At 37.1% G+C, this 72,089-nt stretch overlaps 3 protein-coding genes across 3 annotated transcripts; 1 reads left to right on the top strand and 2 right to left on the bottom strand.

Moving 5' to 3' along the window:
* Window positions 1-30,055: 30,055 nt before the first annotated feature.
* On the bottom strand, window positions 30,056-30,617 carry LOC122028994 (TPD1 protein homolog 1-like). Its single transcript, XM_042587961.1, has 2 exons — window positions 30,545-30,617; window positions 30,056-30,411 (listed from the first exon to the last, which is right to left on the bottom strand). Exons 1-2 carry the CDS (start codon window positions 30,615-30,617, stop codon window positions 30,056-30,058), a joined length of 429 nt encoding a protein of 142 aa, XP_042443895.1.
* Window positions 30,618-46,107: 15,490 nt separating this feature from the next.
* Window positions 46,108-47,941, top strand: LOC122028993 (protein FAR-RED IMPAIRED RESPONSE 1-like). Its single transcript, XM_042587960.1, has 5 exons — window positions 46,108-47,286; window positions 47,369-47,432; window positions 47,509-47,567; window positions 47,744-47,812; window positions 47,909-47,941. The coding sequence occupies exons 1-5, from the start codon at window positions 46,108-46,110 to the stop codon at window positions 47,939-47,941; spliced, it is 1,404 nt and encodes a 467-aa protein (XP_042443894.1).
* A 1,196-nt stretch (window positions 47,942-49,137) lies between these two features.
* On the bottom strand, window positions 49,138-50,708 carry LOC122030096. Its single transcript, XM_042589253.1, has 3 exons — window positions 50,617-50,708; window positions 49,634-49,820; window positions 49,138-49,524 (listed from the first exon to the last, which is right to left on the bottom strand). The coding sequence occupies exons 1-3, from the start codon at window positions 50,643-50,645 to the stop codon at window positions 49,231-49,233; spliced, it is 510 nt and encodes a 169-aa protein (XP_042445187.1). The 5' UTR covers window positions 50,646-50,708; the 3' UTR covers window positions 49,138-49,230.
* Between the last annotated feature and the right edge of the window lie 21,381 nt (window positions 50,709-72,089).

The raw sequence follows: 72,089 nt of genomic DNA, 5'->3' as shown, positions 1-72,089 counted from the left end.
CTTTTTTAGATCGGTCACAAAAGGAAATAAAAGGAGTTTTTATCTTGTTAAAATCTTTCCTTTTATAGAGATCCATAAAAGGGATTTAAAAGAGAGATTTTAATTATTAAAATCTTTCCTTTTATAGACATACACAAAAGGATTTAAAAGAGAGATTTTAATTTTATGAAACATTTCTTTTATAGCTATTCACAAAAGGGATTTTAAAAGAGAGATTTTAATTTTTGTTTAAAATCTTTCCTTGTTTGATGATAAGGGTGTGGCCGGCCATGATAGAGGAATAAAAGGAAGTTTTAATTTTGTTTTAAAACTTTTCTTTTTTGCATTCACCAAGGATTATAAAAGAAGAGGAGGTGAAGCCTTATGGTTTAACATATCTTCTATTCTCCTCTTCCTTTCCTTGGTGGTTGGCCCTTCATCATCTTCTTTTCTTCTTCTTCTTTGTGGCCGGCGACATCAAGCTTGGAGTTCAATTGGTGGCCGGATACTTGGAGGTGAAGAAGAAGAGAAAGGAGGTTCCCTAGTTTTGATATTCTTTTGGTGGCCGAAAGCTTGGAAGGAAGAAGAAGGTTTGGGTGGATTTCCTCTTGGTAGATCGTCACCCACACGACGTCCAAAAGGAGAAGAGGAATACAATAGAAGATCAAGAGGTTATTAAATCTTCAAAGAAAGGTATAACTAATTATTAGTTTCCGCTTCATAATTAGTTCATATTCTTTGAATGGATCCTGAAATACCAACACAAGAGGCTATCGTTTTAGGCTATCGATTTTGTGTTATCGATTTTGTGTTTCGATTTCATGTTTCGATCTTGTGCTTCTATTGAGGTCTCTTTAGTTAAATCGAGGGTTACTGTAAGAAGTTTAAACATTGAATTTCTTTGAAAGACTTTGTCTAGGAAGTGGTGGATGATCTCATACCTAAGAAGGCCTAGTGCCTCTCCATGTTTAACTTGGAAGCCAATCTTTGAAATAAATGTTTAATCACCTTCTATAATATGATTTAACTTCTGATGAACACATCGGTTGAATTTGGAGTAAAAATGTTAAGTTTCGTTTCCAATCCAAGTTTAACTTCTGAAGAGCAACTTGGATTAATAATATTAAGCATCGTTTGCAATCCAAGTTTGACTTCAGTAGAGCACATGGGTAGCTAGGAAAAGTTCTGTGCTTGTACAAAATTTTTGTACAAGGGAACAGAATGAAATCTAGGTGTAGCAACCAACAACTCCTTCACAGTTCACCATATCACAAAGCTCTAGAAGGACTTTCTGATACTTCTTCTCCCAATTTGTGACCTTGTATCATGAAAATTATTTCTGGATCTAGTTGGAAACTTTCTACTTCAATATGAGGTTGCATAATGAGAGATAAAAATCTTGCAGAAATGGGTGCAGAAAATCTCTTAAGAGCCTGCGTGACATGTTAGTGCTCATGGATATCTAAAAAACATTATGGGAAAAAACAAAAATGAAGAATTAAAGATAAGAAATAAAATGCTATATGAAAAACAAGAAAGACAATGCATAATTTAAATTGCAAGGAAGAAAGTGTATAAAGAAAACAAGGAAGAAAAAGCAAAAGGAAAAAGAAAAATGTCTAGAGTAACTTATATGCTAATCAACTAATGTTAATCGAAAATAGTCCCCGACAACGGCGCCAAAAACTTGTTATGATTCCACAAGTGCACAGTTTTATCGTCAGTAATATATAAGATTTGTCGAATCCACAGGGACTATTGATTAAGCACTAGAGATGTAGCAAAGTAAGTTATCTAGATGACCGAAAGTTGGCTTTGGCGCTTGCAAACTAACGAGAGTGATTGAAAAAGAAAGAGAAGGATGAGAGAATCGATCTTGGAGGGAATTGAGCTTTGGAAGATGAATTCTAGGATTTCGGCTTCGTTGTGGTGGAACCTGATGTATCATGTTCTATATTTTCCTAATTGTCAATCAACATACATTCACCGGAAGTTAAAGCTACTATCCTTAAGTACTGAATAGAGAAGATCCCTATGAAATCTTGTTACAGTTAACCCCTGTCACTAGGCGCCTCAGTAGATCACAAGAATACAAATCTAATCAGTATCATTAGGGATAGAGATAGGGGTTTGGTTTAGTCTCTTACTTTCTTGTGGAGAAGCTACCTCTCCTTTCAAGGGAATATCCTAGATGTCTATGAACGGGTTACCCCTATCACTAGGGCCCCTCAGGTATACGATCTAAGATCCTTTCTTTACGAAATTAGCAATTCCTACACAATCAATTAATATAACAAGGCAGCATGTCTCATGTAATATCAAATAGAAATGAGGCAAGAGAAATCATCCAACGAGTAAAGGCACAAACATGAGTCTTACATCAAACCCTATCCACAACTACTCCCTGATCCTAGAAAAGGAGATCTACTCCATTGTGATGGAAGAACAACCCCAAAATATAAAGTAAAACATACTTACAACCCTTGATGTGAGAAGAAGGGGAAGAAGAGATGCTTGCCGAGGTTTCCGATGTCTTGGTGATGCCTCCTTGCTCTAGAGATGGACTGAACGTCAAGGGATGGCGGTGGATGAAGCTCTAGGGTTTCCCCCGAAGGGCATAACTCTTTCCCATGGAGAGGGATGAAGTCTCGAACCAAATATGCTAAGAATAGGGTTCTTGACCTTTTATAAGTTAGGGCACAGGCGCGGCGGCATGCCCATACGGATATGGCACGGCGTTGCCCATAACCATACACTTGTGGTGAGGTAACAAGAACTTTGACGAAATAGCCTTTCTGCCTCTTAGAGTTCTATCAGAAGTTCCGCCAACGAATAAACCCTTTTGTTTATGTTGTAGTTCAGGCAGAACTACTCAAAACTCTTGGGCAACGTTTGCAGAATGATATTGACCTGGGTTTCCCCATCGATCTCAGCTCCAAGGACTTCCGTCTCATTCAAATGAGCCATCATCTTGAGGATATGATCCCTCATGAGTGTCCCCTCAGTCATGGTGGTCGTCATTAAGTTTCTCATGGCCTCCTGCCTGGTAGGCCGATTCTGGTATCCGAAGAGTTCCTTGAGATTGAACATCATGTCAAAGGCAGTGGGTAAGGCCTGATGCTGATGTTGCAGCACATTTGACATAAAAGCCAAAATGTAACACCGCGCCATCTCATCTGCCTTGACCCAATTCCTATGTCTCTCTTTCTCCTCTTCACTAGAGTTCTTATCAGGCATGCTAGGGTAGACCTCAAAAAGTACGAACTTGTATTCTTCAGCAGTTAAGACAATGTCCAAGTTTTGTTTCCAATTAATATAATTTAGACCAGTAAGTTTGTTTTCTTTTAAAATAATAGTAAGAGGATTGAAAACCATTTTGAAATATTGAGAATCACAAAAAAAAAGTATTTGGTCAAAATTTTAGAATTTAAAATAATATTGATTCCTCAAATAATATAATTTAAATTCATCAATACCTCAAAACGCCGCGAATTTCGTATGTCACGATAGTGTGGACGTATACTAATTCAAACATTTGTAAGAGGAGGTTTTACCTATTAATTTTATTATCTTGTCAACCTAACTTTATGACAAATAAAATTAATAGTTGGTTCATCTTCGGCCACACAAATAATAGCAGTGACTCCGATGGGGAGGATACTATTAAATGCGCCTAAGTATATACCATTACTTGATACTTAGTCCATTAATTAGGATTGTGCCCCTTCAGATGGAGAAGATTATACATACCTAAATAATTTCCTATAATCATCCATAGAGGAAGTTTGATCTAATGATCCGCAAACAAACTCATCCGATATAGAGGAAGGCACTTAAATCCAATGCATAAGTTTGAATGCATCACTTATAAACCAGTAATGGAGATCATGAAATTTATTTAAATAATTTCTCTCCTACTTAGTTATTTAAATTGAGGAATTTTAATCATGCACACACATCACAACACACACATCATAGCACATAAAAACAGCATATAAAGGTAATAAATATGAAAATAAAATTTCCAACTATTATGGCCTCATCCATTGCTGTCCTCCAATATGCCACCAATGGATCAAGCCGTCGTGTCTATCTTGCTTCCTTCTTCGCCGCGCCTCGGCCCTCAAAATAGCACCACGCATAACAAGGATACAAGCCGCAACAAAAAAAATTAAAAATTAAAAAATTACATTTATCGATCCTATATTCCACAAAGGAATTTACATGTAATCTAGATCGAACATAATGTAAAAAAAATAATAATACAGCAATCGGCTATATTTAATTATTTCAATCATACACACCACAAAACAACCTCGACATGCCCGAGGGTTCAAATCATAACAAACACAAAAGGTCATAGTAGTTGGACTTAGGACGCCTGCAACTATAGAGTTAATCTTTCTTGCACATCCTACTATTATCCTGCCCAAACTTATGTATAAGCAGTGCATAATTTAATCGAAAACCAATCACATAGAGCTAGAAAACTTACTCTGATACCACTTGAAGGCGCTGGAATTCCGTTCTGTTTCAATTTCCCTGTACAAAAATTGTACAAGTATAGAACTTTTCCTAGCAACCCGCATGTTTGATCAGACATGTGTTTGATCAATCAAGCAAATTCTTGACGGATCAAAGCATACCTTGATCGAAGTACAAGATCGCTGGCCTCTTATGTTGGTATTTAAAATCGATACAAAGAAAACTAAACTAATTATGCAACGGAATTAAAGAACTAGTTGTACCTTTCTTTTATAGCTAAAGACCTCTTGATCTTCTGCAGTATTCCTCTCCTCTTCTTGGACGTCATGTGGGAGACGATTTACCAAGACAACAAACACCCTTCGTCTCTTCTCTTCCAAACCGCCGGCCACCAAGTGAAGCTCTAGGATGGGGCACCTTCTGATAGATCGAATAGTGCGATAGAGGGGGGGTTGAATATCACGTCTTTTTAAAACTTTTCTTTATCTTTTAAATCAAAGTCGTGCACAGCGGAAAGTAAAAGGGAGACAGATTGTTTACTTCGTTCGAAGCCTAGCTCGACTCCTACTCGAAGGCCCGTAATCCTTGACTGCAACGATGGGCAAAGCACTAAAACCCTTCTTTCCGAGAACCTCGGAAAGAAGTGGATCATACAAGTACAAAGATGTAAGAAAGTAACACTCCTACTATCTTACAGGAAATTAAGTACAGTACAAAAGAAAAGATATACCAACAATAGTAGTAGTAAATCGTAGCTCGGTCGACACTATCGGATAAAGTCTCTTGCAGAGTTGATGAAGATGTGTAGCGTGAGCAGCTTGCATAAGAGAACTTGAATCGATCAGAAAGTTATTCTAGCCTCAGACTTTGAGCGCCATTTTATAGGCCTTGGGCGTTCGGTCGACCGATCCCACTGTTCGATCGATCATACCCGCTTCTTCCTTCCTTCCTGGCTAGAGTCTGACGCTGGCTCGATCTCTGACATTAACTGATCATTAATGGTCCAGTCGACCGATCATGCCTTTCGATCGATCGAACAAGCTTTTTCCTTGTTCGTTGAAATCTTCCAAGATCTTTATTTATTATACCATTAATATTGATTGGATCGGTCGACTGATCCCTGTGTTCGGTCGACCAATCGGCTTCTTTTCCTTTTGCTGCTAATCGGTGCTGATGAACTGGCTGAGCTGAGTCATCATGGTTTGGTCGACCGATCTTACTGTTCGGTCGATCGATCAAGCTTTGATCGAGCTCAAACTCTATTCTGGTTTGATCTGAATACTGAACTGAATTTGCCTAGTTCGGTCGACCGATCAAGTGGTTCGGTCGACCGATCGGACAGAACCTGCAAAACAGTGTTAAGCAAACCACCCTGCAAAACTGAGATTAGCACAGTAATATAACATGCATGAGTAATATGAAAGACAGTAGAACTATCTTGATCTCAACTTGGAAACCTTCCTGGTTTCTTCAGTTGGATCAGTGACCTAAGGTTGTTCCCTTCAGGAACTTGACCTCACTGTCGCTCCTCCAGTTGCTTACCTCAACTTACCTGTCAAACATGGTCCTCTAGACTTGTTTGGACTTTTGCCTGCTCAGTGTCTGATCACCTGATCCACTAAGACTTTTCCTGCAATATTATGTTAGCCAACAACAATAATAATAATATAGAAAATAATGGTAAACCTAAACCTAAATTTACTGAGATCCGCTGGTCCAGTCGACCGTGCGCGGTCGACCGAAAACCATCCGATCAACCTTGCTTGGAGTTCACTCCTCCAAGACTTCTCGTCACCTAAGGTTACCACCCCCAGGATTTACTTCATCTGGCTTCACTCATCAGAACCTAAGGTTACCATGCCTTAGGATTTTCTCCACTTAACTTCACTCACCAAGACTCAGTATTCGGCTACCCAGGGATCAAGTCCTCCAGACCTATCCACCTGGCTTCCACGATATACCGAGATTTCTCTTGCCTAGCCTCCAACTAGGACTTCCCTTGCCTAGCCTCGAACTAGGACTTCCCTTGCCTAGTCTACAACTAGGACTTCCCTGTTGGATCGAGAAGCGCTAGAGGGGGGGGTGAATAGCGCTCGCGGCTTTCACTCTGTTCGTTTCTCAGAATCGTAAAATCGTACGAGTAAGGCAGTGGAAAAGAAAAGTAACAAACACGCAGAATGAACATGAGGATTTACTTTGTTCGGAGCCTATCTCGACTCCTACTCGAAGGCCCGCGGTCGTTGACCGCTTTCGGTGGGCAACAACTATAAGATCGAAAATATTACAAGCTTAATACAATTTAGTGCAATAAGAAAAATATACTGAACTTCAGAATCTAAAGAAATGGCGCTCTAGGTCATCAGGATCTTGAAACAGCACGTTGAGGTCGTTACGTAAGCAGCACACAGGAGAAAGAGCTCTAGAAGGTTGATATTTTAAAGTGCCCATCCAAGGCACCTTGAGTGAGCTGAATCAGCCACGGAGATAAGAGCTGAACTGGTCGAACATAATCACTTGAAGGCGCCTTCACTGATCTCCAAGGCTCCATCAGCCTCCAGTCCAAGGTGCCTTGAGATTCCTTCAAGGCGCCTCCAACTCCTTTGGACAGCTGGCTTCGGCTTGCACCCGAGGCGCCTCAAACACTGTTCATCCGAGGTTAACTTGTGCTCCTTTGGTCCTGTAAAAGTGTTAGTCCCAAACACTTACCCTGCAAAACAAAGTTAGCACAAAACAACAGTAAATATGATAACAGAATATAATGACAGTCTCCGGACTGTCCGGGTCTGACTTCGGATTTCCAACCAGAAACCCTAGGTCGACCCGACGCCTACTGTTCCCTCCATGGGGAACGCGTCCTCACCTACTCCACTCAGGAGATTTACCTGATGCCAGTGCGATCCTCCAGATCGACTGGACTTTTGCTCAGTACTCGATGCTTCTGGACTTTCTGCTAGACTTTCGCTTCCCAGCTGGTCCAGTCTTTCACCTGGTTCGCGACACCAGGACTTTCCACCTAGGGTTACCCCCCCCCCCCCAGGACTTTTGCCTGAAGCACTCGACCCACCAAGACTTTTCGAATAGGGTTACCACCCCCTATGACCTAGGGTTACCACCCCCTAGGGTTTTCACCTACCTAACCACAGTTAGGACTTTCCTGAAACACTTAGTCAAGCACGTTAGATCACAACACACCTTAACTTTGAATCCTTTGTCATTATCAAAACTCAGGTTCGATCGTCAGATGCTTCCCGCACCAACAATCTCCCCCTTTTTGATTATGGCAACCCAAATTCAAAGTTAAGTTAAAACAAATGCATAAATATAAAAGGTTTAAGTGAGCAAGCTTAAGTACATAAATTCAAATAAAAGCATAACTTAAGCTAACACTTAAACTTTGTGAAGCTCCCCCTTAATACAGGGCTTCCTTTTACTTTTGAATTAGATAGATTTTTACATTTTGAATTTCCTACTCTCCCCCTTTGCCATTTATCAAAAAATAAGCCAGTTTTACTTTTGAATTTCCTACTCTCCCCTTTGCCATTTCCCAAAAAAATAAGCCAGTTGACAGCAAGTTTTAAGTTTCTAGAAAAAACAGATTTAGTCTTTGAAAAAAACTTGTGTATTACTTAGCTTATAATTAAGATTTACTGAAAAAATGTTAGTTAAGGGAGAAAGAGGACTTTAAAAAGAAATATTTTTCTCTTAATTTAAAATAGGTTGCAAATCATTTTGAAGTTTTTTTTTACTTAGCAAAAAATTATTTTGAAAGCAATGAGTAAAAATTTTGCAAAGCTATGATTTTTAATACTTTTAGGTAAGTAAAAATATCTTAGCAGGAACTTATAAAAAGTTAAATTTGAAAGGTTGGCTAAGTTTGAAAAAGTTTGAAAGTTGCTCTATGAATCACTTAGCTAAAATTTTGCAAACATTGAATTTTGAAAATAGAGCTTAAGTTAAAAAGACGCTTAGCTTAATTTGAATAAAATGATACTTATTGTTGAAAACATAGGAGTAAGAACTTGTTAATATTTAGGACGAAGAGGGAGAGATTAAATTTAGTTTATTTAATCAAATTGGTTGGTCCTTAAGTCCAAACATGAGTCAACTTATTTAACTTGTCTTGATCAAGTATCAGAGCCCTAAAGTACAAGCATGCTTAATCTTAATATTTCCTTCACCAACTGTATAACCTGTAGCTACTTGCTGATTGCCTAGAGGGCAGCAGCTTTCACTTGGTTAGTCGAGTAAAGTCATTTAGTCTAGTTAGATTTGACTAGAGCTGGAAGACTTGACTTGATTACTGTTAATAAAGTATTTAACGCCCAGACTCATATTGATGCACAGAAATAAGCATTCTTGAGTCCAGGCTATACCCTATGCATCTCACACCATTCTATAATTTTCAAACACAAGCAAGGTATACCTAGGTGTTTGTGAGATGCTCTGGCTTAATTCTAGGGGAACAGGAATTTTAGGGTAGAGCCTAAACTAAGTCCAATTTTTGAAAATTCTAAAAAGGGGATTTTAAAATCATTATTTTTCCTAGTTTTTTAAAAGAATAAGAGAATGAGTTTTTGAAATAAGACAATGAATTTTAAAAATTAACATCTATTCTACCCAGCACATTCCTATTTGTCTTCTAAGTGCACTGAACTCAAGTTCAGGTAAGGGTTTTGTGAAAATGTCAGCTAGGTTTGATTTGGACTCAACATACTTGAGTGCAAGTTCACCTTTAGCTACATGATCTCTTACAAAGTGGTGTTTTACCTCTATATGTTTAGTCCTAGAGTGGTGAATTGGATTTTTAGTTAGATTAATTGAGCTTATATTGTCAATTAAGATTTTTGTATTTTTGTATTCTAATTCATAGTCTTTTAAGGTATGCATCATCCACAAAAGTTGAGAGTCACACTCTCCTAGGGCTATGTATTCAGCTTCAGTGGTGGATAGAGCAACACAATGTTACTTTCTATTTGACCAACTTACTAGGCACTGACCTAGGATTTGGCAGCTACCACTTGTACTTTTTCTGTCTAATTTGCACCCGGCATAGTCTGAGTCAGAATAGTCAAACAGGTCAAAGGTGCTAGTTCTAGGGTACCAAAGTCCTATATTGAGGGCGCCTTTTATATATCTAAGTATTCTTTTAACATATGTTAAATGTGATTCTTTTGCACAAGATTGGTATCTTGCGCACATACCAACTACAAATATTATATCTGGTCGACTTGTAGTTAGGTAGAGTAGGCTTCCTATTATACTTCTATAGTACTTTGGGTCTACTGATTTTCCTTCTGGGTCCGAGTCAATGTTGATGTTAGTGGTCATTGGGGTATTTATGATTTTTGAGTTTTCCATGCCAAATTTTTTAATTAGTTCTTTAGCATATTTAGTTTGGTAAATGTAGATTCTATCTTTTGTCTGTTTAATTTGTAAGCCTAAGAAGAAATTTAGTTTAATTTGTAAGCCTAAGAAGAAATTTAGTTCTCCAATCATACTCATTTCAAACTCATTTTCCATTAATTTAATGAATTCTTTTAGAAATTTAGAGTTGGTTGAGCCGAAAATTATATCATCAACATAGATTTGGGCTATAAAGATGTCTTTTTCTATAGTTTTTACAAATAGAGTTGGATCTATGTGACCTTGGTTAAAGCCTTCGGATGTTAAGTAATTAGATAGTCGTTCATACCATGCTCTAGGAGCTTGTTTAAGTCCATATAAGGCCTTTTTCAATTTAAATACATGATTAGGGTAGTCTAAGTCCTCAAATCTTGGGGGTTGGTTTACATAGACCTCTTCTTTAATGAACTCATTTAGGAATGCAGATTTTACATCCATTTGGTAAAATTTAAACCCTTTATGTGTTGCATAGGCTAGCAGCATCCTAATGGATTCGAGTCTAGCTACTGGTGCATAGATTTCGTCATAATCTAAACCTTCAACCTGACTAAAACCTTTGGCTACTAGTTTGGCCTTGTTTCTAACTATTTCACCCTGATCATCCAATTTGTTCCTAAATACCCATTTGGTGTCAATGATGGACTTATCTATGGGTTTAGGTACAAGTTCCCAGACTTGGTTTCTTTCGAATTGTGCTAGCTCTTCCTGCATAGCAATGATCCAGTCTAGGTCGGGTAGGGCCTCTTCTATAGTCTTAGGCTCAATCTTTGAAATAAGGGTAATCTGGCTTAAGTTCCTATATGAGGATCTGGTTCTGACTCCTAAGTTTGGATCACCCAAAATTTGGTCAGGTGGGTGAGAGGTACTTGCTCTAGTTGGTCTTATATTTGGGTCAGAAATCGGTTCCTCTAGTTTATTAGTGTTGGGATGAATTTCATCATCTTCATCAATTTTTGGATTAATGTCAATACTTTCATCTATATTTGGTAGATTATTTTCTTCATCGAATATTACATTAGTTGTTTCTTCAACTTTTAGGGTATTTTGATTATAGACTCTATATGCCCTACTTGTTGTAGAGTATCCTAAAAAGATTCCTTGGTTTGATTTAGGTGTAAATTTTCCTAAGTAATCTTTAGTATTTAAAATGTGAACTTTACACCCCGAAGACTTTTAAATAGTTTAAGTTAGGAATTTTATTATAATATATTTCATAAGAGGTTTTATTTTGAAGTTTGTTAATTAGAATTCGGTTTTGGATATAGTTTGCAGTATTTACTGCTTCAGCCCAAAATTGATGATTTAAATTATATTTATTTAACATAGTCCTAGCGGCTTCTTATAGGGTTCGGTTTTTACGTTCTACTAGGCCGTTTTGTTGGGGGGTCCTAGGGCAAGAATATTCATGTTTATACCCATTGATTCTACAGAATTGGGTAAACCTATGATTTTCAAATTCCCCCCCCCCCCCCTCGTGATCACTTCTTATTCTTTTAATTTTAGTATTTTTTTTCATTTTCTATTAAATTGCAAAAATTGCTAAATACTTCAAAGGTTTCATCTTTCGTTTTTAGAAATTTTACCCAAGTGAACCTAGAATAGTCATCAATTATAACTAAGCAATACTGGTTCTTGCTTAGTGACTTGGCTTCATGTGAATCAAATAGGTCTAGATGTAGGAGCTCAAGTAAGGAGTTGGTTCTATCTAGATTAGTTGACTTATGGGTTGACTTGGTTTGTTTTCCTTGTTGACAAGCATTACAGATTGAGTTTTCAATAAATTTTAGTTTGGGTAAACCTCTAACTAGACCATTTTGACTCATTTTTTAAATGAGTCTAGTGTGAGTGTGGCCTAATCTTCTGTGCTATAGATCAGTTTCCTCTTGTTGTGTTAGAAAACACTTTGTAGAGGATGTGGGTAGGTTAATTGTGTAGATGTTATTTTTCCTAAGCCCCTTCAGAGTGATTTCAGGGTTTTTAATATTTTTAACTACACACCTAGATTTGTCAAAGGTAACTAAGTATCCACTATCACACAATTGACTTATACTTAGAAGATTAAAATTGAAATTTTCAACTAGTAGAACTTTTCGAATAATAAAATCGGAACTAAGTTCGATATTACCTTTTCCGATTACCTAAAGTTTACCGTTGTTGCCGAATGCAACTGATCCTAGGTTCTTTAGTTTGAGTTTAGTAAACTTCAATCTATCTCCAGTCATATATCTGGAGCATCCATTATCCAACATCCATTGATCCAATTCCTACACATAAAGTAGTTGAATTGGTTTCTTTTTAATGGATTGATAGATAGCTCAATTGAAGAAGGCTCCCTAGTTTTCCACCTCACCCAATCTAAGTTGACAATCAGTTAATCCTATGGGTGATTGTAAGATGGTTGAATAAAAGTTATTTAGGTTAATTTATCGTGAAAATAATTTTAAGTTAATTAAGTTTAAAAAGAATTTTAAGTTAATTTAAAAATAGTTTAATTTGGAAAGTAATTTTAATTTAATTAATTTTGAAAAGAATTTTAAGACGATTTTGAAACACAAATTTAAGTTAATATTGAAGTTAATTTTGAAAATTAACTTTTAGAATTAAGTTTTTAAAAGATTTTTAAAATAATTTTTTAAGAGATTTTTCAATTAGTTTTGAAATTAAGTTTTTAAAACATTTTTAAAATGATTTTAAAAATATTTTTCAAATAATTTTTAAATTAAGTTTTTAAAAGATTTTTAAAATGATTTTTTTAAAAGACTTTTCAAATAATATTGAAATTAATTTTTTAAAAAAAATAAAATGATTTAAATAATTTTGAAATTAAGTTTTTAAAATATTTTTTAAATGATTTTTTAAAATATTTTTCAATTAATTTTGAAATTAAGTTTTTAAAACATTTTTAAAATGATTTTTAAATGTTTTTTCAATTAATTTTGAAATTAAGTTTTTAAAAGATTTTTAAAATTATTTTTTAAAAGATTTTTCAATTAATTTTGAAATTAAGTTTTTAAAACATTTTTTAAATGATTTTAAAAAGTTTTTTCAATTAATTTTGAAATTAAGTTTTTAAAAGATTTTTAAAATGATTTTTCAAATAATTTTGTAATTAAGTTTTTAAAACATTTTTTAAAATGATTTTTAAAAGATTTTTTAAATAATTTTGAAATTAATTTTTTTAAAACATTTTTAAAATGATTTTTAAGAGATTTTTCAAATAATTTTGAAATTAAGTTTTTAAAACATTTTTTAAAATGATTTTTAAAAGTTTTTTCAATTAATTTTGAAATTAAGTTTTTAAAAGTTTTTAAAAAGATTTTTCAATTAATTTTGAAATTAAGTTTTTAAAATTTTTTAAAATGATTTTTTAAAAGATTTTTCAATTAATTTTGAAATTAAGTTTTTAAAAGTTTTTTAAATATTTTTTAAAATATTTTTTCAAATAATTTTAAAATTAAGTTTTTGTGTATCAAATTTGAATTAATTATAATTATGAGTTTAATTTTGAATTTGAATTTTAAATTCCTTAGTCATCTCACCTAATCTAAATTTTCAATCAGGGACTCCTATAAATTTTGTGAGATGAATTGAGGTTCAATTTTAGGATTATGTTTAACTTTGTGTTAGATTCAGGTTTAGTTTTGGGTTCAACAAATAAGCATTCTTTGGATAAAATTCTGGGCTATGGTGAGTCACAAGGAACTTATTAAAGTAACCATACCTTCGAGGATTCCCAAATAGTCCTACCCATTGAACTTAATACTAAACCTTGGTCTAACTAGTTAGGATCCATTTAAGGGTAGCTTCGGTCAGTTCCACTTGGCCAAATGCACCAGGTCGAAGCCATATCTTCCTAGACATGCGATGCCCAAGCTTCCCTAACGTACTATCATCCAAAAACTTCACTAGTACCGTGGGTCAAGTTAAACCTAGCCCATTTATCTAACCTTAATTACCCTACCGGGTAGTCTACTCTTGTTTACCCATTTCGGGTAGATTAAGTTCGGTTATCCAGTCGGGTAGTTTAGTTGGTGGTGCCAGCTATTTTTTATTTGACTGAAATTGAATTTTTAATTTTAAATTAATTTTAAATGAATTTTGAATTTTAATTTAATTTCAAATTTTAAATTTAATTTTAAATTTTGAATTTTGAATCTTAATTTAATTTCAAATTTTGAATTTTGATTTAATTTCAAAATTTTAATTTAATTTTAAATTTTGATTTAATTTTAAATTTTTAATTTAATTTTGTATTTTAAGTTCGTTTTATTAATGTCGTTTTCTTTTTGCTCCCCCTGGATCATAGCCTCAATATGGTCTATCGAGGTAGTGTATTTGATCCTTCGGGATCCAATATTGACCAAGTCCAACTTGATTAATCAATTTGGACTTGGGAACCCATGCTTGGACTGTTTTTCTATTTGATTTTTGTACAAGAGATAAGTAGGATTTATATTTTCTTTTTGGTTTAAATCCTATACCAGTTCTATTGTAAACGGCTCTTTGTGTCCCAAGAATTGAGTCAAGATTCTTGGAACCTAAAGAAAACCGTTCTAGTGTTTTCTCCAGATCCTTGACTTGAGTTTTCAGACTGGAGTTCTCTTCTTCAAGTTTTTGAACTTGAATTGAGTTTCCAGTCTGAACTGGTTCAGTCAAAGATTTGGAGTCAGTCACTTCTTTAAGGACAGCTACTTCCTTTAGAAGTGACTTAATTCTAAGATTCGACTTAGCTAATTTGCATAATAAATAATTAACTAGATTATTAAGGCGAGGGATACTTATAGAGGGATTAGGCCTTTCCAAAATGGATATGGATCCGTGGCTTCGCTCGGACTCGATCTCGCTCTCGGATTCGTCGATCTGGTCCCCGGCCATCAGTGCAAGTAAACTCGTCTGATCGAGTTCATCGTCGGTATCTTCTTCTGAGGATTCATCCCACGTCGCCTTTAGGGCCTTCTTCTTTCTTTGCTTCTTCGCATCCTTTTGATTAGGGAAGTTGGCCTTGATGTGCCCCTTCTGGTTGCACCCATAGTAGATCACTTCGAACTTTACCTTAGAACTTGGTTGGGCCTCCTTGGATTGGACTGCCTTCTTTAGGTCCTTCTTGTTGAAGCCTTTCTTCTTCTTGTAGAGTCTCCTCACAAGGTTCATGAGCTCCGTTGTTAGTTCTTCATCTTCATCATCTGAGTCAGGTTCTTCTTTTGACTCTGGTTCAGTTCTTCGTCGTGATCTCGGTTCGCGTGTTCGACTGGTACCTGCAACCAAAGCAACCCCCTTCTCGGTTGGTTGTGCATTAGTCTGCTCATGTAATTCAAACTCACAGAATAATTCATCTAATTTTATTGAAGATAAATCCTTGGAGACTTTGTAGGCATCTACCATTGATGCCCACAATGTGCTCCTCGGAAACGAATTTAGTGCGTACCTTATGACGTCCCGATTCTCTACCTTTTGCCCTATTCCATGGAGAGAGTTGAGGATGTCTTAAATTCTTGCATGTAGAGAACTTGTCGTTTCACCTTCTTGCATTTTTAGATTATATAGTTTATTAAGTAAAAGATCTCTTTTACTTACCTTGGTGTCGGAGGTGCCCTCGTGGAGTTCTATCAGTTTTTCTCACAGCTCCTTTGCGGTTGAAAATGGACCGACTCTGTTGAGCTCCTCCTTGGTAAGACCACACTGGAGGGTGCAGATAGCTTTGGCGTCGACTTCCACCTTCTTGATTAGGGATGGCTCCCAGTTCTCGCAGGGGTGTAAGCTTGCCGTCTTTATCCGTTGGCAGATCCAAACCAGTCTTGATTATCATCCAGGTTTTGAATTGGATTTTCAGGTAGGTTTTCATTCGTCCCTTCCAGTACCCGAAATCTTCTCCGGAGAAGAGGGGGGGAACAAACGGTGCTGAAACCCTCTTGTTGGGCCATTGAGAGAATATGCAAAAGAAATAAAAAATATGTCCCAAGACTAAGTCTTGGATTAGTAGTACGGGAATAAAGAATTTGAAAAAGAACTAACTCGAGTGGTGTTGCACCAACCTTGAGCGAGATCGATACGAACGAAAAAAAACTGGAATATAGTAATAATACTAATTTCAGTTGACTCCGAAAAATTTATAACACCGCGAAAAAATTGCGTGATTGGTGGTTGCACCAGATCAACGCGACCCCGCTTTGATACCAATTGTTGGATCGAGAAGCGCTAGAGGGGGGTGAATAGCGCTCACGGCTTTCACTCGGTTCATTTCTCAGAATCGTAAAATCGTACGAGTAAGGCAGCGAAAAAGAAAAGTAACAAACACGCAGAATGAACACGAGGATTTACTTCGTTCGGAGCCTATCTCGACTCCTACTCGAAGGCCTGCGGTCGTTGACCACTTTCAGTGGGCAACAACTATAAGATCAAAAATATTACAAGCTTAATACAATTTAGTGCAATAAGAAAAATATACCGAACGACAGAATCTAAAGAAATGGCGTTATGGGTCGTCGGGATCTTGAAACAACACGTTGAGGTCGTCACGTAAGCAATGCACAGGAGAAAGAGCTCTAGAAGGTTGATATTTTGAAGAGCTGCTCGTGACCTTCTTTTATATCATGCTCAAGGCGCCTTAAAGCCCATCCAAGGCGCCTTGAGTGAGCCGAATCAGCCGCGGAGATAAGAGCTGAACTGGTCGAACCTTATCACTTAAAGGCGCCTTCACTGATCTCCAAGGCGCCTTTAGCCTCCAGTCTAAGGCGCCTTGAGATTCCTTCAAGATGCCTCCAACCCCTCTGGACAGCTGGCTTCGGCTTGCACCCGAGGCGCCTCCAAGCTCTATGGAGGCGCCTCGGACACTTTTCATCCGAGGTTAACTTGTGCTCCTTTGGTCCTGCAAAAGTGTTAGTCCCAAAAACTTACCTTGCAAAACAAAGTTAGCACAAAACAATAGTAAATATGATAACAGAATATAATGACAGTCTCCGGACTGTCTGGGTCTGACTTTGGATTCCCAACCGAAAATCCTAGGTTGACCCGACGCCTACTGTTCCCTCCACGGGGAACACGTCCTCACCTACTCCACTCAGGAGATTTACCTGATGGCAGTGTGATTCTCCAGATCGACTGGACTTTTGCTTGGTGCTCGATGCTTTCGGACTTTCTGCTGGACTTCTGCTTCCCGGCTGGTCCAGTCTTTCACCTGGTTCGCGACACCAGGACTTTCCACCTAGGGTTACCCCCCTAGGACTTTTGCCTGAAGCACTCGACCCACCAAGACTTTCTGCATAGGGTTACCACCCCCTATGACCTAGGGTTACCACCCCCTAGGGTTTTCACCTGCCTAACCACAGTTAGGACTTTCCTGAAACACTTAGTCAAGCACGTTAGATCACAACACACCTTAACTTTGAATCCTTTGCCATTATCAAAACTTAGGTTCGATCGTCGGATACTTCCGGCACCAACATTCCCTAGATCAAGCTCCATACATACTTAAACATATTTGTCTGACATTAAAACCTTGGAGGTCGATTGCACCAACACCTTCTCCTCTTCTTCCTTCTTATCTTCTTCCTCTTCTCCAAGCCGCCGCCCACCAAGGAACCTAAGTAAGAGGCATTGGCCCCTAGCAAGGAGGAGGGGTCGTCAGCCCTAGTAGGGTGGAGAGGAGGGGCGCCGACCCTAGCAAGGTGGAGAGGAGGGGGCACCGACCCTTGATGGAGGTGGCGTCGACCCTAGATGGAGATGAAGATGGCACCGACTCTTGGCAATGAGGGGGGTGCCGACCCTAAGCAAGGAGGAGGAGGGGGAGGAGGCTTGTGGAAAATTAGATTTTTGGGGCCACCACTTGTTGGGGTTGCAAGGTTACAAACATAGTCCCACATTGAAAATACATGGAAAAGATCATGGATTTATAAGAGAAAAAGATATCTCCATTGGCATAAGGCCTTTTGGGTAGAGCCTAAGAGCAAAACCATGAGGGATTAGGCCCAAAGTGGACAATATCATGTAATTGTGGAAATATCTAAATTCTTTTCGATCCTATAATTGATATCAGAGCCCAGACTACCAGGAGGTTTAACCGCCGATTGTGAACAAGAGCTATGGTCTGATTGAGCCATGTGGGCACAATATTGACCTCGAACAAAGAAAGTGGAGGCTCTTATGTTCGGATCAAGAGGACCAGACACCAGGCAGGAAGTCCTAAATGCGACTAGGAAAGGAAGTCCTAGTAGGTCAGGTGGAACGAGGGGCAGGAAGACCTGGTGGGTCAAGGATCGAATGTGGGAAGTTTGTGGTCCTTTGTTTGAGGGGGGATTGTTGGGGTTGCAAGTTTGCAAACATAGTCCCACATTGAAAATACATGGAAAAGATCATGGATTTATAAGAGAAAAAGATGTCTCCATTGGCATGAGGCCTTTTGGGTAGAGCCGAAGAGCAAAACCATGTGGGCTTAGGCCCAAAGTGGACAATATCATGTAATTGTGAAGATATCTAAATTCTTTTCGATCCTACACCACCTACTCCTTTTATAAGCTTACTGCCGACCCTAGGAAGGTAGAAAAAACCAAACCAAAACCTAGTTGTGGATGAGTGGATGTGAGGCTTTATATAAAGGCTACAATAGGGACCTAGAGGAGGAATTGGTTTAGGCCTCCTAATGGGCTTGGGCTTCCTGTATTCGGCCCGAACACTCAACTCAAGTCCATCAATAATAATCCATACCACTAAAGGGTTATTATTGAACTACCACACCAATCCCATATTACAATATGGGCTTCTTCTTATCATAAGTGCGTTAATCTCCCTGTGTTTAAGATATCGTATGTCCGTTAATTAAATGAGTTACTGACAACTCAATTAATTAACATCTGATTGCAAAAGTAGTACCACTCAACTTTATTATCATGCTGAACTAAATCCACCTGCAGGGTTTATATGATAATCCTTATAAGCTCCTCAAGGGGACATCATCAGCCTAAATAATTAGGGCACAGATTCATTCTATAATCAACAACACAACATGTAAACAGTACTATCTCCCAACTCATCAGGCCTATTTATTTTAACGAATAAATCTCACCCATTGATAAGTTAAAGAAATAAATACTAAGTATACGTGCTTATTATTATATAGAGATTAAGAGGACGCACATCTATAATAATAGAGGTTTTGTTCTTTTATGTAGTTAGTGCAAATCGAACAACCTCAAATGGTCCTGCTCAATACACACATAGCATACCAGTGTAATTTTATAGTCAAGACAGACTAATACCAAATTACACTACAACCATTCCAATGGTTTATCCCAATCTATCTTGGTTGTGAAAAACTATTTATAATTTATAAGGAATCGATAATATGATCTTCTGTGTGGCACCACACACAATGTTATCTATAATATAAATTAAATAGACAACTACATTGACATATATATAAATATAAAATGCAAACATTTAACCAAAGTGATTCTCATTTCAAAATAGATGTCCATACAAAAGCTAGGCTTATAGTATACATCCCAACACTAGCTTCACTCACTAGGATTTTCACCTGGCTTCACTCACCAGGATTTTCCCATTGCCCGGCTTCACTCACCGGGACTTTCACCTGCCTAGCTTCACTCACTAGGTCTTTCACCTGACTTCACTCACCAGGATTTTCCAACTGCCTAGCTTCACTCACTAGGTCTCTCACCTGGCTTCACTCACCAGGATTTTCCCTTGTCTAACATCTAGTTAGGATTTTCCCAGTCAAGTATCTGATCAACCTTGACCTACTTGACTCTCCTTCACATCAAACCGGCCAGTCCTTGACCAGAGAGGAATTGTATCAACAATCTCCCCAATCGGACGATTGTATCTACAATCTATATGTATTGTCAAACATCTAAACCCAAACATCAAGACTCAAGCTTGAGCCAACTTGAGCTCAGTCAACCTGGTCACCCTGACCCAAGGGATATTGCATCAATAATCTCTCCCTTTTTGATATTTTACAATACCTTTAAGTTAGGCTAATCTCATAGCCTCAACTTATTCTTCATACCAATGCCCTTTGGATAATGAAGGAATAATTTAGACCCTACATTCTACCCTAAACTTTCCTTGAGGGACAAAGGCCTAACTTAAACCCTACATTTCTCTCCCTATTGGCACACATCAAAAACTCTCCTCCTGAAGAGTTACTCAACGTTGTTCACAACCTTAAATGTTGTTCACAACACCATAATGAAGGTCTCATACCCTTCATTATATCCAATGCTCACCCTTGAGCATTAAACCTCTTCACAATGATCATCCTAGAGCATCCATCATTTCAACAATGAAGGTCTCATACCCTTCATTGTAGCCAATGCTCACCCTTGAATATTAATCCACTTCATAATACTCATCCTTGAGCATTCACAACTTAACAATGAAGATATCTGCTCTCCATTGTTTTTCAATGTTCAACCTTTAGCATATTCTCTAAAGAAGGTTACCCACCTCCCAAGGTTTATAAAAAAATTAATTTCATGTCCTTAAAGAGTAACTCCCCCTAAAGATATACTCTAAACTTCTGTCATTGTACCAACAATGACATGGAATCCCTAAACCTTAAGGAAACCCAAAATTAGAAGTTTTGAGGTTTAAACGATTCAAAAATTGTAACCAACCTCATCCTAAACTTCAATTTGGTGTTCCTTAACCAATCCATCCTTATTTTCATCATAAAAAGTCCCCTTAAATGTATATAAATGTATTTCAAGGGGTTAGAAATGGTTAAAGGGGCTAAAAATGGCTTAAAGTGCTGAAATCAGACTTTCTCAGCCAAAATCAACCTCTTCAATCGATTGGGTTGGGACTCAATCGATTGACACTTTCTCAATCGATCCACTGATTGATTGAGAGAGGTTCTGTTCACAAAACTGCCTCTAAATTGATTGCTCGATCGATCCAGGCATGAATGGATCAATCGACTGATCGATTCTGTGAGCTACTACTCACGGTAAACATATCCCAATCTATCGGCTGATCGATTGGGACTCTGATTTCCTGAAATTCAATTTCATCAAAATTTAGAAATGCCCTAAAAATTCTATAAATTTTAAAAAACATGAAAATTGTTGTAGATATTATTTAGGGTATATACTATCAAGGAAAAATAGTTTTCTAAGAAAATACTTCCTATTTTCAAAGATTGACACAAAATTAAAAACTTGTAAAAATTTTAATGTTTCTTTCAAGTTTGCGTCTAACTTTTCAATGATGATGGCTACCAAAAGATAGCCTTCACCAAGGTTTTCCAAAGTATATTTTAAATGTTCTTCAAAACTAATTTTCAACCATGTTCTTTGAGCTCAATGCACATGACTTGTACATTAGCTTTTCCAATAATTGGAGTATACATAACTATGTGTTTTGATGAAATCAAAACTCAACTAGATGCACTAAATCAACATCTTGAGTTTTGATTATCACCCTTGCCTAACATCCAGTTAGGACTTTCCCAGTCATGTATCCAGTCAACTTGATCTACTTGACTCTTCTTCACATCAAACTGGTTAGTCCTTGACCAGAGGGGAATTGAATCAACAATCTCCCCAATCGGATGATTGCATATGCAATCTCTATGTATTATTAAACATTAAAACCTAAACATCAAGACTCAAGCTTGAGCCAACTCAAGCTTAGTCAACCTAGTCAACCTGACTCAGGGAATATTGCACCAACACCTTTTGGAACCATCATATCTCCCATCATCAGACCAAATATAATAGCATATCCCTTCAATTACCTCAGTGATAACAAAAGCTATAAACGACAAAAGAGGTATACATTTGGGTCAACGAAAGATTCCTTGGATGACTACGGCATATCGCCTAGGTTATACCCTCTTCTTTACCTAACAACCTCTGATACATGGTGCCACCTCATGATTACGGAGGTTATGTGAGGTGGTATATAAAAGGGGAGTCCTCTCCATGATGGAGGTATGCTCGCTAAACATCTATAACTTACTCTCGCATGTGTGTTCTTACTATTCTTCAACCACTCATTCAGATTCATATTGACTTGAGCGTCGAAGGACCTTCACCAGGGATTCCCCCTGGTTTTCTGGGTGCTGACATTTTGTTGACTTGTCTCCTTGTGTGCAGGATCGAAGAGCAAAGGGAAGCCTCTTCTTGGAGAAAAGGCCTTATAGTAGTCAATCAGTCATTCACTATGCCCAACGCGCCATCTTTGTAGGTCACAGACAAGATCAGTAATGATTTAGTTTTCTTTGTATTAGATTCTCACTATGCCCAATCTTTCAAAATTAGAGTTTGTGACTCTTGATATTTTGGGAAAAAAATTATCTATCATGGATTTTAGATGCGGAGAACTTCGCCCATGACGACCGGTCATGGCCGGTCCCAAGCCAAGATAAAGAATGAGAGTTACATTAGATTGTTAGCCAGCGTTAAAACTATGGCAAATATTTAATGAATAGATCTATTAAACTATGTTGCTAATGCTAGGTTGTTCTCTAGAAGGAACGCGTTGCTAGGTCCACTGAAATGTTTCGGCAAGGACCGCAACATCTCTAAAACTCGGGTGTAGTACTAAATATACAAGAGTTTGTGTTACAGGGTCCAACTATAACATCTCAGCAAGGACTGCTCCATCTCTATGAGAACTTGGGTATAGTGTTAAATAGGCAAGAGTTCTCACACCATAGGTTGTATAAGAACAAATATGATAGGAAAACTAATAATCTAAGATTTGGAATATGGAACACAGGAACTCTGACTGATAAATTAATGGAGATAGTAGATATGATGATTAGGAGAAGAATTAGTATTTTGTGTGTACAAGAGATAAAATGGGTAGGCGAGAAGGCAAAGATGATAGAGAACTCGGGTTTTAAGTTATAGTATATTAGAAAGAATAAAGCAAGAAATGGAGTGAGTATTATTATAGATAGTTTGTTAAATGATGAAGTTGTAGGAGTATTAGAAAAGGGGATAGAATTATAGCCCTTAAGATAATAGTAGTGAAAAAAACTATGAACATAATTAGCATATATGCACCACAAGTAGGATTAGATGAAGCTACCAAATCAAGATTTTGGGACAACTTAGATGAAATATTATAACATATTCCACTAAATGAAATGATTTTAATAGGAGATGATCTAAATGGGCATGTCGGAGTGGAAAATGAGAAATATGGGAGGGTACATGGGAGTTATGGGTTTGGAACGAGAAATGAGGAAGGGAAAACTATATTAGATTTTACGATAGCATATAACCTTATATTATCTAATGCATATTTTAAGAAAAGAGATTAACACTTAGTCACATTTAAAAGTGGAAATAATAAATCTCAAATTGATTTTCTTATGGTTAGGAAGAAGGATAGAAAGATTTGTAAAGATTGCAAAGTTATCCTAGAGAAAGTTTAACTACCCAACATAGGTATGAAGTGTTGGATATACGCCTTAAACATAGTATCAATAGAAAGAAAATATATATGATTCCTAGAATTAAGTGGTGGAAATTAAAGGATAGGAAGCTAAATATATTTAAGGAGAAGGTAGAAGTACAAGCATTGGGTGAAATATATGATAACTCTAATACAACATGGGATAAGATGATATCAAAGTTGAAAATAGTAGCTAAGAGTGTACTCAATGAGTCAAAGGGGCATGCACCACTAAGTAAGGAATCTTCGTGGTGGAATGAGAAAGTACAAGAGAAAGTGAAGGAAAAATGAATAGCTTATAGGGAATTATATATTTGTAAGAACGAGGAAAACTTAAAAAATATACAATAGCCAAGAAAGAAGCTAAGAAAGTAGTGAGTGAAGCAAAAAATGAAACTTTTGAATGATTATATCAAAAATTGGATACAAAAGAAGGGGAAAGAGACATTTATAGAATAGATAAAGTGATAGAAAGGAAAACAGGAGATCTTAGCCAAATAAAATGTATTAAAGATGAATGAAATAGGATATTAGTAAACGATGGAAAAATAAAAGAGCAGTGGAAGAGGTATTTTCATCAACTTTTAAATGAAGGTTTAGTTGATTAATTTAACATAGGTAATTTAAGTAGGTCAAATGAGCATAGAAATTTTAATTTTTATCGTAGAATTCAAACTTCATAAATAAAACAAACTTTAAATGTGATGCACAATGGAAAAGTCGTTGAACCAAATGATATTCCGATAGAGGTATGGAAGTGCTTAAGGAAACAAGGTATTGAATGACTTACAAAATTATTTAACATGATATTGAAAATGAAAAAAATATCTGATCAATGGAGGATAAGTACTCTAGTTCCCTTATATAAGAACAAGGGAGACGTGTAAATTGTACAAATTATAGGGGTATTAAACTAATGAGTCATACTATGAAACTTTAGAGAAAAGTAATAGAAAAAAGATTAAAAAAAGAGACCGCAGTGACTGAAAATCAATTTGGATTCATACCCAGAAGGTCGACAATAGAAGCTATATATCTTCTTAGGTAATTAATTAAAAAATATGGGGAGCAAAAAACAAGATCTATATATGGTATTTATTAACTTAGAAAAAACTTATGATAGAGTCCCAAGAGAAATTATATGAAAAATTCTAGAAAAAAAGGTGTTAGCATAACATATATTGAACTAATTATGGATATATACGAGGATGTAACGACCAGAGTAAAGACTTCAGATGGAGTAACTGAAGCATTTCCAATAAAGATAAGATTATATCAGGGATCAGTTCTAAGTCCCTATCTTTTTACACTAATTATGGATAAACTCACTACGCACATTCAAGACACAGTACCGTGGAGCATGTTATTTGCAAATGATATTATTTTAGTAAATGAAACACTTGAAGGAGTAAATGTTAAACTAGAATCTTGGCGAAAAATACTAGAAGTGAAAGGTTTTAAGCTTAGTAGATTAAAGATAGAATATATGAAATTTAAGTTTAGAAATATTAGAAGTAATGAGACAATTGTTAAGATAGGAGATGACAAGTTGCTCGAAACCGAGAGATTTAAATATTTAAGATCATGTTTACAAAATGATGGAGGGATTGAGAGAGATGTCTTACATAGAATACACACAGGATAGTTGAAATAGAGGGAAGCGTCGAGTGTTTTATGTGACTGTAAAGTAACTCTTAAACTTAAAGATAAGTTCTATAAAACCATAGTTAGACCTGCTATGTTATATGGAGCTGAATGTTGGGCTATGGCTCAAGCACATGAGTAAAAGATGAGAGTTGTAGAGATGAGGATGTTAAGGTGGATGTATGGACATACGAAGATGGATAAAATAAGAAATGAGAGCATTAGAGAGAAAGTCAGAGTTGCATCTATTAAGGACAAACTCTGAGAGACACGTTTAAGATGGTACGGACATATACTTAGACGACCAATAAATGCTCCAGTTAGGTGATGTGAAACTATGATAAACATGCATATCTGTTAGTGCAGGTTGCACTAACAGTCTGGTTTTGATGTATAACAAATAGGTTAAAGTTAGATGGGTTGTTTATGTAATGATTCTACCAAGTGTGTAGGAGTTGACTAGTCTGAAGGACCTGACACCAGGTTGAAATCCAGCTAGGTCCAGGGGGACCGATAGCTGGTGGTAAATCCAGCTAGGTCCACGGGGCTTGATAGCTGGTGCGAAGTCCAGATAGATCTGCGGGGTCCGATATCTGGCGGGAAGTCCGGTTGGGAAAAATTACTATTACTAATCATATTCTATTATGTTGTGCTAACTCTGTTTTGTAGGAAAAAAAATCTATTTTTAGGTTGCCCAGGACTAACCTTTTTCTGTAGGGGAAAGCTACTGAAGAAAAGGGGTTCGAGCGTCCGGAAAGAGTCTGGGCGCTCGGAGCTAGTCTAAGCGCTCGGACCAAGCTCACCCGAGTGGGTTATAGGTGCCCAGGCGGTCTATGCAGCCAGAGTCGGTCCAAGCACCCGGACCCAAAACTTCATCCACAAGCTGACATGAAGTGCGTTGGTTGGCCGAGCCACATGGTCTAGGCGTCCGGAGGGATTCCAGGCGCTCGGAATGGACATATATAAAGGCCTTCGGCCTGGAACTTCAAAATAACAGTTGTGATAAGTTTTCTTCTTGCTTGGTGCTTCGAAAAGGCTCCCGCACACTGCTACGCTCCACCAACAATCGACAACCAAGACTTTTCAATTCTATTGTTGTTGTTGGTAACTTTTTTAGTTCTTGTACTTAACTCCTATAATCTTTTGCGAACTGTTAGTAGATTGCCCAATGAAAGCACTCAACGTGTGCGAACCTTGGAGTAGGAGTCATTAAAGGCTCAAAACCAAGTAAAACTTGGTTTGTTAGCATTGGTTCATTTTTTTTCCTTCTGCCGCGTACTTTGATTAATTCACTATCGATTTTCGCAATTGCTATTCACCCCCCCCCCCTCTTCTAGCATTCTTTTCGATCCTACAATATCAAACGAGGAAGAGGAAGACTGAAAAAGATTTAGTTAGCAACAATAAAATAAGATAAAATTTATTTAAATATAGATGATCATATAGTAGGAGATAGAGCTCAATGATATAAAAGGATTCATACAGCCGACCTCACCTAGTGGGAAAAGGCTTGGTTGTTGTTGTTGTTGGATTTTGGATGCAAAGATTCATTTGGATGCTATGGGTTTTGGAGACACCATAAAAGATGGAAATAATGAATCTTTATAAAATCGTGCAAAAGTAATGATATTCATTTGCCACCATCTTCATGGAGGATTGAAAATCGAATATTTGATGATCAAATATCCACTTGAGTTATGGAATAATTTGAAGAAAAGGTATAGCCACTATAAAACTGTGATTCTTCCAAAATGTTCATTATGAATGGATTCATTTCTGTTAACAATATTTTAAATCTATAATTGAGTAGTCGATGAAGATATGTTGGAAAAAATATATATAACTTAGCTGTGTTTAAAATCAACTCAAAATTAAAATTATATGGTGAACAAATTACAGGTGAAAAAATCTTGGAAAAAATATATCCTACCTTTCATGCATCTAACATGCTCTTGTAGTAGCAATATAGAGAGAAATGTTTCAAGAAATATTTTGAGTTGATTACATGTCTTCTTGTGATTGAGCAATACAATGAGTTTTTGATGGAGCTAGTCCATACCCTGAAGTGAATGAGAAAACTTGTAAAAATAATAAATGACTGTACAAACAAAAATTTCATCGTGGTCATGGTCATAGACATGAAAATGATCGATTTCAAGAAAATCATGGTGGTTATAATAAAAGAAACACAATAACCCAACAAAAGTGGACTAACAATAATGTCCACCAGAAGTGGACAAATGAAAATGGTAAAAGGGTTCAAAGCATAGATAAGATAATGATGAAAAGAAATCAAAAAATTCATGTTATAGATGTGGCATGAAAGGACATTGGTCACATATTTGTTGTATACCAAAATATCTTACTAATCTCTACCTTGTCTCTTTAAAGAGCAAAGCAAAATATATAGAGACAAATGTTGTCTTTCAAGATAATAACACAATTTTTTTGTCCTTCTATGACAATATATTTGGATGTTTCTGTTTTCTTTACATATCCTGATGGAGAAATAGATAATTCAATTGAAAAATGAAGAGATTTATAAAAAATTGTCTAAGATGATCAAATATTTTAAAATAAATTAGTTCATTTTCTATTATACTTTAGTAATCTTTTAGTTTCTTCTCATTTTGTATTTCTTTTGTTTTAATGAAGATTATCATGACTTTTGGATTCAATAATGGAGATATATACCTTGTTGATAGTCCAACAACACATTCTATATTAAGAAAGAAAATATATTTTTCCTATTTAGAAATAGGTGAAAGTAATGTTAATACAATATCTAGTAGTACAAAATTATTAAAGTTTCCGGAAGAGCAAATATATCATTATTTGGAGGAACAAAATTTGTTATTGACAATGCATTGCTCTCTCCTATGTTTCAAAGAATTTTGTTAAGTTTTAAATATATTCACCAAAATGGATATCACATTAAGACATATGATGAGAATATTGAATATCTCTATATTACAAAATTAGTATTGGATAAGAAACACGTATTTGAAAGATTACCCACTTTCTCATTTTTTTTTGTACTACATAATAATATATGCAATAAACACAAATGCAACAGTAAACCTGAAGTTTACTAACTCAAATGATTTTATACTTTGGCATGACCGGTTGGAACATCCTGGTTCTATAATATTTTTAAAAAAAATCAAGAATTCACATGGACACCCATTAAAGAACCAAAAGATTCTTCAATTTAATGAATTCTCATGTGCTACTAGTCCTCAAGAAAAACTTATTATGTGGTCTTCACTATCGAAAGTTGGAATTGAATCTCCTATATTTCTAGAATATATACAAGCTGATATACGTGGCCCTATTCACCCACCATGTGGACCATTTAAATATTTTATTGTTTTAATTGATACTTCTACAAGATGGTCACATATACGTTTATTATCAACTCGCAACCTGACATTTATGAGATTGATTACCCGAATCATTCGATTGATAACACAATTTCCAGAATATTCTATCAAGAAAATATGTTTTGATAATGCTGGTGAATTTACATCGCAATTATTTAACGACTATTGTATGTCTATTGGGATAACTATTGAACGTACATCTTGTTGCTTATGTTCATGCACAAAATGATTTAGTTGAATCATTTATTAAACACCTCCAATTAATAATTCAACCATTGATTACGAGAACTAAGCTCCCTATATCCATTTGGGGAAATGCTATTTTTCATGCAGCAATACTTATATTTATCAAGCCAACTAGTTATCATATATTCTTCACTTTACAATTGATCTTTGGTCAGGAGCCTAATATATCTCATTTCAGAATATTTGGATGTGCCAATTAGTCCACTACAACGCACTAAAATGGGACTCCAAAGGAAATTGGGAATATATGTTGGATATGATTCTCTTTCAATTATAAGATATTTGGAACCAATGATAGGAAATATTTTTTAGGGCGCGATTTGCCGACTGTCACTTTCCAAAGTTAGAGAAAATAAAGAGTTCCCAAAGAAGTTACTTGACATGCATCATTATTGCAATTTGTTCCTTATATAAATAAATGTAAACTTGAAGCTCAAAGAATAATACATTTACAAAATATTACAAATCAATTGTACAATGCATTCACTAACCTAAAAAAAGTGACTAAGTTACATATATCAGCTGCTAATACTTCGGATAGAGATGTCGAATATAAGGATGAGAAAAGTATAATAACTTATACTTTCCTTTGCGAGTATAATAATAATTAACAATTAAATTTTTATCAACACTAGATGCTTAATGTCATAATGGTTCTTGTTGTAAAAGCTTGCTTGAGCATAGATTTGGCATAGTATAATCGCAGTACAATCGTTGCAAAGAGATAGAGCATGATAATCAAATTGAAGCTTCTATAAAAATTATTTTGTTAAGCTGTGGCTAAAGGCTTCTTTTATAAGACATTGGGGGTGTCTTAGTTCATTTGGGGGTCTCAATGGATACTTATCTAATCCGAAACTTCATCACTTTTCCTCTCAAAAACGTCTCCAATGGATCTGATGCTACTCGATCCAATACATCGAAGCTCATCCTTGTGGCTTATCTAGTGCTTTTACCAATTTTAAGGTACCTCCAATCAATCAACTGAGGAGCCTCTAATAATCCGAGATGACTCTAATAATATGAAGCGTACAATATATGTTAACTAAAAATAATATATTCGTGCAACACATAGGTAGAAGGATAAATGCATGAAAAATATAGATTTCTAGTTGCAAAAGAAAATATCAATTAAAAAATAATTTTTTAATCAATTATTGAAAAGAGTTGAATTTATATTTCAAAAACATTATAGAAATTCCAACAATAACACGAAATACGTTAAAATACGAAGTTGGGGGTATTGCTACAACGTGAAAGCACGTGAGGGGATCCTGGGAAAGCACGTGAGGGGGTTTCATCTTTTATGATTATTTTAAAATTTAATAACAAACTCAGGTTATCTTTGGATGATTGAATCGATCCTATAAAATTTTTTTCATCGATCGTACAGATAAATCAAGAAACACGTGACGATTAATTTTATTATTGCTATAACGTTAAAATATGAAGTTGCTTTCTGTTGGATCAATAATGAATTTAATCTAATTTTAAGGATGCTGGGGAAAGCACGTGACACTGGAGACGTTTATGGGATAGAGCTTGGGGTAGGCATATTCGAAGGAGGCTACAACGCCCGAGCGAGTAAGGTTGGCGCCGTTCATGAGGAGGCAGTCATGGGAGCTGAGGTGGCGGAAGATATCTGGATCGATGAGAAAGGATGGATTGAAATCGGCGCAGGTCAAGTGGACGTCCCCTAACCGACAGCCGCCGGGGATGTCACAGTTGTTTCTCACCGCCACACTGTATATTGGCATCTCCCCATTATTTAGCCACCCATTCTGTATCTGATCCACTTTAATGCTCCAAATGCTGCAGTCAGCATGAACCTGCGGAAGAAAAAACACTACACAGAGAAGAACAAACAGTAAGCGATCAAATTATACTCAATATATATTATTTTTATGTTATTATAATTTAAAAGAAAAATAATAATAATAATAATAATAATACAGCTAGAGAAATTGGTTCTAGCTTACCAAAGGCGAACAGGACCAGGAGCGTAAACGCCGGAATTGCCGTCGCGAAAAGCCGTCTATAAGCACCTTTCATTTTCCTTAGAATCTTGTTTTGCAAAAGAGATTCGTCAGAGAAGAAGGAAAAGAAGGAATTTGAATTCAATCCGAGCATGACGCGACCAAGAATGGGAAACAAAATGGGACGGCCAATAAACGAATGGGAAGGAATAATTTGAATCAGATGGCATTTGTGGAGATTTATATAGGGAAGAGGTGGTGGCTTTATCGTAATAGTAAACAGAGAAGAATATGTAGACTTAGGAATATAAGTGATATATTACTAACAGATCGATCATCAATTTATGTTAACTATTTAGTTTACTTTGGTGACAGGCTGACAGCACAATCGTATAATTTTCTTGCTTATTTTACATTCAATTTACCTGTTTCAATAGAGCAATTAAATTTTTAATATAGAAAAATTGTTTAAGTTTGAATTCTTTGGTCTAAAATTGCATACGCTCTTTAATATATTTTAAAACACTTTTATTTTAGAGTAAATAGCAAAACATACATTTTTTAATTGCAATAGTCAAAAGACACTGTTTTTTTATTATTAAAACAATATCTCATCCCTCTCCTTCCATTTTTATTTTCAATATTAATTAATATTATATTATAACTGCTATACAATTATAAATTATAGTAACTTGTAATATTAATAAATAGTATATTATAATTGCTATACAATTACAACAATTATAACATTACAAAATTATAATCATTATAATTATATAATAATAGGGCTATAGTAATTATAAGTTGGTAGCCTTTGTAACGACATGGCCCTTTTAGCCTCTTGGACGGTCCTTGTGGCGGCCCAACTGGCGACTCTTATGTCGTCGGCCCATTATCGGCCCATTTGGCGACCTCTCATGTCGTCGACCGACGACCCTTTGGTCGTGCCGTTACTCACTAGGACTTTCCAGCCCTGGCAGTGGATTTTTGCGTCCCCCAAGATTCGAACTCTAAACCTCCAAGCTTAAGTATTAGAGTTTATGAATCCTGGTAACTAAGTGAGATTTATCTTAGCAGGAAAATAGTTTTAATAAACCATTACTATTAAAATAGTAATTAAAGTAATAGATTAAAAAAATAAAATAAATATTTTAAAACTCTAGTTGACATTTAAGGAAAATAAATATACAGGGAATAATTAGAATATAATTAAAGTATTTATATGACATTATTGTTATCAATCTTTTTTATATCAATTTTAGTTGTAGAGAAGGTTATTAGTTTTTTTATAGGGCTCTAAGAAATCAATGCAATCAAAAGAAGAGGAAGCACGAGTTTCATAGAAAAAAAATTCTAAAATGAAATGATAGTATTCTAAAACACCCACGTAAACAAAGATTCCTTCCTTATAGATACAATTGGTTCATAATTTCTATAAGTCACAAACCATTTGTGTGTGATAACCTAAAACAAGAAAATTTACTATTAATCAAACCGCTAATGAAGAAATCTTGCTTGAATTCTAATATTGGCATGCATGACATATCAATTGTGGGAATCACATTATAATTAATCAAGTTATATTTAAAGTCTTACTATGTGCAAACGCAATTCTTTTGCCCCAACTCCCCCGTCAATCCACGTTAGGACCATCAAGAGACACGGTAACTGAGGGTCCAGATGGATGAGAATGTGAAATTTTTGTGGTATAGAAATTTTTACCCGTCAACCCCAAAATTTGATCACACATACTCAATAGGTAAACCACTATCCACTAACTACTTTAGCTAATCCGTGAGGGACCTATTTAAAGTCTTAATAGTTTCAATAATAGAAGATTATCTTAATCAAATTTTAGGCATTTGGTAAAAAATTATTTGGGATTTTAATATATTTTAAAAAAATAAATTTGCAAATACAATTTAATTTTTTTTACTTTTTAAGATAAAAGATGCTAATTAAATTTTTTTTATTCAAACTCTGATAATAAAATTTTTTCAATTAATAAAATTATTAAATTATTAATTTTTTTTTAGATAATGTTGATTGTAAAAAAAAAAAGATTTGGTTGGTAAATAGAGCATTAGATAATCGGATCTAATTTGGTATTGACAAATATTTAAAATTAAGATTCATTGTGATCGAACAAATGTTTATTAATTATGTAGGGAGCACAACTAGGGATGTCTTAAGTACGTCAAGTTGCCCGAATACTAAGCAGCTGAAAGTCTTAATAGGTTAAGACGACAAAATATTAGGTAAAGGTAGAACACTTGGTAGATCGAGGACACCATACAAAAAACACTAGACCGATCAGTAAATCGGGCGTCTAGCAAGTCAATGGGTCCGGAAAACCAAACTTCGAAGAAAGTCCTAGGGGTCAGAGGATCGTATGCTAAGAAGAAAATTCAAATAGATCAGGAGGACTGGATGTTTAGTATCAAGTAAAGTCTCCTGAGAGGAAAGATTCTCTGGGAAGGAATAACGGTGAGGACAAGTTCTCGTTGATGGAATAATAGGCATCAGTCCGACTTATGGTTTCACGAGAAATCTAAAGTCGATATTCGATAGTTGAATGAATGTCACAACTCTTATTTTTATATACTATTGTGATAACACTGTAGTGCAGGGATCTATAATCAGAAGATGGGTAGATCCATTAAACTCTGGGCGACTAGATTGGTTCTAGGCTATTGGTGCAATCATCCTCTGGTCAAAGTTAACCAGTTTGACTAAGCTCGGATTGATCCAAGCTTGAGTTTTGATATTTGGCAATATGTGTGAGAGAAGTCAAATAGGTTAAGGGAAGACCAGATACTTAACTAGGAAAATGTTAACTCGAGGTTAGGTAAAGGAAAATCCAACTGAAGGTTAGGTAGAGTAAAGTTCCTAACTAAAAGTTAGGCAGAGGAAAGTCCTAACTGGAAGTTAGGTGAGAGAAAGTCTTAACTAGAGGTTAGGTAGTGGAAGTCCTAGCGGTGCTAGGCGGTGAAAGTCCTAGTTGGGAACTAGGCAGTAGAAGTCCTAGTAGGGTTAGACAAGGGAAAAGTTCAAATGGATTAAGAAGGACTGAACACTGGGTGAGAAAAGTCCAAGTAACTCAAGAAGGATCGGACACTTGGTGAGGAAAATCCAAACGAGGTCAAAGGTTGACTAGACACTTGATGATCGGAAGTCCAACGGAAGTTGGCAAGGAAAAGTCCAAATGAGTTACAGAGGACTGCACACTTGATGATTGGAAGTCTAAGTGGGTTATGGAGGACCAAATATTTGGCACGAGACTGTAAGTCCAAGTGGGTCATGGAGGACCAAACACTTAACATAAGACGGAAAGTCCAAGTGGGTCAAAAGTTGACTGGACACTTGGTAAAAAGGTCTTACAGGTCAAGTTGACTGGATGCTAGGTAACAAGAAGTCCCTACAGGTCAAAGTTGACCAGATGTTGGGCAAAGGAACCCTAAACTTGGATTAAAAGAGTTAGAGTTGGACAATTGATTAAGGCAATCAATTTCCCCAAAGTAATCGATTTAGGAACTTTTGCCAGAGCACGAAAGATTAGGCAATTGATTCCGGCAATACAAATCGATTATAGCAATCAATTAGCAGTGTGTCTCTCACACAAAAAGGTTGTTAATCGATTAAACCTTCTTCAACCAATTGTGCTAATCGATTGAGGCATTTTTTTGCTAGAGAATAGAAAGTTTGGGAATTGATAGGGCAATTGATTAGGCAACTTTTTTCTTATGAACAGAAGGTTCGGAATTGATTGGCTTAATCGATTAGAAGCTGTTGAATCGATTGATATGATTCACCAATCAATTAATCAGGTAAAAAGAGTCGTTCTACAGGTTTGAACGGTTGAATTATGACGTGACAATCGATTAGTAAGTAAAGCTAATGGATTACTAGACGAAAATCACTTCGAACAACAGCCATATAAAGGAGAGTTCATGAAGATTTCTAGACACTGGTTCTTGTTAATTTTGGAGCAAAGTGTTATTGCATTTCCATCCACCAAGAGACAATCCAAAGTAAGAAAAGACCAAATAAAGTAAAGTTCCTCATTGTAAATCCTAAAGGTCATTCTCGATTGTTCTATTTGTGTTCTTGTTTTCTTGTTGTATTCACGTGGTTGACCTTGTACGAGGATTTTTCACTTTCAAGAAGGAGGTTTTCATAGTGTCTCTTGAAAGTGAGGAGGGGCCCCTTTGATTAGTTACTTCAAGGAGATGGATATCAAGTAAAATCAAAGGTGTTGGCGATTGAAAGTTTTGCTTCGAGTTTTTTGCTGCAAATCAAATTCATAGAAGCGAAGCGAGCTATTCACCCCCACCTCTCACTCCCAAGTGTCCTAATAAGTTGTATCAGAGCTAGACCGCTCTTTTTTGAACTAATCGCCGGAAAGAGTAAAGAGCTAGAGAAAAAAAAAGGTGAAGTCTTGAAGTCCTAAATTTCAACAAGTTAGAAGATTAATCATTGAAGGAGCTCAAACTTTAAAATAGATTTCTGAGATGGACTCGGATATGACACTGGAACACCTCCACCATTTAGATCGAGAAACTTCAATCTTTAAAGATTAGGGTCAAAAATTACTTCAGGATGGTCATTAACTTAATACAATAGGTATGTGACATATTTTTGAAAAATATAATGACATGTATTAACATTAACATCAGTCTTAACCTAATGATATTTTAAAAGATATAACATTTTTTTTACATCAATCTTCCTAATTCCTATACTGAGCGAGAGTGAGTTTTTGAGCAAGTTATGAAAACAACACAAATAAAATTTTGTATGTATAGTTTCGATTGATAAAATTTTTGTTTCCACTCCCTAGTCAAATATAATAAACACTAATTTACCTAATTATCCTGATATTTTTAAATATAAAAAGTCTAACAGTAAGTATAATTCCTCTTAAATTCAGTACATACTACAAAAAGATTAAGATTTTTGGGATGAATTTTGAAATGAATTAAAAAAAAATCCGTTGCAAAAAAAAATGTGATAAATTCTACGACGAAAAATAATTCATCGCTAATCTACCATTACCAAATTTTTGCAACGAAAAAAATGAAATTCGTCGCAAATATTGCGACAAATTTCATTTTTCGTCGCCGATTTCATTGCAAATCTACAATGAAAATTAATTCGTCACAAATTTCATAATCTTAAATCAGCGACAAACATATATTTTCGTCGCAGATTTGCTATGAATTAATTTTTGTCCCAAAAAATGTTACATGATTGCGAATAAATGCAAGCAAAAAAAATCCTATTTTCATCGCAGATCTACGACGAAAACATAGATTCATCGCAGATCTGGAACAAATTCAAATTCATCGCAGATTTGTGACGAATTCTGCAACAAATTCAATTTGTCACAAATTTACAATGAATTTAGATTCGTCGCAGATTTGCAACGAATCTAGATTCGTCGCAGATTTGCGACGAATCTAGATTCGTGGTAGATTTGCGACGAATCTGAATTCGTTGAAGATCTACAACGAATTCTGCAACGAACTCAATTTGTCACAGATCTGTAATGAATTCATTGTTTTTTTCTCTGCCATAAAACTTCACAAATTTACGACGAAAACAAATTTTCATCCCAAATTTATGACAAATCAAGATTCGTCGCAAATTTACGACAAATCCATATTTGTCACAAATTTACGATGAATCCATATTTGTCGCAAATTTGTGACGAATCCATATTTATCGCAAATGTTATCCCAAAAAAAATTCAACATCTCTCCAATTTTTTTTCTTTTATCCTGTTTACATATCAAACATACATCATAATTAACACATCTAATTAAACATCCAACACATCTATATCCAACATTCAAACAAGTCAGCCAAAACTAAACACATCATATTCATACACAAATAAACAACATCCATACAACAAGAAGTTCAACAAATCATTATATCCAAACATATAATCACAAGGCATCCAATGCACACAAAAAATAATACAAATCGTCATGTCTCAGGAGCTTCATTCTTCCGTGCTTCTTTTCCTGCATCAAATTATAAACAAACAATAAATAACATTTATAACTAAAAAAGAAATGTATCTAACATATCAATGATATATGTATCTAATATTTATAACAAATTAAATAAAACTTAAATCATTATCATAATATATCAAAGATTTAGATAGCAAAAAATATTATTCATCCTTATATGCATGAAACATATACATATACATGAAATGAAACTTGTAACTAAGTGTAAAAAAAATATATAGGTCATGTAATCAAAAATACATGTTTCATGACATATAAAAGTTTCAAAACCTATATAGCCAAATTTGCATGGATTAGTAGTAGGCAAGTCAAAAACATACAAAACATGGCATAACATGCAAAGTATCAAGGTAAAATAAAAATATAAAAGCAACATAACATGACATGTAAAAAAAATAGTAACATAAAACTTACCATAAATTTACGAAGAATCACCACCACCGCAATAAAAATATACCAGAACTTGTTTCATGTGATTTCGAGCTCTCTAGATCCTATTGGTGTAGCGGGGCCGACAAGAGGGGAGAAGTCAATTGCCTGCAATACGAAAATCCCCTCCTCGATGTTTCAACTCTAAAATAGCAACAATAAAATAATAACAAATAAAATAAAAGAAACAGAAAATAAGAGACTCAACAATTTAATTTGGTTACAACCTAGATGGTTGTTAATCCAAGGCGGTTGAACATCGCACTAAGAATCTCCTTCTCTGAAGGTGGAGAAGCCTTTTACACACTTAGAGAGCTCAAGAGTTGCTAGGAAATTGAATATTGAGTTGAATGATTAATTCCTAGCTCCAGGGGCCTTTATATTGCTCCTGGAAATCCTATCTCGAGTCTTGAGGGTGCCTCCAAAGGGGTTGAGGGCGCCTCCAAGGGGATAAGCGGATAAAACTTTATCCGCTCGCAAACGTTCTGTTTGACCCAGTTGAGGGCGCCCTCAATGCCCTTGAGGGTGCCCTCAAGCTAAGAGGGCAGAGGCGCCTCCAACGACTGTTAAGAGCGCCTCCAGCTGCTTTTCCAGCATTTCTTCATCTTCTCTTTAGCTTCCAAAGTTCCGATTGCTTGGGTGATCACAGCCAACCAAAATAGGGCTCACTCGAATTCAATTTTCGGCCTTCTCCTCGAGCAGACTTCAGCTCTGGCTTCTCATCCCTCGAACGTCGCGCACATTCTTCTCGTTCACTGGTGTACTCTTCAGCAGCTCTTTCGTCCTTCGGACGCACCGAGCTCATCGGCTCCCTTCTCATGTCGTCCTTCTCGCTAGCTGCGTCTTCCGTTCGACTTCCTGCGCTTCTAAGCTTCTACACACTTAGACACAGGGATCAAAACCAAACAGAACATAACCTAACTTGGTTGATCACATCAAAACAACTACGGGGTCTAACAATCTCCCCCTTTTTGATGTGCATCAACCCAAGTTCAAGTTAGGGTAAAAACAGACAAGTAGTAAATTAAAGAAATTACTAATCTAACATTTTAAGCATAAAGATTGCAATAATAGAATTTGTAATTTTTTAAGAAAAAAATATTAACTTGCTCCTATCCAAAAAATTTTTAAGTACCAATTTTTAAAAAATATTAACTCCCCCTAAACTTATTCCTATCTCTCCCCTTTGATCACAGCAAAAATGGGATAGGAATTTTTCAAAATAAATTCTAAGTTAACAAAAAAATCTAACTTGTTAAAGCATTATCTAATTTCTATTTTCATGTTTTATCAGTAAGTTAATTAAATATTTTATTTCAATATTTTGGCTTCCAAGCAGTGGCGAGGCACTAGGCCTTCTTGGTTATTGGAGCAACAATCACTTTCTTAGACAAAACCTCATAAAGAAAGTAACTGTTTAAATTTTTCTTGCTGGAAGCGCTAACTTACAACAATTTAAGTTAGAAAAGATTTTGAAACCCAGTATAGGTTTCTTCCTACTGGATTAATCAAGTATTTAGGAGGTACATAACTTTTGGAAACTTTTCTAAGTTGTCCCTGATATTTTCTAATATACCAATTCAACTTTCCATAAATTCTAAGCTTTGATTTTTGAAATTTGTTTGGTTTAAAGCATGCATCAGTTTTTAGATTTTCAATTTACATTTTCAAATTATCATTTTCTGATTTTAAATTATCTAACATTAATTTTAAATCAGCAAATTCTTTTTCTTATTTTACTAAGTCTTTTGTAAGAACTTTGATAAAATGAAAAGACTGTTTAGGGGTTAGAGTATGTACTTTACTTACCTCTATTTCTGATGCTTCTCCTACATCGTAGTTTTCTTCTGATGATTCTCCCCCTTCATCTATGCTCATCTCTGAGCTGGTTTCTTCTTCATTATGATGGTTGGCCATCAGTGCTACTCCTGAGAAGGCTTTGACTTCTAATTCAGAGGATGATGATTCATCCCATGTAGCCTTCAGACTCTTGCGTTTAGAAGACGTCGATCTTTGAGACTTCTCCTTGTCCCTTTTCTTTAATTGTGAGCAGTCATCCTTGATGTGCCCTTCCTCGTTGCAGTTGTAGCATCGGACCGTCCTTTTGTTGCGTTGATGCTTTCTCAACTGCAATCTAAATTTATTAGTCTTAATAAACTTATTTAACTGTCTTACCAATAGCGCCGCTTTAGTTTCGTCGATTGATGCTTTAGAGTCGAGGTCATCCATCTCGGCTTGTAGGGCAACATTGAGATTTGACTTTTCTATTTGTTTAGGTTCTGCAATTCAAGATTCGCGTGAAGTTCAAATGTAGAAAATAAATTTTCTAGCGTAATTACCTCAAAGTCCTTAGAGATGTAGTATGCATTTACTAAGGACGTCAATTCTAGAGTTCTTGGGAAGGCGTTAAGTGCATACCTCTCTATTTATTACCAATTCTCCGAGGTTGTTCAGTTAAGTTATTAGCTCCTTGATTTTTGCTTGGAGTTGCGCTACCTTCTCGCCATTGTTCATCCGGAGATGTGTAAACTGAGTCTGGAGGATGTCGCGCCTTGCTAACTTCGCTTCTGAGGTGCCTTCGTGGAGCTCTAGGAATTTTTTCCAGAGGTCTTTGGCGGAGTCATAGCTTCCGATCCAATTTACCTCCAGGGGTGGCAGAACACTGAGCAGATGGAACTCTGCCTTTCCGTTGGCCACGAAATCAGCTTGTTCCTTTTTCATCCAGTTGTATTCTTCCTTGTCTTTAGGGATTGCAAAACCATATTTCATAACTAAAAGAATATCAAATTTTGTTTTGAAGAATACCTCCATTCGGAGTTTCCATGTAGCGAAGTCTCCGTCGAATTTCGAGGGATGAATACTTGCACTGGCCATCATCTTGATCTTGATGCTTCAGTCGGTGGTCAGTCCTTTTGAGGTGGTCTGGCTCTGATACCAATTGTTGGTGCAGTGGGGTCGGCAAGAGGGGAGGGGTGAATTGCTTGCAATACGAAAATACCCTCCTCAATCTTTCAACTCTAAAATAGCAACAATAAAATAATAACAAATAAAATAAAAGAAACAGAAAATAAGTGACTCAGCAATTTGACTTGGTTACAACCTAGATGGTTGTTAATCCAAGGCGGTTGAATAGCGCACTAAGAATCTCCTTCTCTAAAGGTGGAGAAACCTTTTACACACTTAGAGAGCTCAAGAGTTGCTAGAAAATTGAATACTGAGTTGAATGATTAATTCCTAACTCTAGGGGTCTTTATATAGCTCCTGGAAATCCTATCTCGAGTCTTGAGGGCACCTCCAAAGGGGTTGAGGGCACCTCCAAGGAGATAAGCGAATAAAACTTTATCCCCTTGTAAACGGTCTGTTTGACCCAGTTAAGGGTGCCCTCAAGGGCATTGAGGGCGCCCTCAATTCTGTTGAGGGCACCCTCAATGCTATTGAGGGCGCCCTCAAGCTGAGAGGGCAGAGGCGCCTCCAACGACTGTTGAGGGTGCCTCTAACTGCTTTTCTAGCATTTCTTCATCTTCTCTTTAGCTTCCAAAGTTCCGATTGCTTGGGTGATTACGGCCAACCGAAATACGGCTCACCCAAACCCAATTCCTGACCTTCTCCTTGAGCAGACTTCCACCCCGGCTTCTCATCCCTCAAATGTAGCGCACGTTTTTCTCATCCACCATTGTACTCTTCCGCAGCTCTTTCGTCCTTCGAACGCACCGAGCCCGTCGGCTCCCTTCCCGTGTCGTCCTTCTCACTAGCTGCATCATTCGCTCAACTTCTTGCGCTCCTAAGCTCCTGCACACTTAGACACAGAGATCAAAACCAAACAGGACCTAACCTAATTTGGTTAATCACATCAAAATAACCACGAGGTCCAACAGATCCATCTGCCGCAATTTAGACGTATTTATTTTGATTATTATAAAATTAAAATTTGGGACGAATCTTGAAATTCGTCGCAAATCTGCAATGAACTTCTAAATTCGTCCCAAATTAGGGATGAATTTCAAAATTCGACCCAAAATATTTTTTCAAGTTATATTTCCTAAAATTGGAAGATACCCTAGAGAGCTCGGAATCACATGAAATAAATTCCTATGGGTTCGTATCATTCTCCTGATCTCAAAATGGCCACAAACATAATTTTCAACCAATAATACTGACGTTTATAAATTTTGTTAACAAGGATTAGATATTTTATTTTAAAAAATTCATGAACCTCAATATATTTGCTGAAAAAAAATATTTGAGGCCATCAATGTGATCAGGAGATCGATACGAATGCATAAGAATTTGTCTCATGTCATTCCGAGGTCTCTAGGTCCATTTTCTGCATTTTAGACGCATTTATTCTGATTTTTCAAAAAATCAGGATTTTGGGATGAAAATCAAAATAAATGTGTGTAAAATGTAGAAGATGGACCTAGAACTCGGAATGACACGAAACAAGTTCCTACGGGTTCGTATCGATCTCTTGATCACAATGATGACCTCAAACATTATTTTCACCCAATATATTTAGGTGAGTGATATTTGGATATCAAAATCAATTTAACATTTTAAAACTCTAACTTTTTTTCACTAAGTCATACTATCTATAAAGTGATCTAATTATTATAATAATTAAAAAAAATTATTAGATATTTGATGTGATTAATGAGATCAAGAAATCGATACGAACCCATAGGAACTTTTTTCGTGTGATTCCGAGCTCTCTAGGTCCATCTTTTGCATTTTAGACGCATTTATTTTGATTTTTGTAAAACTAAAATTTTGGGACGAATCTTGAAATTCGTCGCAAATCTGCGACGAACTTCCAAATTCATCCCAAAATATTTTTTTTTTCAAGTTATACTTCCTAAAGTTGGAAGATGACCCTAGAGAGCTCGGAATCACATGAAATAAATTCCTATGGGTTTGTATCGTTCTCCTGATCTCAAAATGACCACAAACATAATTTTCAACCAATATACTGATATTTATAAATTTTCTTAACAAGGATTATATATTTCATTTTAAAAAATTCATGAACATCAATATAATTGCTAAAAAAAATATTTGAGGTCATCAATGTGATCAGAAGATCGATACTAACGCAGAGAAATTTGTTTCGTGTCATTCTGCGATCTCCATGTCCATCTTCCTCATTTTAGACACATTTATTCTAATTTTTTAAAAAATTAGGATTTTGGGACGAATTTGGAAATTTGTCGCATATCTGGGACAAATTTTGAAATTCGTCGTAGATTTGCGATGACTTTCCAAATTCGTCAAAGATTTGCAACGAATTTCCAAATTCATCCTTAAATCCTGATTTTTTAAGAAATCAGAATAAATGCGTGTAAAATGTGGAAGATGGACCTAGAGAGCTCAGAATGACATGAAACAAGTTCCTACAGGTTCGTATCAATTTCCTGATCACAATGATGACCTCAAAAATTATTTTCACCCAATATATTTAGGTGAGTGATATTTGGATATCAAAATCAATTTAACATTTTAAAACTCTAACTTTTTTTCACTAAGTCATACGATCTATAAAGTCGATCTAATTATTATAACGATTAAAAAAATTTATTAGATATTTGATGTGATTAATGAGATCAAGAGATCGATACGAACCCATAGAAACTTTTCCGTGTGATTCCGAGCTCTCTAGGTCCATCTTCCGCATTTTAGACGTATTTATTTTGAATTTTGTAAAATTAAAATTTTGGGATGAATCTTGAAATTCGTCGCAAATCTGCGACGAACTTCCAAATTCGTCCCAAATAGGAATGAATTTCAAAATTCGTCCCAAAATATTTTTTTTCAAGTGATACTTCCTAAAGTTGGAAGATGACCCTAGAGAGTTCGGAATAACATGAAATAAATTCCTATGAGTTCGTATCGTTCTCCTGATCTCAAAATGGCCACAAACATAATTTTCAACCAATATACTGATATTTATAAATTTTCTTAACAAGGATTAGATAAGTCATTTTAAAAAATTCATGAACCTCAATATATTTGCCGATAAAAATATTTGAGGCCATCAATGTGATCAGGAGATCGATACGAACGTATAAGAATTTGTTTGGTATCATTCTGAGGTCTCTAAGTCCATCTTCCGTATTTTAGACGCATTTATTCTAATTTTTTTAAAAAATCAGGATTTTGGGATGAATTTGAAAATTCATCGCAAATCTTGGACAAATTTCGAAATTCGTCGTAGATTTGCGACAAAACTAAATTCGTCCCAAATCTGGGACGAACTTGTATTCGTCGCCAATTTGGAATGAACCTGGATTTGCCGCCAATTGGCAACGAATCCATAGATTTGTTGCAAAATTTACTCTAACTTTGCGATGAAAATATTTTTTATTGTGAATTTTGTAAAATTTCCGACGAATTTCATATTTCATCGCAGATTTGTAACAAAGTTTGCGACAAAAATTGATTTGTTGCTATTTCCCGACAATTTTATTTCATTGCTATTTTCGTTGCTAATTAGTAACGATTTAGATATTCGTTACTAAATTTGTTGCAAAATTGTGACGAAAATAATTTATTGCAAAAATTAGTCTCTAAAAACTTGTTTTTTTGTAGTGACATTAAATTGTAATCTAGTATATTTTCTATAAAATTGAGAATGACTCCTTTTATATTTTAATTGGATAGAAAATATATTAGATTTTCTTTAAATAGTACTCAATTGGATGGAAAATATACTAAATTTTTTTTAAATTATGCTAAATTTAAGAGGAATTATATTAAACATGAAAAAAGTCATGCTCAATTTGATATAAAATATACTCAATTCTAGTTTAAAATAATGAATTTAATAGAAATTATATTCATTTTTAGATTTTTTTATACTTACAAAATATGAAGGATAATTTTTTTAAAAAAATATACTCAGATTCTAATTTAAAGTGATTAATTTAAGAGAAAATATATTAATTTTTAGATTTTTTTACCTAAACAATATGAAGGATAATTAAGTAATGGTAATAGCATATAGAAATATAAATAAATTTTTTTACATGAAATTTGTATGTAAAATTAAAATTATGATGGAAGATTTTTTTTTTAATTTACCGAAAAAACTAAAGAGAAAAAAAGAATTCTTTAATCAATTTTTGAAAAGAGTTGAATTGCTATTTCAAAAACATATAGAAATTCATTTTGTTGACAACAAAACACGAAATACGAGAAAAAAAGAAGTTGCTGAACAGCGCTAGCACGGAGATATGCTCAGCGAATGCAAAGCACGAAACGCTCAGCGAATGAGTCAGCACTGCTTACGTGGAGAAAAAAAACAATAAACAAGAAACGGAGTCAAACAGCCAGCACTAAATCGCACGGACTCAAACAGCAAGCCCTAAATCTAATCGCTGCCTCCCTCCTCCTCCACTGTCGCCGCTCCCATCGCTGCCTCCCTCCTCCTCCACTGTCGCCGCTCCCGTGTCTTCTCCTTTCTCCTCCACCTGCAACGCGACGCGGCTCGGCTTCGCCCCACGGCCGCGGGAATCGCTGCCTCTCCCTTCTCCTCCACTGTCGCTTCTCCTTTCTCCTCCACCTGCGACGCGACGCGGCTCGGCTTCGCCCCACGCCCGCAGGAATCGCTGCCTCTCCCTTCTCCTCCACTGTCGCTTCTCCTTGCACCTCCACCTGCGATGCGACGCAGCTCGGCTGCGTAAGGTAGGTTGTGTAAGCAAATATGCTTCCCTTATATTGCTGTCACTGTCGAAGTTACTAATTTTCCGTAGTTCTTTTAAAGCTACTATAGCTCTTCCTGACCTTTAACAATGTTGCTCGACAATGGTGATGATTGAACAATTCATGAACTTTCTTGTCTATTTTTGATGAACCAACATGGATGAATAGACATAGCAGAATCTATTACCTTTAAGATTTCTTTCTATGCAAAGAGTTTTCAATGTATTGGAAGTGGATTCATTCATTGTATCTTCTCCTGTATTTTAGTTAAATTTCATGATTTATTATCCTGCTTAAAGCGGAACCTTGATTGATACTTTGTTGTTTCTTCACAATTCCGACTCATAGTTCTCATTTCAGTTTTCTTAATAGTGTTCTTAAACATTTCTTTGTGCTATTATTTATTTATGTTTGCTAATAACTATTTTGTTTGAATTTAGGTTATAAAATTGTTATGGAGCAAGAACTATTAATTGAGGGTGATGTGCAAGTGTTGGGTGATTCGTCAAGCTCAAATACACTTGATGCTCCACAAGTTGGGATGTATTTTTCATCTGAAGAAGAAGTCCGTGCTTTTACAAATCATATGCCCAAGGTCTTGGTTTTGGTATTTCAAAGTTGGGTTCCAAAAAAGGAGATGATGGTCAGATAAAGTATTTTTCATTCGGATGCTCTAAAAATGGTAAGACCGTTCCTAGAGTGAAAAATTCCTTTTATCCTAGAGCTTGTAGCAAAACAGATTGCAAAGCAAAGATTAATATTACAGTTCAGAATGATGAATTATGTGTCATTACTAGTATTCAACTAGAACATAATCATGCATTAAGTCCAAGGAAGTCAAGACATTTTAGATGCAATAAAGTGTTAGATTCCCAAACTAAGAGGAAATTAGAGTTGAATGATCAAGCGGGAATAACTTTGAGTAAAAGTTTTCAATCATTTGTTGTTGAAGCTGGTGGTTATGAAAATTTATCGTTTGATGAGAGAAAGTGTAGAAATTATGTGGCTGAAGCTCGGAGATTAAGGCTTGGGAATGGTGATGCAGAAGCCTTGAATAATTACTTTTGTCGTATGCAATGTAGAAATTCAAATTTCTTTTATGTAATTGATGTAGATGAAGATTCTCGCATAAGAAATATATTTTGGGCTGATGCAAGATGTAGGGCTGCATGTGATTCTTTTTCTGATGTCGTTACATTTGATACCACATATCTTACTAATAGTTATGATATGCCATTTGCTCCGTTTGTTGGAGTAAATCATCATGGTGAATCTATATTACTTGGTTGTGGTTTGATATCTAAAGAAGATTCAGAAACTTTCATTTGGTTATTTAAATCATGGTTGGCATGCATGAGAGGAAGAGCTCCACGAGCTATTATTACGGATCAATGCAAAGCCATGGAAATTGCAATTCTTGAGGTATTTCCGGACTCTCATCATCGGTTATGTCTTTGGCATATTATGAAAAAACTTCCAGCTAAGTTTAGTAGTCATGCCGATTATAAGTTGATAAAGAGAAACTTGAAGAATATTGTTTATAATTCTTTGACATCTACAGAATGTGATAGCAACTGGAAAAAATTTATCAAAGAATTTAACTTGGAGAAAAATGATTGGTTGAATTCTTTATATGAAATTCGTCATAAGTGGATGCCTGTGTATGTGAAAGATAAATTTTGGGCAGGGATGTCGACAAGTCAAAGAAGTGAAAGTATGAATGCTTTTTTTGATGATTATGTTCATTCAAAAACAACTTTGAAGCAGTTTGTTGAACAATATGACAATGCTTTGAAAAGCAAGATTGAAAAGGAAGATAATTCTGATTTTGCATCTTTTAATTCAATAATTCCGGTTATCGGTGGCAATCCAATTGAAAAGCAGTTTCAAAGTGTTTACACTAACAAGATATTTAAGTTGTTTCAAAATGAACTACGAGGTTTGATGTTTTGTAATACTTCATTTATGAAGGAAGAAGGATCAACATTGTTTTTTGAGGTGATGGAAACTGTATATGGAAAAGATGGAACAACTCCAAAAGAGATTTCCTTTTGGGTACAATATAGTGAGTTACAATGTGAGATGAAGTGTTTGTGTCGTCTCTTTGAGTTTCGTGGAATTGTGTGTAGACATTTGCTTTCTGTTTTGGTAAAAAGAAAAGTCACTACAGTTCCAGAAAATTATATTTTGGAACGATGGCGCAAAGACATTAAACGTGGATATCAAGGAATCACTAATATTTATGATGATTCTTCTCAGCATGCAGAGGAAAGACGAAGATATAATAATCTTCAACCATTGTTACAGGAAGTGGGACAACTTGGGTCAAAAAATGATGAGAGATGTTTTGTTTTAATAGGGATATTAAAAGAAGCAAAAAAAAAGTTTATGGATACCAATATTGGTGATTCATTGGATGGTGTTCAGGATAGCAACATAATACATGAGGAATCAAGAAATGAGAGCAAAAAGTTTCACAGCCCACTGAAAGTAAGGTCTCGTGGACGTCCACCCACGAAAAGAAAACAATCCAAAATTGAACAAATTGAGAAAAGGGCAAAGGCAAAGTCTCGAAAAAAGGTTTGGTTTGTATATTTGGGTGTAATTTGTTACTTTGATGTTATGTTATATTGATAATTTGTATAAGTACATTTGTCTACAGGGTTCTATAATTGATAGAAAGCAAGATGACTTATCAAACATTGAAGAAATTGATAAATCTGCAGGTTTGATTGTAGATTCTTCATTTATTGTATTTCCAGTTTTTTTTGTTAAATCTAAGTGACGATTCTATTCTTATAGAGAGTCAGAGATTGTTTAGATTGGATAAAGAACTGTTGGTTCCTAATGATGTTGTTCAGGTATCATTATTGCTTCTTTCATTGTAAACTTTCTAATGTTTGACATATTACCATCATGTAGCCCTTCTATTATCGGTAACTATCATGTAGCCTCATTCTTTGTATCAAAATTCTGTGTTTTCTATGTAACATTTGGTTTGGAAAGAAAATATTCAAGTGTGTGGATATATGTGCAGACAATGGAGAGAACAAGGTCTTTTGAGAAGCCTATTGATTTGTTACAAATGCATGCTGATTTGTTGAAGGTATCTTCTCTTATCTAGAAAGATACAAATTTTAAAAAGAATTTTTCACACTCCTTGGCTTGATGGTAGATGCTCATGATTCTCTATTTGTTCCAGGAAGGCAAAAGTGCAAAGATGAATTTTGATTAATGATTATCCAGATTATGCTGCTACTGGAATGTAATAGAAGATTGTAATGCATGGAGATGAAGTATTCCATGAAGACATGATAGTTAAAATGCTGCTACTGGAATGTAATAGAAGATTGTAATGCACTTGAACTTTTAAATTTTGTGTATTTAGAGTTTGAAATGAAGCATAAATCTGGTGAACAGGTTATTTCCTTAGGTGATTCTAATTCTTCTTATTTTTATGACATTCTAAAATGTTGGCCTATCATCAAGGGTGATACTGTTAAATCCATAATGGATTTTTATTTTATTTTACTTTTCAGTACGTCAAGGTTATTGGTAAGCACTACATCTATTATCTCTATTGAAGAAGAAAAAGAATTCTTATTTCTTAGCTTTCTCTATTTTGCAGAATGGTAGATCGATTTGTTTTTTAATAATATTGTTAACAAATTGAAGGAGGTACACCCTCTTAACATCAAGAGTAGCCAGCATACTTTTACACAAAAGGGGGCATTCCATTCATTTAATAAAATTTTCTTGTTGATCTTCTATGACAATTAGGTTTTTTTCTAATATTTGTCAACGTTAAAATATTATCACATTTTGAAGATATCATAAACCTTGATTAAGGAACGACAATGAAATCCCAGTTGCAATGGGAGATACTGAATTGTGAACCTCTCATTGCAGATCAGATAATTTGAACATGAAGACTTTTGCAAAGGGAGGAGTCGAAGTGTGAGCTTCACCACATTGCATTCCCTGGCACAATGAAGACTTGGTTTGCAAAAGGAGTAGCCAAAGTATGAGCTTCACCGGATTGCATTCCCTGAGCACCCAAACGATTTGTACAAGCAATGAAGACTTGAATTGCAAAGCGGAGGCATTGATGTGCAATGCTCCACCACGTTGCACACCCTATGCATCAGACATTTAAAGAAATCATATCTTGATATCAAGGACAAATTGTCAAGAATGAGAAATCTTTTCCAATAAAAGATATCATGCAAAACACTTCAAGAGAGAGACACTAAGGACAGCAACTATATTTCATCAACATATACAACTCATCTATCGAAAGAATTTCCCGATACAGACACTATGTCAATAACCACCAAACGCACAAACCCATAACACTGCAGAATCAAGGGTATGCTTAATGTGCAACACTTTTCTTTTGCAGCTTGTAAAGAAACCATTGTAACATAACTAAGAAGGTACATTAAATTATAAAAACACTGATAAGGTACATTAAAAGCTTAGAAACATCCTTCATTACATCTAAAGTTATTTGCTTATAATAAATTACATCAACCATCTCAAAATCATCACAATCCAAGTAAAGACAACTACAACGATAGCAACTCTAAACTTCCTATTCAGTGAACATATTTCATCACTCAACTTTATAGTAACAGAGTTGTTCACATCCTCCAGGAGATCATTGCAATCAATTGCACCCTTGAAACTATTATTTTTCTTCAATTCACTAATCTCCATTTGTAATTTTTTGTTATCCATCTTCAAATGATTAATAATTGCCTTAGTTCTCTCTGACAATTCTGGGTCATGCCATGAGAAGAAGCCGCATCCCCTATCCTGCATATCGAATAAACTCAATGAAAACCCAATAGTTAAATAACATATAAGAGATCTCAATATATAAATAAATTTGATTTTGAAACAATTATATATAAATAAAACTTACTCTAAATCTTGGACATGAAAAAAAGCGCCTTCCTGGATTAGTTTCCTTCCATGACGTCCAGAGGGTAGCTCTTAACCCACAATAACATGATATATTGGGAGTTTCACCTTGTTCATCATTCATGCATCTTCGAGTCAAAGATGTTGCTGATGAAGAGCTGGCTTCCATGGATATTTGTTCCTTTGTCCTACAATTTTTTTCATATCAATAGTTATCCTTAGTTAACAAGATACATACTCTAATCATTTCTCACAAATAATTCACATGCATCTCTGAGTTTCTAAACCAAACTCCAGTGTTGTGTTCACATGCAAAGAAATAGGACCACAGTTTCCTTTGATACAAGTGCCTAGTATAAAAGAAAGAAATAATCCTATAGAAGAACAACTCATCAATCATGACCAAAACATGTAATAGGAAAAAAATACAACAATATAAGAAGAAATGCCAGCACTCTTCCAATCCTAAGCATATCGAAAAGGATAGCTTTGACATGTTGACTTGTGATGAAACTAGTACATAATGTGGGGCAACTAAGAGACCCGAAGCCAGAGATAAAAAAATAATAGACAGTTTGCGAAATCTTGGTCAGTCCATGCTCGACAATATTCAGGTAAGATAGGCTTACTCCAACATTCTGAATGAAAAAGTCTATAATTTGAACTAAGACAATGATCGAAATACAGACATTGGATATCCGAAATACAGACATTGGATATCTCTCAATTTTTCTAGGAATATCATCATCACAAAAACTTGAATTGACTCATGCAAATGACCGAGATAGTCTTCCAGCAAGACAAAGGCAAACTCAATTCATTGGATAAATTGTCAAGCAACATTGTTAAAGGTCAGGGAAGAACTATAGTAGCCTTAAAAGAACTGCGAAAAATTAGTAACTCCGACAGCAATATAGCAAATGAATAACGCAGCGTACCTTAGCTTCCCTCCGAAGGAACTATAAGGAAGAAAATAACCCTTACCTTCCCTCCGAACGAGATCCTCTCCACATCGACCAAGTTAGTGTGGCGTTAGGGCGTGGAGGAGCTGTAGTGGAGGAGAAGGGAGAGGCAGCGATTCCCGCGGGCGTGGGGCGAAGCCGAGCCGCGTCGCGTCGCAGGTGGAGGAGAAAGGAGAAGCGACAGTGGAGGAGAAGGGAGAGGCAGCGATTCCTGCGGGCGTGGGGCGAAGCCGAGCCGCGTCGCGTCGCAGGTGGAGGAGAAAGGAGAAGCGACAGTGGAGGAGAAGGGAGAGGCAGCGATTCCCGCGGCCGTGGGGCGAAGCCGAGCCGCGTCGCGTTGCAGGTGGAGGAGAAAGGAGAAGACACGGGAGCGGCGACAGTGGAGGAGGAGGGAGGCAGCGATGGGAGCGGCGACAGTGGAGGAGGAGGGAGGCAGCGATTAGATTTAGGGCTTGCTGTTTGAGTCCGTGCGATTTAGTGCTGGCTGTTTGACTCCGTTTCTTGTTTATTGTTTTTTTTCTCCACGTAAGCAGTGCTGACTCATTCGCTGAGCGTTTCGTGCTTTGCATTCGCTGAGCATATCATTTCTCGCTAGCACGTGGCATTGGAGATGGCAAGGGGATAGGGAAAGGAGTTGGCATATTCGAACGAAACTACAGCGCCGGGGTCAAGAGCGCGTCCATCGTTGAGGAGGCAGTCATTGATGCTGAGGCGGCGGAAAACGATTGGATCGATGGGGACGGCCGAGCTGAATTCGCCGCAGCTCAAGTGGACGTTGTCCAACGGACAGCCGCCGTAGACGGAACAGAGGTTTAGCACCGACACTGTGTACGTCGGAATCCCACTCGGCAGCGACCCAGACGGGCCCTGCTGCACGTCGATATCCTCAATGCTGCAGTCAGTGCCTGTTGCATCATCCCATTCCAAAAATATTGCAGATAATTAATCACGAGGTGAACAAAGAAGTCGAGCACATTGCAAATTAAATGAAAAAAAATAAAGCAGGGACGAGAAAAAAAATATATTTATAAATCTTAATAGTTAGGCAATTGATTATAAAACATTGACAGTGCAACAGTGCAAAAGAAGGTGACAAGATCGAGGGTAGAATTGGAGAAAAAGACGGGTAGAATGTTAGAAGAAGGGGCAATTAATTAAGACAAAACAGCAAATTTACCGCCGCCGGCTTGAAGCTGCCTGCGTTGGGGTTGTGAGACGAGACTGATCCCGGTTGGATGAGCCTGCGAAAGATAAAACACTACACAAAGAGAAGAACAAATATTAAGCGATCAAATTATACTCGATATATATAAGTTTTAGGCTAAATCATTTAAGCTCTGTTTTCCATCTAGAATCAGTTTATCCGCCTGTATTTTAAAAACCACACTTAACCCCCTATATTTGGAAGTCATAAGTAAAAAAATTAGTAAATACCAAAATAATCTCTTATTTTATTATTATAAATATTAAAATTATTCTAATTGAAATATCTTTATTGGAAAGTAATCTCAGATTTCTAAAAAAAAATTTAAAAAAACTCAGATCATTGTTGGAAGCTTAACATTAATCTAAACTTTTCGAAAGGTGAAGCTATTAGAAGTTTTATGTTTCTTCTTATATTTCTTTCATTCATTAAAAGAGCTCACATTTATTATTTTTCTACATGTAAATATTAGTTGACATCCCGTGCATGTTAATAGTTTTGGATTTATGTGATATATTAAGATATTTGAGTACTAACTTTTAGTCACAATAGTGTATAAATTTTTTTCTTGGATTTTGTAATATCTTTAATGTGAATATTGGTGTAATTTTGTCACACCAACACTTTACTACTGCTTTATTGTATGTCATAGTTGATGATGTGAGGAAATTTTTAATGATGAACTTTATTCCATCTTCATGTGATTTTAGTTCATCAATTTAAATTCTAATTCTTTTTTGATTTGGCGAGAAAGGTAGAATGAGTTTTTGAATGATTATCACTTTCGAAATTACTGTTTTTCTATTGTATATACTGATGTATGTACAAATTTTATGAGAATTTTTTTAGGAACAAGTGAGATTTTTAACCTATATATAAATTAAATTTGGTTAAGGTTAAGCTTTTAATGATCATATAAATTTTTTTATTTTGTATTTCTTTTTTTGTCTAGAATTTTCTAAGGTTATTTTTCAAAATAATTTTAATACTCAAAATAACAAAGTAAAGGATTATTTTGATGATTTATTATTTTTTTTACTTCAGACTATAGTGGGGTTAAGTATTTGTTTTTTTAAATAAGGGAGCAAACTGTTTCTCGATGGAAACATAGGAGCTTAAAGCTATTTATGTTATTATAATTAAGAAGAGAATAATAATAATAATAATAATAATAATAATAATAATAATGCCAGATAAGTTGGTTTTAGCTAACCAAAGGTAAATAGGACCAGGAGCGTAACCGCCGGAATCCCTTTTGCGAACAGCCGTCTTGAATCACCTTTCATTTTCCTTAGATTCTTGTTTTGAAAAAGAGATTCGTCAAAGAAGAAGAAAAAGAAGGAATTTGACTTCAATCCGAGCACTACGGGACCAAGAACGGCAATAAGCAAATGGGAAGGAATAATATGAATCAGATGGCATCCGTACGTGGAGATTTATATAGGGAAAAGGTGGTGGCTTTATCGTAATAATAAACAGACATGAATATCTTAAGAATATGTAGACTTGGAAATAAGTGATATATTAGCCAAAAGATCGATCATTAATTTATATATGATAACTATTTGTTTTCCTTTGTACGTAAAAGGAGATAAGTAAAGAGTGATAGCACAATGGTATAATTTTCTTACTTATTTTACAATCAATTTAGCATTTTCAATAGAGCAATCAACTTTAATTTTTATTATAGAAAATTATTTAAATTTGAATTCTTTGTTTTAAAATTGCCTTCGTATGCACTTTAATATATTTGAAAACACTTTTATTAGTTTAGAGTAAAAAGCAGAACAGACATTTTTTTAATTGGAATAGTCAAAAGGCCTATTTTTCTATTAAAAGAATATCTCATCCTCACATTCCATTTTTATTTTCAATATTAATTAATATTGTATTATAATAACCAGAATTATAACAGCTAAGTATGATATTATAGTCTTGGGACTATGATATAATGGTAGGATATTTAAATTATCAGTTAAGTATCTATAATTTGATTTTTATGTACGGTATATTTATAGAATTTTTTTTTCCAAATGAGATGCACAATCAAAGGATGTTGGACTTCTGACCCACCCACGGCAAACGTTTCTCGATTTACCTTGGTGGTCAGTGGAAAAATTTCGTAGGACCGAACCGATCATCTTAGGACTAGCTAGATTTATCATTTTTTTTTAATCTTATACTTATAGAGATATCTTTTATCTTTAAAATTTATAATTTTTTCCATATATTTTTAATATGAAACTTTAATTATATTCCAAACCATTTTCTACTCAAACGAATGCAACCATTACTCTCATAGTTCATACTTCTCTTTAAATATCCAGTCACTTTTGATCTGTTTCGAGCATCCACAAGCATATGATCACATTTGAGTTGCTCCAGACATTCCCGTAAATATTTGATCATCTTGACTTATTTCAGACTTACCTTTAAGTATCTGATCACTCTTAATCTACCTCGAGCTTTCTCTCAACTTTGCTAAGATGACCCTATATGATATTCAATCTGAATCATGACTCTAACTCATGTGGATGATTAATTTGATGAAGAGAAAATTCTTATAAAAAATCTCGTACGAGTGTAGATATGTGATTGCTCATGCAAGAGACCTCCTTTCGATTGTTTTTTTTAAAAGAAAAATAATATTAAAAAAATCAATTTGAAATTAACGTATTAATGGTAAAAGGAAAGAATTTTAAGAAATATTTTTAATGACATATTTATAAAAAGTAGTATTTTAATTTTTATGATTATATATATATATATATATATATATATATATATATATATATATATATATATATATATATGATGATGATGATGATGATGCTAAGCGACGCTTTGTGCGCGATCGTGAGCGAAATCCGACGTTGACTATCTGGCGTGAACACAACTAAAGTTTTTTTAATCTCTCTCTCATCTAAATGCAGTAACTTTTCTCTCTCATCTATATGCAACAATTATAAAATTTTTATTTCTCTCTCATCTAATTGCATGCAACAATCACTGTGTTGCTAATTTTTAAAGGTGATATAGCTGCTACAACGTTGTAGCAGCTACTATACAATAGCTACTACACGTTGTAGAAGCTTTTGTATAGTAGCTGTTATAACGTATAGAAGTGTTATTGTGTAGCTACCGTTGTAGCAGCTACTGCACCGTTGTAACAGTTACTGCACCGTTGTAGTAGTTACTACACCGTTGTAGCAGCTACTGCACTATTGTAGCAGCTCCTGCACCGTTGTAGCAGCTACTGCACAGTTGTAGCAGCTTCTGCACCCTTGTAGCAGCTTCTGTCTCGTTGTAGCAGCTATTGTGCCGTTGTAGCAGTTACTATGTCGTTATAGCAGCTTCTACACTGTTGTAGTAGCTACTGCATTGTTATAGCAACTACTGCACCGTTGTAGCAACTACTGCACCGTTGAAGCAGGTACTACACTGTCTGCACCGTTATAGCAGCTACTACACCGTTTAGCAGCTGCTGCACCATTGTAGCAGATTCTGTACCATTGTAGCAACTTCTGCACCATTATAACTGCTACTGAACCGTTATAGTAGCTATTGTACCATTATAGCAGCTACTGCATATTAACTGGTACAAGTTGTAGCAGCTAATGCATAGTAACTAATAAAAGTTGTAGCAGCTATTGCATAGTAGCTGCTACAATATTGTATCATTACTACCATAATAATTTTTTGCATGTAATCATAGGAGAGAGAAGATAAAATTTTATTTTAATTTAAAAATAAAGAGAGAAAATTTGTTGCATACAGATGAGAGAGAGATTAAAAACAAATTAGGTTTTGGCTGCGTCAAATAGCCCACATCGAATTTCGCTCACGGTCGCGCACAAAGCGTCGCTTAGCATATCAAATCTCATATATATAATTGATATCCTACGCACCTATTTAGTGCACGACAAATTTATTATTCATTGTAAATTTAGCGATGAAAATCAAGATTTGTTGCAAATTTTACGACGAAAAACTAAATTTTTTGTAAATTTGTGACGAAAATCATATTTAGCCATAAATTTGCAATGAAAATTCTAAATTCATCACAAATTTCAAATGAATTTGGTGTATCATTGCAAATTTACAACGAATTTGGTGTTTTGTCACAAATTTTCCATAAATATAGTGAATTACAATAAATTTGCAATGAAACCTTATTCATCGCTAAATTAGTTGCAAAAATTAAAAAAATTTCCTAAGACCATTCCATTTCAGTATTTTATTGCTGATCCTGTCCGAAAGTCGATGAGATGGAAAGTTGGGGATGTGACGCTCCCGCTGACCGCCCGTAGACTCCGCTCCGACCTGCAACACAGATTACGTCAGTGCCGAGCCAGGAAAGGGGTCCTCGACGTTGTCCGACGCTTAAGTCAATCACCAACGATGAAGTAGAAGGTAGAGCAACAACTATAATGAACAGTAGCAACAACATTGTATTGCGCATACCTCCGTCAATTCTTGGACCCCCCTTTATATAGAGCTCCTATAGCGTGCGTGCATGCTTCCCAAGGTGAGCACGTTTCCCAAAGTTTTTCCTGAAAATACTTGTCAGTAAAGTATCCTGATACAGTACCTTAACAGGCTGGACATATATCTGAAGTGACAGTGGAAGCTTCCACCATACGATCTTTTGGTTATTCATACCCGGTGTCGACGGCACTAACTCCCAAAAGGATGTCACTGGATACCGACTGATCGGTGCTACCTGAGCGTTGACTGCCTTGACTTTGGCATCCACCATGGCCGCTATCCTTCGCCGTGTGGGGCCTCTCCTTATCACCGCATCAATTGTATATACAGATTCACACAAACTGTTCAATACATACAATGCATACACGCATCCAATACATACAAACCAACAATTACATTCTACCAAACATATTTATCATCAACGATATCCAAACATGGTGGTATCCAAACATGTTCCATATCCAAATGAATACAATTAACTAACAAAATAGGCCAACAACAATATAACTAACAACAACAAAGTTTCAACCATCAACCAAATTATAATGTGATCCTGTCTGAAAGTTAGGGAGATGACACGTTGGTTCCGATATATACAATGTTGATTGGTGAAAGACTTTTCAAGATTTGAAACGATTCCTCTACGATCCTGCATATGAGAAGACGATCCAACAAAGTGTCAGTGACCTAAGACCGGGGTGGGGATCACTGGCTAGGCCCTATGACGCTCAAGTTAGTTTGATCTTTGGAGAATGGATGAAGAACAATGATGGAAGTGCTTGCGAGAAGATAGAGTTCAGGTGCAGATGCTTGTGTACCTTGCCAGCGGAGATGATCCCCCTTTTTATATCACCTCACATAACCTTCACGATCATGAGGTGGTCCCTGGCCTGTTAGAGTTTCTTAGAAGATCATGGAAATAATTCTCTGAGAAATCTTCACTTACTCTAGATGTATCTCTTTTGTCATTTATAACTTAAACTTTTTATGATGTCATCCAAGGAGAAAGCCGTTGTAAATAACTCATCAATAAGAAACAGAATAACCTCTAAAGAAGGTTCCAAAAGGATATTCTTCGATAATTTTTCCAAGATGTTAGAATGTTGTCGACTATTTATCTGTTAAATATATCCTGGCTAGTCATTAAACTATTCACCTTATCAAAATGTATTCTGTTGAACATATCTCGGCTGGTCATTAAGCTGATCGCCTAATTGGAATGTATTCTGATGGACATTTCTCGACCGATCCACAAGGCTAGCCATACGGTCTATCCTGATATTAATTTGCTCGATCATGCATTGAATGCTGTAGAGATTTGCTCAGAGACTGATATAATGCCCACAGTTTGCCAAAGCTTTATTCAAGAAATCCTCTGATAAATTTTGTATGTCATAACTTTATTCCAGGGATAATATGACATTGATTAGCTTAAACTCAGTAGCCCTATATTTGGCTGAGAAAAAGTATAGGTTTTCTCAAGGATGTGTGCTTTTAAACTCGCCTAGGCCTCACCCACTTGATCATACATAGATAACCTTGTGTTTGATCGACCTTAGCCCGGTCGGTCTTGTATTGAGAGATTTATAAGGTCATATGTCTCTAAGTCTGTCCAGGATTTATCCGATTGGGCATATATAGGCAACCTTATGTTCACTCGATTTTCATCCGGTCGATCTTGTACTAAGAGATTTTATAAGGCCAAGTATATTTAAGCCCGTCCGAGCTTTACCTAGTTGGGCATATATAGAGAGCCTTGTGCTTGCTCGACCTTCGTTCGACTGAGCTTGTATCGAGAGATATATAAGGCTAAGTATGTTTAAGTCCGTCTAGGTTTTACCCGGTTAGCATATACAGAGATCCTTGTGCTCGCTCGACCTTTGTTTGGCCGAGCTTATACAGAGAGATATATAAGGCTAAGTATGTTTAAGTCCATCTGTGTTTTATCCGGTTGGGCATATACAGAGAGCTTTGTGCTCGCTCGACCTTCATTCGGCCAAGCTTGTGCTAAGAGATATATGAGGTCATCTATCTTCAAGCCTATCCAGTCTTAGACTTGGTCGTGCATACCTGAAGAGCCTCATATTTGTTCGACCTTTGTCCAGCCGAGCCCACCCTAAGAATTTTATATGGTTAAGTATCTCTAAGCCCATCTGGGCTTTGTACATCCGGGTGTTTATAGAAAATCTTATGCTTCAATCATTCTTTATCTGGTCATTTGCATATTTAAGGTTTTTATGAGGCTAAGCATGTTTAGAACTCATTGTCTTTTCCTCTAGCAAAGTTCTCTTGAACTTGGCTAGCTGTTTAACTACCCAACTTACATTTGACTAACTTTACATCTATTCGGCTTTATCTAAGTGTCCTACATCAGAGCCTCTTTGAGCAAAACTTGAGAGTGGGATAATCAATGGAATTAGATGGGGGCTTGTTGTAGGATCGATGCGCTAGAGGGGGGGGGTGAATAACGTTCATGACTTTCACAATCGTTTAAAAATAATCGGAGTAAGAACAGTGGAAAGAAAGAAAGAAAACAAAGAAATGACTAATATGTTTATTTTACTTGATTCGGAGCCTGTGACGACTCCTACTCCAAGGCCCACATATGAGAGTGCTTTCGATGGACAATACTAATTAATCGGAAAGAGTACAAGTATAGTCCTAAATGATTACAAGTTGTTGGAGTTGCAAGATTGCAAACATAGTCCCATATTGAAAACACATGGGAAAGATCATGAGTTTATAAGAGAAAAATATCTCCATTGGTATGAGGTCCTTTGGGGAAAGCCCAAGAGCAAAGCTATGAGGGCCTAGGCCCAAAGTGGACAATATCATGCTATTGTGGAAATATCTAAATTCTTTTCAATTCTATAATTGGTATCAGAGCTCGGACTACCAGAAGGACTAACCGCTGACTGTGCACAAGAGTCATGTTCCAATCGAACCATGTGGGTGGAGTATTGACCTCGAACAAAGAAGTGGGGGCTCTCGTGTCCAGATCAAGAGAACTAGACACTAGGCAGGAAGTCCTAGTTACGGTTACGCAAGGAAGTCCTAGTAGGTTGGGTGGACCGAGGGGCAGGAAGTCCTAATTGCGGCTAGGCAAGGAAGTCCTAGTAGGTCGGGTGGACCGAGGGACAGGAAGTCCTAATTGCGGCTAGGCAAGGAAGTCCTAGTAGGTCGGGTGGACCGAGGGACAGGAAGTTTTAGTGGGTCGAGGATCGAATGTTAGGGAGCTTGTGGTCCTTTCTTTAAAGGGGGGGGGGATTGTTGGGGTTGTAAGGTTGTAAATATAGTCCCACATTGAAAACACATGGGAAAGATCATGAGTTTATAAGAGAAAGATATCTTCATTGGTATGAGGCCTTTTGGGAAGAGCCCAATAGCTAAGACATGAGGGTCTAGGCCCAAAGTGGATAATATCATATCATTGTAGAGATATCTAAATTCTTTTTGATCCTACACAAGTAATTTGAAAATTAAAGAATACCAACAACTTTGTAGGATGAAATTTTCAGTAGAATTGTCGTCGGAGCTTTTGGGCATCGTAAAGGCTTTATTGGAACAACGCACAAAAGTGGAAGTTGCTTAGAATGTTGTATGCTGCTTTTATAGGCTGTTACAGGCACCTGGATCCCTTTTGGGCGCATGGACTCTGACGTAGGGCCGTCCAATCAACATGCTCCAACATGGTGAAGAGATGAACTTTGGCGTTCCTGGCGCTCGGACTAGCTCCGGGCGCTTGGATCGCAAATGTGCCTGCCTAGATGCCTTGCTCGGGCGAATGCTCCCTAGCCAGGTATCCCGGGCGCCCAAACCCCCTTCGGGAGCCCGGACCAACTTTTTCAGCCTTTTCATTTTTTGCAAAATATAGTTAATCTAGGCAATAAACAATATATAGAATATGAATTTGACAACCTCCAACTATCTGGTTCTGACTTTGAGTTTTGTTAAAACTCTAGCTCAAACCGACGTCTACTGTTCCCTCTTCGGGGAACGCGTTCTCACCTCCTCCTCTTAGGAGAGTTTACCTTTTGCCAGACCGGTCCTCTAGACCAACTGGACTTTTGCTCAGCATTCGAGACTTCAGGTCTTCATGTTGAACGTCGCTCCAGGACTCGTCTAGACTTCCACCTGGTCCACGACCACCAAGACTTTCACCTAGAGTCCCCGACTCTAGGATTTTGATCAAAGTACTTGACCCGCCAAGACTTCGCCTTGTCTAACTGCAGTTAGGGCTTTCCACCTACCTAGAATCCACTAGGACTTTCGCCTAAGCACACTTAGGACTTTCCTGCAAGTTCATTCACACTTGTTAGATAACAAGACATCTTAACTTTTGAACCCTTTGCTATAATCAAATCATAGGTTCAATCGTCTATGATCCCTGCACCAACAATCTCTCTTTTTTTGATTATGGCAACTTGATTCAAACGTTAAGTAAAACATTAAAAAATGCAACATATATAATACATAGCAAAAATTAAGAGATTCATAATTTGTTATGCAACATATTAATCTAGATTCTTAACTTGTTAGTTCCTCCTTAATTCCTTAACTTTCTTTCCTTCTTAACTTTGGAATATTCTCTCCCCCTTTGAATATATCAAAATAATTTAGCGAGTATTGAAAAAATAGATAATTTCAAAATCTAATATTTTAGATTTTTAAGTACTTAGAAAAATAATTTATATTTGAAAAAAATACTTTAGAAAAACTTCCTTTTGAGATAGAATTTTTATTTTGGAAAACTCTGACAAGGAGAGTGAAAAAGAAAAATTTAGATAAGGAGTTGAAGAAGAAACTTGGATAAAAATTATATTTTTTGAAACTTAGCTTTTCAAAACTTTACAACTTTTCAATTAACAAAAACACTTAGCCTTTTTTTGTAAAGCCTTGAAACAAACAATTAAGGAAAACATAAAGGTTAGCTTTGAAAGGATTTTCTTAAAAATACTTAACTAAATACTTAGCATTGAAAAGATTTTCTTAAAAAATTTAGCTAAATACTTTAGCTTTTGAAAGATTTCAAACAAACCTTGTTAAGTACTTAGTTTAACCTTGTTTTTTCAAAAATATTTAACTTGTTAAGTACTTAGTTTAACCTTGCTTTTTCAAAAATATTTAACTTGTCTTTCAAAAACTATTTAAACTTTCTTTTTAAAAATAGTTAAACTTTAAAAACTTAACTTCCAAAAAAAAACTTAAAAGGATATTTGAGATTTTGAAAAAGGAATACTTTAACTTTGAGAAAATATTTAACCCAAATAAAATTTAGTGCCTTAATTCTTTTCACTCCCCCTTGATTAATGCCCTCCAAAAAATATAATTAAGTACCTTAAGTTTTATTCTTATGTTGGATCGAGAAGCGCTAGAGGGGGGGGGGGGGATAAATATGTTGGTGCGGGAAGCATCCGACGATCGACCGTTGTTTTGATAATGACAAAGGAATTCAAAGTTAAGTTGTTTTCTAATCTAACATACTTAATTGAGTGTTTTAGACAAGTCCTAGCTGCGGTTAGGCAGGGAGAAAACCCTAGGGGGTGGTAACCCTAGGTCATAGGGGTGGTAACCCTATGCGGAAAGTCTTGGCGGGTCATGAGTTTCAGGCAAAAGTCCTAGGGGGGTAACCCTAGGTGGAAAGTCCTGGTGTCGCGAACCAGGTGAAAGACTGGACCAACCGGGAAGCGAAAGTCCAGCAGAAAGTCCGGAAGCTCCGAACGCTGAGCAAAAGTCTAGTCGGTTTGGAGGATCACACTTGGAACAGGTAATTCTCCTGAGTGGAGTAGGTGAGGACGCGTTCCCCGTAGAGGGAACAATAGGCGTCGGGTCAACCTAGGATTTCCGGTTGGAAATCCGAAGTCAGAACCAGACAGTCCGATGACTGTCAAGTTTATTTATCATGTTATCCATGTGCTAACTTTGTTTTGCAGGGTTTGTGTTTGGGACTAACACAATTTGCAGGAACAAAGGAGCATCTTTAACCTCGGATGAACAATGTCCGAGGCGCCTCCATCCAGCTGTCCAGAAGAGTTGGAGGTGCCTCGGAGGAAGCTGGAGGTGCCTTGGATCAGGCGTTGGAGGCGCCTTGGAGCAGCTTGGAGGTGCCTTCAGAGGGATGAGATGCGACCAGGTTTGCGCTGATCCACCCGTACGACTCGGCGGCCTAGAGGCGCCTCGGACAGGCTTGGAGGCACCTCCATCACTGTTTATAAGGAGATCTCGAATAACAACTCTTAATAACTTCACACAAGCAATCTTTCTGCAACCTGCTGCTAATGAGACGTTCCGACAAAGCTTCAACTCGATGCCGACAACTCGGAGCTTCAGATTTAGTCTTTTGGTGTGATAATTTTCATTATTACTGTTTTGAATTGTACTTAGTCTGTAATAGTTTTACGAACTATAGTTGTTACGCACTGAAAGCGGTTAGCGACCGCGGGCCTTCGAGTAGGAGTCGAGATAGGCTCCGAATGAAGTAACCTCTCGTGTCTTTTGTGTGTTTGTGCATTTTACTATTTCCACTGCTTTATTACTCGATTAGTGATTTACGAATTCGAAAAGAGTGAAAGCCACGAGCACTATTCACCCCCCTCTAGCGCTTTCGATCCAACAATTGGTATCAGAGCAGGGTCGTTTTGAATTGGTGCAACCACCATTCAAAGAAATTTTACGTGGTCGTTTTAATCTTTTCGCAGTCAATTAGAATTAGCTTTATAGCTACATTCTAATTCTTTTTAACGAATCGGTTTTGCTCGAGACTGGTGCAACACCACTCGAGTTCACAACTTCTTATCTTTATTTCCCACACTACTAATCCAAGACCTAGTCTTGGGATATCTCTATTTTTTTTTGTTGTTGCATATCGCTAATGGCCCAACAAGAAGGTTTCAGCACCGTTCTCCCCCCACTTTTCTCCAGAGAAGACTTCGGATACTGGAAGGGGTGAATGGAAACCTTCCTTAAGACCCAGTTCGACACATGGATGATCATCAAGACCGGACTACAACTGCCATCCGACGAAGACGGCAAGCCAACACCCTGCGAAAAATGGGAACTGACCCTAATCAAGAAGGTGGAAGTTGATGCCAGACAATCTGCACCCTCTAGTGCAGACTGACCAAGGAGGAACTCAATAGAGTTGGACCATTCTCCAGCGCAAAAGAGCTTTGGGAGAAACTGATCGAACTCCACGAGGGCACTTCCGACACTAAGGTAAGCAAGAGAGATCTCTTGTTTAATAAATTATATAATTTGAAAATGCAGGAAGACGAGACGGCCAGCCAACTCCACGCTTGTATACAAGACATACTAAACTCCCTTCACGCGATCGGGCAAAAGGTCGACAACAGGGACATCATAAGGTACGCACTTAGTGCTTTTCCGAGGAACACATTGTGGGCATCAATGGTAGATGCCTACAAAGTCTCCAAGGATTTATCTTCTATTAGATTAGATGAATTATTTTCTGAATTTGAACTACATGAGCAGACTAATACACAGCCACCCGAGAAAGGTGTAGCTTTTGTCACGCCCAAGGTAGTCCCTGTCCGAAGAAATTTCGACAGCATCTCCCCTGTACGGCGGACAATATGAAACTCAGTATACATATATCTCTATACCTCGGCCACACACGGCCGGAATAATACCGACAAATAGTAAAGCAAACCACGCAGTTTATATCAACATTCCTACACAGATATAATATATGATCAATCCACGCAGTTTAATAAGGAAAGACGATATAGAACCTCGAAGATATATGTAAACAGCCTACTCCACTACAACGAAGAAAAAAAATCCACGAAGTAAGGAAAATACAACCGCAGTGGAAAACAAAGGTAGCAAACCCGAATGTTCAATGTAAAGTCCACAATACAAACCCACAATACAAGTATATAAGATGCAAAAGCAAAATATAATCCGACAAAGAAAATCCTCGCGATAATGGGGCTAGCGACTGGAATATCTCCCGACGGCCTCAACCTGAAAAATAGTAACAACGGGGTGAGTTCAAAGAACTCAGCAGGTAATCCAATAGATATGTACAGCAACATATAACTACCAGTAATATCCTAAGGTACAGTCTCCTAAACCATAGGACCTACAAGATGACTCCTAACACTATAACGAGTATATGCATAGTGAATAAACTAGAATGAGTAACTGTAAGCATGTAATATTTACTGAAGAATAATCTGAAATGCATAACCGAAATAAATCATACTCACTGCGAGGCTTGGGCGAATGACCGTGGACATACAGATAAAGATAGTCGAACAAATACGCATGTATCCTGTATGCATGTCAATCATATGCATCACCCAAGTGCATCATCCAATATGCAACAATCACAATAAATGCAACTGCATATGATGCAATATGACATGGTCACCCGTCAGATCATCTCACACACAATGGTGAGACCGCGTGGGTGCTGTGACACTGCACTCTGCCGTCACTACCCCAAGAGTGACCGAGTGGACGGGATCGCTGTCGGAGTACACCTATCCTCCTACCTCAAACATAGTGAGGGCGAATGCTCTCAACTCCCGATGCGATGACGGGAGGGATCCCACCGCAACCCCACTGATCGTGCTACCCATGAGCACCCCGGCGGTGCACCACCGAGCAACCTACCCTGAGTCTTGTGCCACTACCCATGCAGTAGACACGTTGTGTGCAGGCCCTCATGTAGCCGGCCGACGAGCTCAACAATAATGGAGTCGTCCATCGCCCAGCATGCAATCATGCGGTATGGTGCATGCGGCTACAGAATGTCATACCTGAACGTATCCTCCTCCATATACGTAGGTGCCAAAAAGGTAAACGCAGATATATAACAGAGATATAAACAACATGAATCCAACAATATATAACAAGTATCTCCAGCATCTAATCATGGGTAGATAAGCACTATAAGTAACCATAACCACGAACACATATACACATGGCAAGAGATAAAAGTAAACCAGACTAATGTAAAGCATCTAACAGTAGAAGCATGTGATAGGTATCAACTAAGCTAAGACCAGGGAAGAAATAAATCTACCATCTATCACTAGTAACTATATATAAACTATACATATCATAAGACAGTATCAAAAGATAAGTCAAAGGGTACCCGCCTCAAATAGAAGGTACAATCCAAACCCGAAGTCGAGACACCCGTCTCGAATCAGCGTCCTGTGTAAACAAATACATTTACTTTTATTTAGCTAGAATACAAACAAATAGCTAAATAAATCCTAATTAGAAATTTAGGGATAAACCCTAAATCACATCCCTCAACTTTTCTAACTGTTAATTAGGGTTAATTACCTTAACCCCAAACAACCCTTTAGATAGAAATCCAAAACCTAAATCCATATAACCTAATTAATCTACACAACCTAATGATGATTAATTATCAATAGGTATCAAGATCATACCTAATCATCTAACACATGATCTAACAAATATCCAAATTCGAAACATGATCTACACATCATATATCAACTACTTCTATACGTACCTCAATTCAGCCACTGGAATACAACGTGATCTGCTGGAACTAGGGGAAATTGCTGGTGGGAATGTTACCAGAACCAAGAACCTCATAGCCACACCTATTGATTCACAGCCTTCAATTTCACCGCAATGATCACAATTCCAGACTCACAGCAACAAACCCTCACTTCACTGATCACCAAACCTCACCTGGAATCACAGAACCTAACCATGTTGAACTTCTTCCCTGCTGTTTGATTCATTGTGAGAGCAAGAAATGGAGATCACATAATTAACAACCTAATTCCAAAAACACAAGACACAAATCTCACCACTTCTTCTCCAGTCCCGTGATTACAATTCACAGTAAACAACTTGTTGGAAGATCCACTCCTCTGTTCGAATCAAGGTGAGATCAAGCAAGAGATCATTGATCTCAATTTCTTCAACCGCAACCCCCAATCAGCCAGCATCCGCCAAGATCTGGCACTAGGAGAGGAATACAAATGCCTAATGAAGAAGACCTATCTCGGTCATCTCGGGTGATCTAAGGTTGAGACGCAAAAAGGGAAAGAAGGAGAGTATCAAGAATTATCACACAAAATCCTCAAAGATCAACTGAACACGATGCCTTACCTTCGGAGCCCTAATTGCCTCTTCACGCTGGCGATTGAGCGGCACAAATCCGAGCTAGGGCATCTCTCCAAGCTTCGGTTGTCGATGGTGGAAGGAGATGCGATCCGGCCACTTACCGAAGACGACTGAGAAGAAGGAAACTCAAAAAGAGAAGGGCACAGATCAGCTGGGAACGACGCACCTCCAGCCCCCCTCCAAACCCTAGCCTCCACGCCTTCATCGATCGGCCACAGGAAACACCGGAGAAGCACTGGACTCTACCGTTTCCGGTCGGGCTCCAGCAAGCTCTGGCGAATGAGGATGATCACCGAAGGAGAAGCTCTGCTTCCGTTGCCTCTGATTCGCCCGAGAGAGAGAGAGAGAACAGAGGAAGAAGAGAGGGAACGAAGGGTGCGGCTTCGAGAAGGGGAGATCGGGGAGTTAGGGATCGGCGATTTTGAGAAAATGAATAAAAGAAAAGGAATTTATATAATAAACATTTCCTCATTTAAACGGGTATCCCAAACAAGCTTTATCCGAACTCGCTGATCGATCCCCTCAAAACCCTTCGTACGAGCTCCGAAAAATCCCCAAAAAATTTTTAAAAATTCCGGAAAAATTCTATAAGGTTATTTCTCAAATAACCCTATTATTTAAATTTTCCGAGATCTCACATCCTCCCCTACTAATAAAAATTTGGTCCCCAAATTTCGCTATAATCAGCAGCAAACACTAGATATAACCAAAACGTATAAATGCTGAAAGAAACTCTAACCCACATACCTCAAGTAAAAAGATGGGGGTATCGAGCTCGGATCGTATCCTCCAGCTCCCAAGTAGCCTCCTCGTCAGAATGATGCTGCCATCCGACTTTAACTAGTCGGACCGTCTTATTCCGCAACTGACGCTCTCTATGGTCCAGAATCCGTACCGGAACCTCCTCGTAAGTAACGTCTGGCTGAATAGGAACTGATATATCTGACAAAACATGTGTCGGATCTGATACGTATCTCCTCAGCATAGATACATGGAATACATCGTGAATGCCAGCTAGAGATGGTGGTAGCACTAGACGGTAAGCTACTGCTCCAATCCTCTCCAAGATCTGGAATGGTCCAATATATCGGGGAGCTAGCTTACCTCGAAGACCAAATCTCTTCACCCCTTTCGTGGGTGAAACTCTCAGAAACACATGATCACCAATGGAGAACTCCAGGGGTCTCCGTCTCTGATCAGCATAACTCTTCTGATAGTCCTGAGCCTCTGACACCTCCGTCTAATAATACGAACTAACTCTGCATCCTGCTGAGCTCTCTGAGGTCCTAGTAGCTGGACCTCCCCAACCTCCTCCCAGAGGGTGGGTGTCCAACAAGGTCTACCATACAACGCCTCAAACGGTGCCATCTGGATATCCGAATGATAGCTGTTGTTGTAGGTGAACTCCACTAATGGTAAGTGGTCCTCCCCGCTGCCCCCGAAGTCCATAACACAAGACCTCAGCAAATCCTCCAAAGTCTGAATAGTCCGCTCTGACTGTCCATCTGTCTGCGGATGGAATGCCGTACTGAAACGAAACTATGTGCCCAAGGTCTGCTGCAGACTCTGCCAGAATCGGGACGTGAATCGTGGGTCTCTATCTGATATAATACTCAACGGAACTCCGTGCAATCTGATAATCTCTCGACAGTATAACTCAGCTAATCGATCCAGAGAATCAGTCTTTCGGATCGCTAAAAAGTGTGCCGATTTGGTTAATCGATCAACGATTACCCAAATCGCATCATGGCCTCGTCGAGTCCTAGGCAGTCCTACCACAAAATCCATAGTAATATGCTCCCACTTCCACTCTGGAATAGGGATCCTCTGAAGTAAACCAGCAGGTCTCTGGTGCTCAGCCTTCACCTGCTGACAAACAAGACATCTAGCTACAAAATTTGCGATGTCTTTCTTCATGCCGTTCCACCAATAAGAACGTCTCAAATCGCGATACATACGAGTCCCACCTGGGTGGATAGCAAATCTAGAGCGATGAGCCTCCTGGAGTAACTCCTCCATGACCGGGTGAGATTCTACCTCGGAAATAAACAATCCTCTCATCATCTCGGGCGAACTCTGTCTGCTGCCCGGAAGCTATTTGACCGCCACTGGACTGTAAGTGCTGATCTCCGGCCTGGACCTCTCGGATTCTCATCCTGATTGATGACTGAGCAACCATGGTAATAAGGATACCCTGTTCTGTCCTTCCCTGCTCCTCAAGGCCCGATTCAGAGAAAATCCAGAATCAAGTTCATGACTCAAACTCGATGGCAAGCTAAAGTCCCTCTGGACTTCCGGCTAAGCACATCGACAACCATATTAGTTTTTCCCGAGTGGTAGCTAATGGTACAATCATAATCCTTCAGGAACTCCATCCATCTCCTCTGTCAGAGATTGAGCTCCTTCTAGGTTAAAATATATTTGAGACTCTTTGATCTGTAAGAATCCCAAATATAATACCATATAGATGATGTCGCCAAATCTTCATTAAGCAAAGATAAGCGACTAGCTCTAAATCATGTATTGGGTAATTCTTCTCATGCTCCTTCAACCGACGAGAAGCATAAGAGACTACCCTACCGTGTTGCATCAATACAGCGCCCAAGCCCAGAGATGCGTCGTGTAGAGTACGAACCCATCATCACCAGAGGTAAAACCAAAACCGTGCCGATACTAATCTCCGCTTCACTCCGGAAGCCGGTCTCACAAGCCTCGAACCACGTGAACTTCACGTATCGACGTGTCCATCAAAACATCTCTTGAATCATCGAAGATCGTGTACGGTAAGCCCAAGCTGCGAATCTCTTGATCGACTTGGTGCTCCGGTGATAGCCTCGATCTTCCGAGGATCTCAAATACCTCGGCTAGAAACCACATGTCCTAGAAAACCAACTGAGGAAAGCCAAAATGCACACTTGCTGAACTTCGCATACAGATGATGTCGTCTAAGAGTCTCCAAGACTATGCGAAGGTGTTGCGCATGTTCCTCCTCGGAACGTGAATAGATCAATATGTCATCGATAAACACAATCACAAACTGATCCAGATACTCCAAAAAGATACGGTTCATCAAATCCATAAATACTGCTGGAGAAGTGGTAAGCCCAAATGGCATTACCAAAAACTCGTAATGTCCGTATCTGGTGCGGAATGCTGTCTTCTGAATATCAGAATCTCTAACTCTCAGCTGATGATATCCAGACCGCAGATCAATCTTGGAATACACCGATGTATCTCTAAGCTGATCAAATAAATCCTCAATCCGTGGCAAGGGGTACTTATTTCTGATAGTCACTGCATTCAGCTGCCTGTAATCAATGCACAACCTCAGAGTACCATCCTTCTTCTTGACGAATAGTACAGGAGAGCCCCACGGAGATACACTAGGGCGAATAAATCCCCTATCTAATAACTCCTGGAGTTGAACCTTCAGTTCGTCCAACTCTTTCGGTGCCATACGATACGGAGCTTTCGATGCTGGTGCAGTCCCTGGAATCAGCTCAATAGCAAACTCCACTTGCCTTCGAGGAGGCAACCCTGGAAGCTCGTCTGGAAATACGTCTGGATACTCTCGGACCACCGGGACGTCTGAGAGCTGAGAACTACTGTTGTCGTCAGTATTAATCAAAGATAATAGAAATCCCTGACATCCATGTGATAGCAGTTTCTGCGCCTGTATCGCAGAAATGGTCGATATCCCATCGTCTCTGATGCCAGTGAAATCCCAAGAGGATTGGTTCGGAGGTCGAAACGTAACCACCCTCTTCTGGCAATCAACGGTGGCATGATAAGCAGACAGCCAATCTATACCCAGGATAATATCGAACTCGACCATTTCCAATACTAACAAATCTACCGTGAGTATAATGCTACCAAAATCTAACGGGCAACCTCTGACCTCCTGAGTGCGACTGCTCTGCTGCTGTCTCGTAGTCTGTGGCTGCTGGCTCTGTCCGGAAGTCCAATCAGTCTGCTTCCTCTTCTTATCTGCATTCACTCTCTGATGAGTAGACTCGATCATGAGAGCTCTATCCAGTGTCTCGGTGTATGATGACGTACTAAAACCAGAAATCTTCAGCTGAAGATGCCCGTCTAGTCCCTGGACAAACTGAAGCATACGAGATCTGTCATCGGCAACTAACTCAGGACAGAATCTGGCCAACCGATTAAATTCAGCATTATACTCCATCACTGAGCGATTATTCTGTCGAATACTCAGAAAATCCTGCCGAAGAGTCATCTGATATGATCGGGGAAAATACTGACTCTCGAATGCCTCCCTAAATCTCGTCCAGGTAATATGCTGGTCGCCTATGATCGAGCGCTGCGTGTCCCACCATATCTCTGCCTCGTCTCGTACCTCAAGTACGCAGTAGTAGGCACGACTGGAGTGGGTGCCGAGTATACTAAAGGTGATACTGCTAGTGGTACAGTCGAGGTATGCACCTCTGAAGTCGGAACCGTCGAGATCTGACAGTCTAACGTGGTCACAATACCCTGAGGAGTCTATCCCTGACGGACAGGCTCAACCCTAACAGAACTCTCTGGAGACTCTGTCTCTAGAGAATCGATCGCCCTCATACATGTGCGACCACGTTTAAGTACTAGAAAACGTATCATATATGTAAAAAATGTTATCCAGATATCACTACAGGTATGAAAACTATAAAATTACCTGATTTACCTATTTGCCGTCTGGAGATATCCTGTCGCTGCTTAGCCCCAAATAGAACCTCGTCAAAATACCTCGGAATTCCGAAACGAGAAAATCGACGGAAATCCGAACAAATCTGAAAATATCCAGATACGCTCGCAAACTCCAGAAAACAAAAACCGAAATCGGAGCCTAGCTCTGATACCAAATAAATTGGTATCAGAAAAACCTCGAAAATCCAAAACGAAGAGCAAGTATCGTGAGCCTGGCTCTGATACCAAATAAATTGTCACGCCCCAGGTAGTCCCTGTCCGAAGAAATTTCGACAGCATCTCCCCTGTACGGCGGACAATATGAAGCTCAGTATACATATATCTCTATACCTCGGCCACACACGGCCGGAATAATACCGACAAATAGTAAAGCAAACCACGCAGTTTATATCAACATTCCTACACAGATATAATATATGATCAATCCACGCAGTTTAATAAGGAAAGACGATATAGAACCTCGAAGATATATGTAAACAACCTACTCCACTACAACGAAGAAAACAAATCCACGAAGTAAGGAAAATACAACCGCAGCGGAAAACAAAGGTAGCAAACCCGAATGTTCAATGTAAAGTCCACAATACAAACCCACAATACAAGTATATAAGATGCAAAAGAAAAATATAATCCGACAAAGAAAATCCTCGCGATAATGGGGCTAGCGACTGGAATATCTCCCGACGGCCTCAACCTGAAAAATAGTAACAACGGGGTGAGTTCACAGAACTCAGCAGGTAATCCAATAGATGTGTACAGCAACATATAACTACCAACAGTATCCTAACAGTATAACCTACGGTACAGACTCCTAACACTATAACAGATATGCATAGTGAATAAACTGTAGTAACCAGAATGCATATGTACAGCTATAGCAAGAATAATAAGAAATGCATAACTGAAATAAACCGTACTCACCTGCGAGGCTTGGGCGAATGACTGTGGACATACAC

The sequence above is a fragment of the Zingiber officinale genome, chromosome 10B (genome assembly GCF_018446385.1).
Source record: "Zingiber officinale cultivar Zhangliang chromosome 10B, Zo_v1.1, whole genome shotgun sequence".
Taxonomy (NCBI): domain Eukaryota; kingdom Viridiplantae; phylum Streptophyta; class Magnoliopsida; order Zingiberales; family Zingiberaceae; genus Zingiber; species Zingiber officinale.
Note: the sequence above shows the minus strand (reverse complement) of the source record. Positions and strands in the feature narration are given on the sequence as shown.

Bases quoted from the DNA above. Each gene is read 5' to 3' on its own strand.
- LOC122030096 (XM_042589253.1), bottom strand. From the start codon at position 50,645: ATGTGGAGAGGATCTCGTTCGGAGGGAAG. The intron at 49,821-50,616 runs GTAAGGGTTATT...AAAAAATTGTAG, and splicing joins GGATCTCGTTCGGAGGGAAG to GACAAAGGAACAAATATCCA. The intron at 49,525-49,633 runs GTAAGTTTTATT...TTCGATATGCAG, and splicing joins TTTCATGTCCAAGATTTAGA to GATAGGGGATGCGGCTTCTT.
- LOC122028993 (XM_042587960.1), top strand. From the start codon at position 46,108: ATGGAAATTGCAATTCTTGAGGTATTTCCGGACTCTCATCATCGGTTA. The intron at 47,433-47,508 runs GTTTGATTGTAG...CTATTCTTATAG, and splicing joins AGAAATTGATAAATCTGCAG to AGAGTCAGAGATTGTTTAGA. The intron at 47,813-47,908 runs GTATCTTCTCTT...TATTTGTTCCAG, and splicing joins TGCATGCTGATTTGTTGAAG to GAAGGCAAAAGTGCAAAGAT.
- LOC122028994 (XM_042587961.1), bottom strand. From the start codon at position 30,617: ATGAAAGGTGCTTATAGACGGCTTTTCGCGACGGCAATTCCGGCGTTT. The intron at 30,412-30,544 runs GTAAGCTAGAAC...TTCTCTGTGTAG, and splicing joins CCTGGTCCTGTTCGCCTTTG to TGTTTTTTCTTCCGCAGGTT.